General features: G+C 45.9%; 2 protein-coding genes and 3 long non-coding RNA genes across 5 annotated transcripts; 2 read left to right on the top strand and 3 right to left on the bottom strand.

Moving 5' to 3' along the window:
• The first annotated feature begins 22,468 nt into the window (after nt 1-22,468).
• LOC135816888 (uncharacterized) lies at nt 22,469-24,091 on the top strand. The gene has a single exon (XM_065329988.1). It carries the CDS (start codon nt 22,469-22,471, stop codon nt 24,089-24,091), a length of 1,623 nt encoding a protein of 540 aa, XP_065186060.1.
• Nucleotides 24,092-30,649: 6,558 nt separating this feature from the next.
• On the bottom strand, nt 30,650-32,272 carry LOC135816887 (uncharacterized). The gene has a single exon (XM_065329987.1). It carries the CDS (start codon nt 32,270-32,272, stop codon nt 30,650-30,652), a length of 1,623 nt encoding a protein of 540 aa, XP_065186059.1.
• A 5,654-nt stretch (nt 32,273-37,926) lies between these two features.
• Nucleotides 37,927-40,799, top strand: LOC135817969 (uncharacterized). Its single transcript, XR_010553605.1, has 2 exons — nt 37,927-38,256; nt 40,095-40,799. It is a non-coding gene; the product is annotated as an uncharacterized LOC135817969 (long non-coding RNA).
• Nucleotides 40,800-43,526: 2,727 nt separating this feature from the next.
• Nucleotides 43,527-45,160, bottom strand: LOC135816659 (uncharacterized). Its single transcript, XR_010553439.1, has 2 exons — nt 44,838-45,160; nt 43,527-44,254 (listed from the first exon to the last, which is right to left on the bottom strand). It is a non-coding gene; the product is annotated as an uncharacterized LOC135816659 (long non-coding RNA).
• Nucleotides 45,161-49,876: 4,716 nt separating this feature from the next.
• Nucleotides 49,877-54,572, bottom strand: LOC135816657 (uncharacterized). Its single transcript, XR_010553438.1, has 2 exons — nt 54,314-54,572; nt 49,877-51,064 (listed from the first exon to the last, which is right to left on the bottom strand). It is a non-coding gene; the product is annotated as an uncharacterized LOC135816657 (long non-coding RNA).
• Between the last annotated feature and the right edge of the window lie 17,517 nt (nt 54,573-72,089).

The raw sequence follows: 72,089 nt of genomic DNA, 5'->3' as shown, positions 1-72,089 counted from the left end.
GATGATCGGAACGTGAAAATCGATTTTGGAAACACACAAAACCAAACCTTGAACAAATTGTCATGTTGCGTGGTGATGTCTGCGGCATTCATACTTTTCATTGCTATTATTAAACTTTTATCTCCACGTAGATTATTTGTATATTCGATTTTGGTTGGGATTATGCGAAAAATTATGCTAGCATAATCTGTCAAGGCCCACGCCGCACTCTGTGTAGAAAACCATTGCCCTACCCAAAACTGGCATCTGATCGTGAAATTATTTTATCTGTGCTGATGTTCATTTTTGAAAAACAACTGAACCTTCTCTGATCTGCTCTGATATGACAGATGAGGTCTTGATGACCGAAACAGCTGTCAGACGGAATTATTTCAGTACTCAGTAAGCACGTCTTGAAAGTGTGTCTGGTCGGCCGCAGAGCGCTACAGAGTACAGGCTACAGAGGTGCATGCGCAGATTTCCAACGGCCGAATGCCGCTACTTACCTTCATACCTGGTATCAAGACGAATCTGATAACGTGATAGTGGCCCATGACTGCAAAAGTGCAACTGTGGATCAACTAACTGATGTTCTAGAAACTGCCCATTTTCTAAAGACTAGATGTACACGTTCTTGCGCCTGTGGTCGACACGTTATACGTATAGTCTTCAGGAATCGCTACGACGATAGCAATGTCTTCTCTTCAGTGCAACGGTTGTGGCTCATCGAGCACAGCTCTGAAATTTATCTCCTGCCTGCACACGCTGTGCGTACCCTGTTTGCAGAACAGTATTTCCTTTGACGGTTCAATCAAATGTCCGAAATGTTTGTCCATCACTCCGCTGCGTGTGGGCGTAGAGCCAATGCGATCGCTCCCGAGTGTTACGGCCAGTGGAGACGCCGAGGCGGGAGACGAGACGCAGGGGCAACCAGTGTGTGAAGAGTGTGGAGATGATACCATCGCCGCCAGCCGGTGTGAGAACTGTCAGGTAAAAATGTGCGAAATTCATGCTGCTGGTCATCCCCTATTCAAAGCCACCAAGGGACACACCGTCCAACCATTATCCCAAATGGGGCGGGCCTCGTCTTCTGCAGGATCGACCAGCAGATCTGCTGCTACACAGCACAGGTGTGTACTGCATACAAGTGAGTTCGTTGATGGATTCTGCGTACAGTGTAACCAGTTGCTGTGCCCAACGTGCAAACAGGCACATTCACACAAGAAAGATCATCAAGTCTTGGACATTGCCAGTGCTGGTCAAAAGACTCGGGATACGCTAGCAGATAAGCTCGGCAGCAGTACTGATGGAATCATAACCCAAGCATTGAGCAATATTCAAACAAACATTCAAAACCTCAATGACCAAACCGAGTTGGCTTCTGCAAAAGTCACTGAGTTCTCCAAACTGTTATCAGAGGCAGTTGTGAAGCGTGAGAATGAACTCCTTGCAGAGCTGGATGACATGCGGTCTAAGAAGATGCTGGCATTGGAGGAACAACAAAACCGACTTCAGGAGTGTGTTTCGCAAGAAAAGAGCGCAGCGAAAATTGTGCAGTTATTCACTGATGATGCGGAACTGCTCCGTATATGGACCTGGGTCGACGAGTCATTGAACAAAACAATGCAAACAGCTGAAGAAGATAAAGTTCCATGTGTGTCCAGTGGGCTTGTGTTTTCCAGCACTGGCATCACACAACTACTGGATGACATTGGCAAGTCTGGTACTCTACTGGATATAGCTGATCATGCTGTCATGGAATGCCCCGACAAAGCCACGACTCGTGATGATGTCATACTCAGTGTTGAGATTACGTCATTACACACTGCTGATGCAGCCACTGCCAGTGCTACCAATAGTGGCAATACTCCTGCATACAGTGTCAGTCAGGATCAACTCGACAACATCGGACTGGAGATTTCCGTATCCAGTCTTGACAATGATGAATTTTCCGCTGTGCGCAATCGCTGTGAATCATTACCTGGACGTGTAGAGATTGGACATGATCGATTGGCAGCTGATCGCTACTGTGTATCAGCTATGATTGGATACAGGCATTTGCAAGGCAGTCCACAGCAACTCGTGGTAACATCTACTGCCAGTCAGCAACTGTTTGATAACAGTCGATGTGGTGGTGGGTTGAGGATCACCAACGATGGTCGCACACTGACAACTACTGGTGGTAGTTGGTCATCAGCATGTACCACACCTATGGTGACTGGTACTGGTAGCAGTACACTGAAGGTGACAATTGACGAGACCGACGAAGGTTGCATGTTTCTCTCTGCCTGTTCATCCAGTAGGCCAAACCTAGGAGAATACCAACAGGACAAGGCACAGTGTTTTGGTTGGTACGGCTATTCTGCTGATGATGACCACACCGGAACAGCCCTTGGTCAACCGTGGCAAACTGGTGATGCCATTCATCTCACAGTTGACCACGATCGTCACACTCTCACTGGTAGACACGAGAGAACGGGCGCCACAGAAACCATCCCGAACGTCACAGGTAACCTGTACTGGATTGTGATACTCTACGACAAGGATGACCAAGTATCGCTCGAGTGACAATAGGAAATTTGTACTAGGTGACAAAGTCCAATATCATGGTCAATATTTCAAACATTTCTCAATGTGCCCAAGCTCCACTGCAGCCGCTTACTTCATTACGTGAAAAATGATTGCTCCTGGCCGAAAATTTGATTGAGATAATTATTGTAATTTGCAGCGAAGAGATCACTTGATTTGAAGACGGTGTGTGTAAGGTTTTTCAAATATTTCAAACCTTGAGACATGTCGAACCACGAGAAAAGCCACCTTTGTTTGCCTCCTCATTTGCTGGCTTCAGTGTCTGCTCTAGGATTGTAGGACAGCCGGGTACACGTGTACCTGACGCAACCATTTCAACCGGGTCGGAGCCGGGTACACATGTACCTGGCGCTGTCTCACCAGCCGAGTCACATGCTTTAACTGGTTGGTTGGTTTAATTTAAAATTCGGACAACAAACGGGAACTAGGCCCAATGATATAAAGGCGAATGGATAAGCCGCATTTAGAAAAGAGAGGACAGGAATTAGAAGATTACGAAAGAAGAAGAAGTATCTGACACATACAAGCCTTGTAGTAAGTCCTTTCAAAGTTCGACAGTACCAACCAGGTCACAGGTGACCCGGTATTCTATTTTCAACCGGGTCCAAGCGCCGCCCAACCGGGTGGATTACCCGGTTCACCCTGCGCTGGAGCAGACACTGGTCTTACAACACAACCTTCCGCGCCTGTGTCTGGCCCATCTTTATACCCATCCTGCTACTTGTATGTTTCTCTCGTCTAGAAGTACCACCTGAGTCCTCACTGGTCAATCACTCTGTGGACACTTTTTAAAAGAAAGCATTACTTTCCAAATCTTCGCATTCTGTGTTGGTGGCTTGTTTCCATCAATCTATGTAGAGCTGGTGTTGACAACCTGAAATGTATTCAAGCAGTGCAATACTCAACGAAATGAGGTATACAAGAGAGACCCGTCAAAGGAGAAACTTTCATATCTGCCTGATGATCATTCAATCACACTATTTTGTTTCTCGGTTTGGTTGTTTAATTTGCCTTCATAGCCTTTCACCAACGGTGAAACGGTAAAAAACATACTGATGTTCTCTTCCAATTATTTATCACTCAACCTTTCCTCAACAAATATCCTCTGGTCCTGTACTGGTTAACCAATAGTACTGTGGAGACCCGAAGAACGGGTGGGTGGGGGGGGGGGGGCAGCATCGCAGCCTAGACCATTATTTTTTTATATCAGTATCCATCAGAGTCACGTCTTCCTTCTGTTGTGTGCTTCGGCTACATCCTATTTTCTGTTTGTCTGTCTGTCTGCTTGCGTTGTTGTCTGTTGTCCTGGTACTGCTTCCATGAGACGGATCAAGTTGATTGATTGATCTTAACTTTCACCTTCTGCTGCTTACTGTGGCAAAGTCGCTCCGAAGCATTATGGCGTTATGCCTTTCTGGCATCACTATAAGGTGATACACTTCACAAAACAACTTGTCCAGAAGAGGCAGCTAACTAATTACTTAGACAGATGGCGTTGGTTCGAGATGGCACGGTAACCATAAACGTACCCTGGTCCGTGACTTCCTCGTGCACACGTACGTGCATATGCACGCAAATGCAAGCTCACAAAGATCATCTTTGCATTTGGAGAAAGTATCTTCGACTCTTGCTGGAGGTCGGTGAGGTTCGCCTAATCTTTACTTGATTGCGATGCCGGTATGTCCTCTCAATAATTTAGAACAAAGATTGCTGATGATCGCTTCATTGCTGAGTAGAAGTAACAATCAACTCTCCTCATGTCCTCAGTGCCAAAGGCAGACGACTGCAATTCCACAACGCTCATTTCACGATGATTGAAACTATAATCGTGTACACACAGAATTACTTGGACCATTCGATGATTCCGGCATCCCTATTCTAGCCGCTAGTCCATCCAGCAAGCAGATATCGACTAATACGATTCGGACAACTGCATGAACGAGGGCTCGCTGAGCAAATACCGGTACCGTGACTTCAAGTGGTGACTCCAGTCAAGAATTAGGGGCTCAATTAACACTCGAGAATATTCTCGTCAGCTGGGTACTTCAGCAGTTCAATTCTGTGCTCCAGTCCTCTTTATTCTCGTGAGTTGTGTACTTTTTTTGCTGTTTGTTTGGTTTATTTGAATTCGCACAGTAAACGTGTACTTCAGCTATTCTCTCCTCCCTCTTCTGAGTTTGACTCTACGCTGGCCTTCTCTCCTCCCATCCCCTTACATTGTATTGGGCCTCCGCAGCAGATTCATCTGTCTCCCCTGTGAACAGATACGACCTCTGCCATCTTGGGTGCCTAAAGATCTACCAAACAAGACAGCTACAGGAGGCTAAACAACGATTCCAACACAGTAGAGACTAGTATCAGGCAGAATGAAAGCCTGCGAAGTCCACAAAAACAGCCACGACCGCCACAAAAATTGGCCTATGGGCGCAAAAAAATTGTCATTTCGTTACTTCTACCTAGTAGTAGTACCTTCTTGAAAGGTGAAAGTTGCCAGTCATCCTATAACAATGTCTACGTATACCTTTAGTAACCTCCCACAGCCCGCACGAAATACCTTCAAAACAATTCCAGGATGTAATTGCAGCTCCAGACAGGAGGAAGAAGAACACCGTAGAAAATAACGGGAACGATGCGCAAACTCTCGGGAAACGGCTTGAGTCTTCCTGAAGATGTTAACATTGAATAGCCATCGATTACCAGCGTGGCTTGCAGACTTGGAACGCGGCGATATCTCTAAAATTATATATATATTGGTACCTGTCAAATACCATGAATACGTGGGCGAGCAGGCCAGCTGACTGGCTATGCATGAGCATGCATTTGGTTTTGCATCGTTCACGTGCAGAAATATAGCTGTGGAAAGACTAAGTGGTTGCCTCGATCCAACCACTAAAAATCTAAGAACTAGTACGAGGTGATTTGTAAAAAAATTACATGGCATATTTTTTACAAATCGAGTAAAATATCATTGTTGAGGGCGATTTCATTCTGCCCATGAAGTGTTTTTGTTAGTTCGACAGACAAGTGCGTTGCCATTGTATTGTAGTTTGTAAGCATCAGCAGCGTTTAGCGGATTTGTTTTCTTCCACGGCCTTGTGAGATATCAATCATGGATCGAAATTCGTGAATTTGTGGTCAATGAGGTAAAATATCCCTAAATGGATGCTTGAAGGACGTCCAAGAGCCAGCGGCCCAGCGAGCATATTCTATGGCAGGTGGAAACCCTAGGCTGGTCACTGATGCCAGCATTGAGTCTGTCACACCGTCAAAGTAGCAGGGCTGAAGAAGAGATTAGCCAAAAAGGTGAAGATCAGAAACTGCAATTTTGACAAAAGGTGTCTTTCACTTACCTATCATGAAAGGTGATTCAAATCCAAGTCCGAAGCTGCTGATGCTTATGGCATAGCCCTTTCCCAAAGGTGATAGCCCTTTTTTTGGCCCTTTTGGAAAAGCCCGTTTCTTTCGCCCTTTATTGCGTTTTTGGTGAATATCGCCCTTTTTGAGCTTTTTTAGCTGAAAAAGTGCTAAAATCTGTTTGCTCATGCATGCGATCACAGTTTCCGAGTGCTCGATGGGCCTTGGCACGCTGCCTGGGGGGGGGGGGGGGCAACAAGTAGGTGAAGCTTGTTTCACAATAAATAAAAGTTAATAATAATAATAATCTTCACTAGTTTGAGGGAAAGAGACAAACGGGAAAAGTCTGAAGAAATTTGACAGTCACCACCAGGACTCGAACCAGGGACCTTCGCTTGTAGCCAGCGATGCTCTAACCACTGAACTTTGGTTTAGTCGTCATCCCAGCAGAGACTGTTCAACATTTTCTTCAGACTTCGTAGCTCACACTTCCTGTGAATCCACACAGGCGGGTGTTATTATTATTATTATTATTATTATTATTCAAAGGATCAGTCGGGGAAGTGAACTGCCTGAAAAGAGAAAAAAACGCCAGACCCACCAGGACTCGAACCTGGGACCCTGCTTGTCATGAGCAATGCTCTAACCACTGAGCTATGGGACCAGGCTGAACCCAGAAGGCGCTGACAAGTTTATCACTCCAAAGGCAGCTCACAACACGTGCCACACAGGCAGTTCACTTCCCCGACTGATCCTTTGAATATGAAGTTCTCCCAATCCTTTCCAAATTTAATCACTTTCTTTCACCTCTGGTAGTTTCCAGAAACTGACCGTGGTTGGTCCCCTGGGGGAGGGAAAAAGACCCAAGTGCCATCAGTATGTGTGGCACGTGTTGTGAGCTGCCTTTGGAGTGAAAAACTTGTCAGCGCCTTCTGGGTTCAGCCTGGTCCCATAGCTCAGTGGTTAGAGCATTGCTCATGACAAGCAGGGTCCCAGGTTCGAGTCCTGGTGGGTCTGGCGTTTTTTTCTCTTTTCAGGCAGTTCACTTCCCCGACTGATCCTTTGAATATGAAGGTCTCCCAATCCTTTCCAAATTATTATTATTATTATTATTATTATGGGGGTGGCTTTATTGGTTTTGTGTTTGTATTATGCAGCATCCCGGGTCATTTAAGACCATGGGGAGTACTGCTGTTGTATGTGAAGAAAATATAATAAGGAAGACTGAGAAAAAAGAAAGAAAAAAGAGAGAAATACTGTGAACAGCAAATCTACAATGATGCATGTACAATCTATTATGCAACTAATCTGCGAGAATGAGACTTAACACAAGCAGGTACAGTAATAGCAAGAGAGCTAAATCAGAAAACAAAATCCGTTGAAAAGTAACCGTCATCAAATCTGAAATCGAGCCCTTCAGCGACACAATAGCACTGAAGGCAGCAATATAATTCTTCTCATTCAACATCAGTGAAGCACCGTCAAAACCGGTGAATGGGGGCTGATGGTATTATTGTTGTCTTTGTTATTGGCAAGTGATTAATATTACGATCATAATATTATTATTTTCTGCAAATAGGTGCTTCAACTAATAGTTCGAACCATGGGCATTCGCAAACCAATGTAACTTATTAGAGTGTAATTATTATTTCATCTGAGTTATTGACCTGATGATGTCAACTGTGCCAAGGAGCGCCACCTTTTGCAAGATCGATACACTGGCTCCGGCATCCAGTTCCCTCACAAAGTCAGCAGTCGAGGGGGTTAATCCACCTAATGCCCCCACAATTACTGGCACGATCTTGGCCCGCACCTGCCACATCTGCTCCACCTCACGCTTCAGTCCTTGATATTTCTGTATCTTTTCCACAGATTTTCGGCGGATTTTCCTATCCAGAGGGACACTTACGTCCACAAGGAACGCTTCATCTTTGCCCTTGATAATAATGTCGGGTCTGTTTGCTCCAACGGGCGCTGCTGTTGGCTGCTGTTATTATTATTATTATTATTATTTTATTTTTATTTTTTTATAAGTGCAAGCCTCTTTTACGGGCAAAAATTAATACAATGTATTAAAATGCAATACAACATACACTGGAGAAGAAATCAGGAAAATAAAATATGAGCTCAAAAATGAAACGAAAAATAGCGAATAGAATCAAAACTCACGATGGAATCAAACTCACGATGGAATCAAACTCATGATGGAAACTACAACCCAATGAGTTGGAAAACCAACCACAGAATTAGATATTGGGAATAGAGTCAGACTCAACAACAACCGAAATCAGTACACCAAAAATCTGTCCTACAAAAAACAAAGGAACAAGAAAAACAAGAAAGACGAAGTACAAAGAATCCCCAAAAAAGAGGGGAGAACGGGATGAAAGAGGACCGGAGAGCGGCAAACCCCAGGAGGACTTAGCGTCACGTAGTGGCGGGAATGCGGGCCTCCACAGAAACAGCATCCACATCCGCCGCCAGACCAGGTGCACGGAATGCACGGCGACTCCCACGAACCATCAGGACGGAGTCGCAGACAAGGCTGAAAGTATTATTATTATTATTATTATTATTTGGAAAGGATTGGGAGAACTTCAAATTCAAAGGATCCGTCGGGGAAGTGAACTGCCTGAAAAGAGAAAAAACGCCAGACCCACCAGGACTCGAACCTGGGACCCTGCTTGTCATGAGCAATGCTCTAACCACTGAGCTATGGGAGCAGGCTGAACCTAGAAGGCGCTGACAAGTTTTTCACTCCAAAGGCAGCTCACAACACGTGCCACACATACTGATGGATTGGGAGAACTTCAAATTCAAAGGATCAGTCGGGGAAGTGGCACGTGTTGTGAGCTGCCTTTGGAGTGAAAAACTTGTCAGCGCCTTCTAGGTTCAGCCTGGTCCCATAGCTCAGTGGTTAGAGCATTGCTCATGACAAGCAGGGTCCCAGGTTCGAGTCCTGGTGGGTCTGGCGTTTTTTTCTCTTTTCAGGCAGTTCACTTCCCCGACTGATCCTTTGAATTTGAAGTTCTCCCAATCCTTTCCAAATTTAATCACTTTCTTTCACCTCTGGTAGTTTCCAGAAACTGACCGTGGTTGGTCCCCTGGGGGAGGGAAAAAGACCCAAGTGCCATCAGTATGTGTGGCACGTGTTGTGAGCTGCATTTGGAGTGAAAAACTTGTCAGCGCCTTCTAGGTTCAGCCTGGTCCCATAGCTCAGTGGTTAGAGCATTGCTCATGACAAGCAGGGTCCCAGGTTCGAGTCCTGGTGGGTCTGGCGTTTTTTCTCTTTTCAGGCAGTTCACTTCCCCGACTGATCCTTTGAATATGAAGTTCTCCCAATCCTTTCCAAATTTAATCACTTTCTTTCACCTCTGGTAGTTTCCAGAAACTGACCGTGGTTGGTCCCCTGGGGGAGGGAAAAAGACCCAAGTGCCATCAGTATGTGTGGCACGTGTTGTGAGCTGCCTTTGGAGTGAAAAACTTGTCAGCGCCTTCTAGGTTCAGCCTGGTCCCATAGCTCAGTGGTTAGAGCATTGCTCATGACAAGCAGGGTCCCAGGTTCGAGTCCTGGTGGGTCTGGCGTTTCTTCTCTTTTCAGGCAGTTCACTTCCCCGACTGATCCTTTGAATTTGAAGTTCTCCCAATCCTTTCCAAATTTAATCACTTTCTTTCACCTCTGGTAGTTTCCAGAAACTGACCGTGGTTGGTCCCCTGGGGGAGGGAAAAGACCCAAGTGCCATCAGTATGTGTGGCACGTGTTGTGAGCTGCCTTTGGAGTGAAAAACTTGTCAGCGCCTTCTAGGTTCAGCCTGGTCCCATAGCTCAGTGGTTAGAGCATTGCTCATGACAAGCAGGGTCCCAGGTTCGAGTCCTGGTGGGTCTGGCGTTTTTTCTCTTTTCAGGCAGTTCACTTCCCCGACTGATCCTTTGAATTATTATTATTATTATTATTATTTGTAAGAAAGGGTCCGCTCCCCACACCGGAGCTCGCGGAAAGGGTCCGCTCCCCACACCGGAGCTCGCGAGCTCCGGTGTGGGGAGCGGACCCTTTCTTACAAATCATCGCCGAAGTCGCAACCACTTCTTCGTATTATTATTATTATTATTATTATTATTCAAATAACCTACGTGGAGATAATAATTTTAATATAGCTATGAATAGGATGAAGGCCGCAGACATCACGCAACTACGTTACTTGTTTGACATGTATTACTGTGTATTTTATAACAAAAATATTATTGAAAACCCAGAATCGATTTTCTCGTTCCTATCATCAGTGGGAAAAAACGGAACTAAGGATACAACCAAAGAAACTGAAGTTAAGTACTGTAAATAGAAAGGTGTTAGAAATAACATCAAGATACAAGTGCAATAAAACCACTAGAGGAAACGCAAAAAAGGTAACAAGATTACATAACCAAAGGCGAGAAGGCACTGAACGAAGTGTCAACCTACGAATACAACTTCAGTGCAACAATGTGCTCTTTCTGCTTACACAAAACAGGCTTATGAAAACTTCAGTTTCTTTGGTTGTATCCTTAGTTCCGTTTTTTCCCACTGATGATAGGAACGAGAAAATCGATTCTGGGTTTTCAATAATATTTTTGTTATAAAATACACAGTAATCCATGTCAAACAAGTAACGTAGTTGCGTGATGTCTGCGGCCTTCATCCTATTCATAGCTATATTAAAATTAATATTATTATTATTGTGGAAGAGAAAAAAGACATATGGATACGAGTTAAGAGTAACTCTCCATCACTGTAACATGATACTATATACAGTCAGAAAGTGCAATAACTAGGCACAAACCTGACAGAGTACTGAAACATTCGACGTCCTGACACCTAGCTTCAACACATCTCCGTAGCGCTAACCGACAGCCTTCCAACTTGGAAGGTTCAAGGTTATGGAAAGACCAAAGAGGGGAAGGCAAGCGCAACGAAAACGAGCAAAAGCTACAGTCCCAACGGAACAAAGAATGTCGATTGTTACTGGACGATGACGAGACCAGTACGATATTTGACAAAGCGGTCTAACTACAATTCGAAGCAGCAAAGCAGCACACCACCCAACTTGGGTGGGTCATAAATATCAAAGATAAGTAAAGAAATGGGAAGCTTTGCGAGAACGAATTGTACAAGCCGAAAGCCAAACTCCTACAGTACTCCTCATGCATGACATTGTGATGGACTAGTTGACTACAAAACAAGTTGTTTCACACGACGTACGTTTCGCCGTATGGTTCGTGACGGCTCATCAGGTGTGCAATTTGAAACTCGGATGTTGAGCCATAAATAAATGTGGAAGAGAAAAAAGACATATGGATACGAGTTAAGAGTAACTCTCCATCACTGTAACATGATACTATATACAGTCAGAAAGTGCAACCCCCCCCCGCTTTGTCAAATATCGTACTGGTCTCGTCATCGTCCAGTAACAATCGACATTCTTTGTTCCGTTGGGACTGTAGCTTTTGCTCGTTTTCGTTGCGCTTGCCTTCCCCTCTTTGGTCTTTCCATAACCTTGAACCTTCCAAGTTGGAAGGCTGTCGGTTAGCGGTACGGAGATGTGTTGAAGCTAGGTGTCAGGACGTCGAATGTTTCAGTACTCTGTCAGTTTTGTGCCTAGTTATTGCACTTTCTGACTGTATATAGTATCATGTTACAGTGATGGAGAGTTACTCTTAACTCGTATCCATTATGTCTTTTTTCTCTTCCACATTTATTTATGGCTCAACATCCGAGTTTCAAATTATTATTATTATTATTATTATTTGTAAAGTTTTGTAGTCAACTAGTCCATCACAATGTCATGCATGAGGAGTACTGTAGGAGTTTGGCTTTCGGCTTGTACAATTCGTTTTCGCAAAGCTTCCCTTTCTTTACTTATCTTTGATATTTATGACCCACCCAAGTTGGGTGGTGTGCTGCTTTGCTGCTTCGAATTGTAGTTAGACCGCTTTGTCAAATATCGTACTGGTCTCGTCATCGTCCAGTAACAATCGACATTCTTTGTTCCGTTGGGTCTGTAGCTTTTGCTCGTTTTCGTTGCGCTTGCCTTCCCCTCTTTGGTCTTTCCATAACCTTGAACCTTCCAAGTTGGAAGGCTGTCGGTTAGCGCTACGGAGATGTGATGAAGTTAGGTGTCAGGACGTCGAATGTCTCAGTACTCTGTCAGTTTTGTGCCTAGTTATTGCACTTTCTGACTGTATAATATTATAGTATCATGTTACAGTGATGGAGAGTTACTCTTAACTCGTATCCATATGTCATTTTCTCTTTTACATATATTTATGGCTCAACATCCGAGTTTCAAATTGCACACCTGATGAGCCGTCACGAACCATACGGCGAAACGTACGTCGTGTAAAACAACTTGTTTTGTAGTCAACTAGTCCATCACAATGTCATGCATGAGGAGTACTGTAGGAGTTTGGCTTTCGGCTTGTACAATTCGTTTTCGCAAAGCTTCCCTTTCTTTTCTTATCTTTGATGTTTATGACCCACCCAAGTTGGGTGGTGTGCTGCTTTGCTGCTTCGAATTGTAGTTAGACCGCTTTGTCACATATCGTACTGGTCTCGTCATCGTCCAGTAACAATCGACATTCTTTGTTCCGTTGGGACTGTAGCTTTTGCTCGTTTTCGTTGCGCTTGCCTTCCCCTCTTTGGTCTTTCCATAACCTTGAACCTTCCAAGTTGGAAGGCTGTCGGTTAGCGCTACGGAGATGTGTTGAAGTTAGGTGTCAGGACGTCGAATGTCTCAGTACTCTGTCAGTTTTGTGCCTAGTTATTGCACTTTCTGACTGTATATAGTATCATGTTAGGGGCCATCCGTAATTATCGATCTTTTTCACGAAACGAAAAAGTTTAGTTATGACTCACCCCCACCCACCCACCCCCCTGAAACGAAAAAATTAATTGACTTGAGACTTTGTGCAGAAAATGATCTTGATTGGCTGTTACAACACATTGAGGCAACATTTTAATTTTGTGTGATTGTGCAAGGAAGTATTTAGTTACAAGTATGTTTTCTTGGAAGTCTGGTACTACTTCTTGACCATGGAAACATTTATTTTCACCTACCACAAAATGAGCACCTCTACGTCTAAACACGGGAATTGTACACTTGCAAATCGTCAGAGTTCCGACATTGACATGATACTGCCAAAACAAGTCGACTTCGGAGCGGAAACAAACGCCATAGCTATCACAGACTTCAGTGGGCGTGCCTCGTTCGCAAATGAGAGCAGCATCGCCCCAGAATCGCTGTCGGAAAGCTCCGTAAGGTCGCACGCACGCCGCGCTGCGCTGCCGTCAATCAGGTACTTGCAGTACGTAGAACGTCGATGGCCTAAATTTCCGTCTCTGGAAGACTGTCGACACGGGGATCACTCTCCATGGCTTCCCCACCATAAGCACGATCAGATTCTTCCAGGTACATTACGACGACATCGTCTTCAGCGGCTGGCGCTCCCCATATTTGCGTGAGAGTTTACTTGGCGTGCGCCCCGCTCCGTAATTTGAAATTCTCTTGCATCGGCGGCTGGAACGAAATATTTATCTATCTGTCGTCGGTCCCAGAGTGAATGACCATGATGACTGCTTGGTCCTCGTCGGAGAAGTCATCCGAGGATGGGGACGAAAGGAACTCACTGCACTGAGTACAGAGTGGTATCAGTGCATACTCGCGACGTACTGTCGATCTACTCCAACTCCAAGTAGTTCAATGTACATGTAGGTCTACATCCAGTGAGCGTTGATTTTTTCCGCTTTCGATGTTTTTTCAAAACGAAACCGGTCGCTACCCACCCACCCATAAACGAAACTTTTTCGTTTCGTGAAAAAGATCGATAATTACGGATGGCCCCTTACAGTGATGGAGAGTTACTCTTAACTCGTATCCATATGTCCTTTTCTCTTTTACATATATTTATGGCTCAACATCCGAGTTTCAAATTATTATTATTATTATTATTATTATTTGTAAGAACCAACCACTACTTCGTATTATTATTATTATTATTATTATTCAAAGGATCAATCGGGGAAGTGAACTGCCTGAAAAGAGAAAAAAACGCCAGACCCACCAGGACTCGAACCTGGGACCCTGCTTGTCATGAGCAATGCTCTAACCACTGAGCTATGGGACCAGGCTGAACCTAGAAGGCGCTGACAAGTTTTTCACTCCAAAGGCAGCTCACAACACGTGCCACACATACTGATGGCATTTGGGTCTTTTTCCCTCCCCCAGGGGACCAACCACGGTCAGTTTCTGGAAACTACCAGAGGTGAAAGAAAGTGATTAAATTTGGAAAGGATTGGGAGAACTTCAAATTCAAAGGATCAATCGGGGAAGTGAACTGCCTGAAAAGAGAAAAAAACGCCAGACCCACCAGGACTCGAACCTGGGACCCTGCTTGTCATGAGCAATGCTCTAACCACTGAGCTATGGGACCAGGCTGAACCTAGAAGGCGCTGACAAGTTTTTCACTCCAAAGGCAGCTCACAACACGTGCCACACATACTGATGGCACTTGGGTCTTTTTCCCTCCCCCAGGGGACCAACCACGGACAAGCAGGGTCCCAGGTTCGAGTCCTGGTGGGTCTGGCGTTTTTTCTCTTTTCAGGCAGTTCACTTCCCCGATTGATCCTTTGAATTTGAAGTTCTCCCAATCCTTTCCAAATTTAATCACTTTCTTTCACCTCTGGTAGTTTCCAGAAACTGACCGTGGTTGGTCCCCTGGGGGAGGGAAAAAGACCCAAGTGCCATCAGTATGTGTGGCACGTGTTGTGAGCTGCCTTTGGAGTGAAAAACTTGTCAGCGCCTTCTAGGTTCAGCCTGGTCCCATAGCTCAGTGGTTAGAGCATTGCTCATGACAAGCAGGGTCCCAGGTTCGAGTCCTGGTGGGTCTGGCGTTTTTTTTTTGTTTTTTTTTTCTCTTTTCAGGCAGTTCACTTCCCCGATTGATCCTTTGAATTTGAAGTTCTCCCAATCCTTTCCAAATTATTATTATTATTATTATTATTAATAAAGAGAAATGGAGTGAGAAGAAACAACACCTATGAAAATGATAATCCTAGCACTAAGGTAATAACAGGAAAAACTTGCATCTCGTCCTGATTGTTGTAAGGTTTATTCTGATTCTTCTTTTTCTGTTTTGTGCCGTGCTCGTCATGGTTATAAGTTGCAGTTGAGTGTGTTAGAAGCCGTTTGTCAACGTATTCATAAGCCTAATCTGTGTGTCCAGAAGGACAGCATTATTCGTTTGAAATTGTTTTAGTAGCAACTTGTTCTGTCGGTTTGGCTCTGGTTGGCCATGGTGTCATATCTTGTGTCACAGTATACTAGTAGTCCTTACAAGTTCGTTAAGTGCTTTCGCAGTTTTTCCTGTTATTACCTTAGTGCTAGGATTATCATTTTCATAGGTGTTGTTTCTTCTCACTCCATTTCTCTTTATTAGTATCTTTCTGGATTGTTATTATTATTATTATTATTATTTCGTAATAAGTATTCGCATGCAACGACGCAAATCCACACAATTCAGTAGACACTTCTTTTGTAGCAAACGTTTTCTTTCCCTTCTCTTCAGGATAGTACAGGGAATGTTGTAAATTTGAAAAAAAACCACATGACTATATAGAGAATGAAAGAAAGAAAAAAGTCAACACTTCAACATAGGTGTTAAAATGATTAAAGTGTTAAAAACTCAAAAACAAACAGCTGCAAGTTGTAGACAAACACGTTGAACACATCAGGGAACACTTGTCACACTTTCACGAGGTGTGACACCAACCAACTGCAACGATAACACATTCTCCTTCTGTACACATAGTTCTTGATCTAGTTTACGAATATACAGAGCTTCTAACACAGCAAGATGTAACTTAGACCTTCCACGACAACTTACGACAACTAGCACTGCCCGACACATGACGCTTGATGGACGATGTCCGATCACTTAGCTCTTTCACCTACGACGCCTGCCGTTGTTCTCTTCCGTTAGGCGTTAGGCTGGTTCTGCGCGCGTCGAGAAGGAGGTGCGCAACATTGTCTGTTCGTCTTACCCGTGCGTGAAATTGTATTTAGTATTTGGAACGACGCGTGCGTTCAGTGTGAAGAAGGACGTTCTACCTACCCTTAGTAGAAGCAACCTTATCTATTTTTTTCAGTGCCGAGAATGTGAAGATCGGTACGTAGGTAGAACCCTTCAACACCTGGGCGCACGCATCCGTCAACATGTGCCGTTAGGTCTTGTCCCTGTTGACGCTCGTGGTACTCGTCCTCGTCGTGGCCGTCCTCCAAAATGTGCTGTGCAGTCCGATACTGGAACGCCTTTGTCTGCGTCCAGTGTAGATGTACGCATGCGCGCCTCCGCCTCGACGGGCGGGGAGCTTGGCCCATCTCAGACTAGCGTGAGGAAGCGAGGGAGACCGTCTCGAAAACCACCCAATGTGACACTGGAGCTCATAGACACCGGAAGAGTTACTAGAAGCAAGGTGAAGAGACGGAGTACTGGGGATTTGAATACGTCGATAATGGAAGTGACAACAACGATCAACAAGAGGAAACGAGGAAGACCAAGAATTGAAACGAAAACGGCCATGAAATCAACAAAAACGGACATGAAATCAACGGACGTTGGGTGGAGTGTGTGGACCGGAGCAACCAACCAAACAAGCCTAACGGAAGAGAACAACGGCAGGCGTTGAAGGTGAAAGAGCTAAGTGATCGGACATCGTCCATCAAGCGTCATTTGTCGGGCAGTGCCAGTTGTCGTAAGTTGTATAGTGATGATATCTTTTCGATTTTGACTCGTGGAAGGTCTAAGTTACATCTTGCTGTGTTAGAAGCTCTGTATATTCGTAAACTAGATCCAGAACTATGTGTACAGAAGGAGAATGTTTTATCGTTGCAGTTGTTTGGTGTCACACCTCGTGAAAGTGTGACAAGTGTTCCCTGATGTGTTCAACGTGTTTGTCTACAACTTGCAGCTGTTTGTTTTTGAGTTTTTAACACTTTAATCATTTTAACACCTATGTTGAAGTGTTGACTTTTTTCTTTCTTTCATTCTCTATATAGTTATGTGTTTTTTTCAAATTTACAACATTCCCTGTACTATCCTGAAGAGAAGGCCAAGAAAACGTTTGCTAGAAAAGAAGTGTCTACTGAATTGTGTGGATTTGCGTCGTTGCATGCGAATACTTATCACGAAACTGTTTTCCCACCGCCTCCAAACTACTGTTTGAATTATTATTAACTGGTTTGAGGGAAAGAGTTATTATTATTAATAATAATAATAATAATGCAAAGAATATAACTAAATGCGCACTCATATCACAACCATGGGGACGAATCATGTACATGTATTCCAGAACGTTTTCTTGTCACAATTATCAATGGAATTCGTGACTAAAGAGAATGATGAAACTACAATAGGATTTATACACTTGGAGTGGAACAGCGAGGATACAAGCATAGTAAGAAAAATAGCACAAACCTAGGAACAATGTGCACAGGTAATAAACTATAGGTGAGGTGAGAAATGATAGGAAATTCAGCAAGTGCAGTGTGACAATGGACATGCATGTGCAAGTGTGTGTGAGTGCGAATTTACTGGAATAGCGTAAGTGCGGTGACATTTTCTTTTTGTTTACAAAGATTTGGATCACGAATGCGAATGTAGACTGCTTCTAGAACTTTCAACTGCTTGAAACTACTTGCAGAACGAACAACACTGAACCAAGAATCATCATAACTTTCACGACACACGGGGTTAGACAACAAATGCAATTTAATTGCCGATGTATTCTTCTTCTTCTCACCGCCTCTGCCTTCACGTGGTTTCTGACCACCACCGTCCTTCACACCATCTGCACCATCATCGTCATCATCGTCATCGTCCTCTTCATCATCGCTATTCCAGTAAATTCGCACTCACACACACTTGCACATGCATGTCCATTGTCACACTGCACTTGCTGAATTTCCTATCATTTCTCACCTCACCTATAGTATATTACCTGTGCACATTGTTCCTAGGTTTGTGCTATTTTTCTTACTATGCTTGTATCCTCGCTGTTCCACTCCAAGTGTATAAATCCTATTGTAGTTTCATCATTCTCTTTAGTCACGAATTCCATTGATAATTGTGACAAGAAAACGTTCTGGAATACATGTACATGATTCGTCCCCATGGTTGTGATATGAGTGCGCATTTAGTTATATTCATTGCATTATTAAGATTATTGTCTCCACGTCGCCTTTTTAAATAATAATAATAATGCTGTATTAACTGGTTTTGAGGGAAAGAGACAAACGGGAAAAGTCTGAAGAAAAAATTGACTGTCACCACCAGGACTCGAACCAGGGACCCTCGCTTGTAGCCAGCGATACTCTAACCACTGAGCTATGGTGTAGTCGTCACCCAAGCAGAGACCGTTCAACGTTTTCTTCAGACTTCGTAACTCACACTTCCTGTGAATCCACACAGGCGGGTGGGACGCAGCCCTCACTGTACCCACACACTTCACGTACAAACTAGCACGCGGGAGCCCCAAGTCATAAAATATTAACTGGTTTTGAGGGAAATAATGCTGTAAAAAGTATTAATAATAATAATGTAGACAGGAAAAGGACATTAACTCGTTTCCATATGTCCTTTTCCTTTCTACATTATTATTAATAATTTAATACTTTTTACAGCATTATTTCCCTCAAAACCAGTTAATATTTTATAACTTGGGGCTCCCCGGGGCTCCCCAACAACTAGGCACAAAACTGACAGAGTACTGAGACATTCGACGTCCTGACACCTAGCTTCACTGCACTTTCTGATTGTATATAGTATCTAGTTACAGTGGTGGAGAGTTACTCTTAACTCGTTTCCATATGTCCTTTTTCTTTCTACATTTATTATTGGCTCAATACCCGAGTTTCAAATAATAATAATAATACTAATTTGAAACTCGGATGTTGAGCCATAAATAAATGTAGAAGAGAAAAGGACATATGGATACGAGTTAAGAGTAACTCTCCATCACTGTAACATGATACTATATACAGTCAGAAAGTGCAATAACTAGGCACAAAACTGACAGAGTACTGAAACATTCGACGTCCTGACACCTAGCTTCAACACATCTCCGTAGCGCTAACCGACAGCCTTCCAACTCGGAAGGTTCAAGGTTATGAAAAGACCAAAGAGGGGAAGGCAAGCGCAACGAAAACGAGCAAAAGCTACAGTCCCACCGGAACAAAGAATGTCGATTGTTACTGGACGATGACGAGACCAGTACGATATTTGACAAAGCGGTCTAACTACAATTCGAAGCAGCAAAGCAGCACACCACCCAACTTGGGAGGGTCATAAAATATCAAAGATAAGTAAAGAAAGGGAAGCTTTGCGAAAACGAATTGTACAAGCCGAAAGCCAAACTCCTACAGTACTCCTCATGCATGACATTGTGATGGACTAGTTGACTACAAAACAAGTGGTTTCACACGACGTACGTTTCGCCGTATGGTTCGTGACGGCTCATCAGGTGTGCAATTTGAAACTCGGATGTTGAGCCATAAATAAATGTAGAAGAGAAAAGGACATATGGATACGAGTTAAGAGTAACTCTCCATCACTGTAACATGATACTATATACAGTCAGAAAGTGCAATAACTAGGCACAAAACTGACAGAGTACTGAAACATTCGACGTCCTGACACCTAGCTTCAACACATCTCCGTAGCGCTAACCGACAGCCTTCCAACGTCGTACTGGTCTCGTTATCGTCCAGTAACAATCGACATTCTTTGTTCCGGTGGGACTGTAGCTTTTGCTCGTTTTCGTTGCGCTTGCCTTCCCCTCTTTGGTCTTTCCATAACCTTGAACCTTCCAAGTTGGAAGGCTGTCGGTTAGCGCTACGGATATGTGTTGAAACTAGGTGTCAGGACGTCGAATGTTTCAGTACTCTGTCAGTTTTGTGCCTAGTTATTGCCCTTTCTGACTGTATATAGTATCATGTTACAGTGATGGAGAGTTACTCTTAACTCGTATCCATATGTCCTTTTCTCTTCTACAATAATAATAATAATAATAATAATAATGTAGAAAGGAAAAAGACATTATGGATACGAGTTAAGAGTAACTCTCCATCACTGTAACATGATACTTTATAGTAGTAGTGACCGAGCGGGTCCTGGGACAGATAAGTGGTTATGAATGGGTACTTGAACTTTGCGGTTGTTAATTAAGTGGCCACTTGACCTTTTAATTGGATAAGTGGTAATGAAGTGGCCACTTGAGATCTGAAGTGGTTTTGAAGTGGGCCAGGTGTCATATTTAATTGGATTAATGATTAAGTGGTGTTTGAAGTGCCTCTCGGCGTCATAATTGCTTTTAAAGTGGTGGGTGTGGTTGTTGATAAGAGTCACTGTCTGGGAATGTGTTCTGGAACCTTCTAGGTATTCCCAGGCTAATTAGAACTAGCTCTACGGATGTCATAGGGGGGTATTTTAGGAGGTGTGACTCATTTATAAATTGATATATGATGCAGCGTTTACTGGAAAATGTGATCAGTTAGCATAATGGATATTGAAGAGCAATTTGAAATACTGCGTGCGTACAAGGAGCGTCAACGCGCCGTCGTTGAGCATGACGATGACCCTTGTCCTGATGCCCCTCCTCCTAGTCCAAACATTGACAAATGTTTTCATAATCATCAAGTTGTGAACGAGGGGCACTTTGTGTGTACTGTATGCGGACTTGTTCTTGATAGCGTGCTGTTGCCGGAGGTGAATTTTACGGAGAGATGCATTCTCCCACGGCTATATGCAGCTCGGGAGCGATTGACTGCCGTCGACAGACATCTGGTACGCTTCATGCAGAAGACTGGTGTCCTGCTGAACCTTCACGGTGTGCTGGAACCGTTGCAGTACATGAAGAAGGAGAGTGGCTACAAGAGCCTAAACTATGCCATAGCTCTGACATGCATCTGTGCTGAGCACGACGAGATTTGCCAGAAGCTTCAGCCATATCTTCCAAAGAGCCATGTGGCGTGGGCACGATCCAGCAAGCTAATGAGTTGCAAACCGCAGCAATTTTCGAAAGCCTGGCTCCGCCAACTTCTAATCCGTACAAAACCTCTTACCCCTTTTCAGCTGAAGAAGTTTAAGCAGAATATCCGAGAGTTTAATTCTGAGGAGAAGGAACTGATGCAAAGACTAATCCAATCTTACGGGTGCTGTGAACCTCGTGTGGAATTAATTCCTGCGGAGATGAAATGTGCGCTGTACCGTTTCTCAAGTGCCATGTGTAGGGCGAGGAAGATGATGATGAAGGGTACCGTTGCCGCTGTATAAAACCCCTGACCTCTTAATTTTCCATCATTTCGCAAAGCATCCTTGCCAAGTCACAAGTAATTGTTGTTGTTGTCTTCATCCTTGCTATTACTTTGGTGAAGAAGAAGAAGAAGAAGAAGAAGAAGAAGAAGAAGAAGAAGAAGAAGAAAAAACAACAACAACAACAACAACAACAACAACAACAACAACAAGAAGAAGAAGATCATGAACATGTGGTCTATTTTGAAAGATCATGGTGAGGACGGCCATTGTCCAATGGGTGCGCTGATGCGTTGTGCTGCGCGGTTGGGAATCGCAACCTCGCTGACAAACCTGGTGGAACCTTTCAATGGAGACCATGGATATGACCAAGCAGTTGTTGAAAGTCACCCCATAACCAACTTGATCTGGATTGCTGCCAAGGACATGGCTTGCTGCGGGCGGAAAGAACTACTTGATGTAGTGAAGCTGCTGTTTCCAGTTGATCCAAGCCCTGATGGAAGTACGCCTAGTACTGCTACTGGCAAGTCGGACATTGCTCAACGCCACCTCATGAAGAACCTATCCTGCGTGTTCAAGAAGGTGAAGAGCACCCCTTCCAGTAACAACATTAGTATGATCATCGTGTTGGTTGCAATGCTCATTCTCTTGTGTGAAGAAGTGTCGCTGAGAGGATACGATCATGAGCTGCACTGCACTCTAGTTGAGTTCTTTGATCGAGAACTGCATGCTCTTGATGTGGTGCACTACAAGCGTTGTCAGCAAACTCAGTCAACATTCACGAATTGTGGAATTCCACAAATGCTCACATTGATTACTATTATGTCTATCCTTGCCTCCCTCACTTTGAGCTATATTATTTGACATGTGGACACACACACACACACACACACACACACACACACACACACACACACACACTCAAATCATCATCATCATCATAATACATGACGTTATTCATTAAAAATGTTTTATTATAATTTATCAATACACTTGGTAAAGAAAACGGAATGAATCATAAATGTTGTAGTTTCTGTACACGCCTGTGATGGTATCGTCCATTCTCAGTACGGCTTGATTGGCATGGAGTGGGTTGGAAGTGAATGACAGCGTGCACTTGTTCTTCCTGGGTGTTTGACTGTGTGACATCCAGTAGCGTATCTCCTTTGTCCCGCGCTCTGCAGCATCTGCAGGGTATCCAACTAGAATGTATAACCCAAGCGGCACATGCAGCGACATGGGCGACTACCATGATCTCTACCTGAAGACCGATGTGCACCTTCTTGCAGATGTGTTTGAGAAATTTAGATGCACTGCAATGGCCACGTACGATTTGGACCCGACACACTACTACACCCTGCCTGGATTCGCGTGGGACGCCCTTCTGAAACATACAGGAATCTCGCTCACTCTGCTGGACGACGTGGACATGCATCTGTTCGTCGAGCGCGGTCTTCGTGGCGGTGTTACAATGGCGTCACACCGCCACGCCAGGGCGAACAACAAGTACATGAGCTCACACGACCCTGAGCAGGCGTCAACATATCTTCAATACCTCGACGCGAACAACCTGTACGGCTGGGCCATGTCGCAGCACTTGCCGACATCAAAATTCCAGTGGTGTGCCCCCAGTGACGAACTCCTGCAGAAGATCCTCACCCAGCCAGATGACGCAGATACTGGGTACATGGTGGAGTGTGATCTGTCAGTGCCCACAGAGTTCCACGATCGCCTGAACGACTACCCACCCGCACCGGAGCGTGTAACCATCACCGAGAGTATGATGTCGCCATACCAGCGCGACTTGATTGCAGCAGATCCTGTCTCCGGACTGAGTGCTCCGAAACTGGTCCCGAACCTCATGCCGAAGCAGCGCTACGTAACACACTACCGTAACCTCAGGCTGTACAGTCGTCTAGGTCTGAGGATCGATGCTGTACACCGCGTGCTCAGTTTCCGCCAAGCTCCGTGGATGAAGCCCTACATCCAGCTGAACACGGAGCTTCGGAAGAAGGCGAAGAACGATTTCGAGAAGGACTTCTTCAAATTAATGAATAACGCTGTGTTTGGGAAGACAATGGAGAATGTGAGAAGAAGGATCTCCATTAGACTGCTGCGTGTGGAAGACGAGGAAGATACCATTCTCACAGCTGTGGCTAAGTCCACCTACGTCCGCCATGTCCTCTTCGACAACGGGCTTGTGGGCGTCGAGAACAGGAAGCTTGCGGTCCACCTCAACAAGCCGGTGTACGTTGGCATGAGCATCCTGGAGCTGAGCAAGGAGCTCATGTACAGATTTTACTATGACGAGCTCCAGCCACGCTACGGAGACCGCATGAGCCTGCTGTACACAGACACGGACTCGCTGGTGCTGCTGTTCCGCACGGAGGACCTCTATGCGGACATGAAGAGTATGGCCGATCAGTACGACACCAGCAACTTTAGCCCCGACAGTCCTCTGTACAGCGAGAGTAATAAGAAGGTTGTAGGTAAATTTAAGGACGAGCTCGGAGGGAAGCTCATGACAGAGTTCGTGGCGCTCAGATCCAAAATGTACGCGTACGATGGCGAGGAGAGTGGTCAGCGTGCAAAGGGCGTCAAGAGAGCGGTGACGAGAAGATTCACGATCGCGGACTACCGTCAGTGTCTGGTCGACAGGACGAGGATGTCACACGCAATGACCACCCTGCGCAGCCATTCGCATCGTATCTTCACCGAGACGATGACCAAGTCGTCTTTGTCGCCGTTCGACAGCAAACGATACATCCGAACGGACGGTGTCAGCACACTTGCACATGGGCACCACCGCATCGCACTGCTGGATGACTGAACAATGATGGTTGTGGTTGACAATCACAATTATTAGTCACACCCTGTACCATATCAATTCCATTTGTCTAATGAGTTACTGATCTTGATCTTGATGATGATGATGATGATGTTGATGTTATTATTTTTCTACATACTACATAATTTTGTTTTCTCCATAACTTAACTAGACTTTTAATATAGCTAAACATAATTGCGTGAAATGCAATTGCACAGTTGATGATGTTTACGATGATGGCAATGTTTGATGTTGATGTTGATGTTGATGATGATAATAAGAATAAGATTGCTCTTGTCGGCAGCTAGAGCTTGCTCAATTGTCCGTTGTCAATCCAGGAGTTGAACTTGTCCGGGTAGCCTTTCCACTTGACCAGAGACTGTCCGGGGCGTTTGCGCAGGACTTTCTCCACGCGGAACTTGGTTTTCCTTGGTTTTCTGCAGTTGATGTTCGTAGAAACTGCCCTGAATAGGCTCGTTCATGAGATCTCGAATGTTGTAGGTGGGTGGTTGGGTGGGTAGAACTCTATTCACGACGAACACCTCTTCAGTCCAATTGGGTGTGTAGCCCTTTTTCGAAATGAGCTTTGCTCACAGCAATTCTCACTTCATCGTTCACAGCATAGCGTCGCCGCGCTGTGCGTGCATCTGGACTTTTGCTGGGGTGATCCTGTACAAACGATGCATTACGCTCCTCGGACGCCTCGGCAGGTTTCATACCAATACTGCGGTACGGTGCTTGCTGGTGTTGTAGTCATGTACAAGTTTGGACTTTGGGTAGCACTTTGATGTAGACATTTTGTTGATTTTGCTGTAAAGTGTTTCAGCGTTCTGTTGAATCGCTCTGCAACCACCGCCCCTTGCCGTCGTTATGAGTGCTGTACATGCTAATACCGTTGTCAGCAAGCCACTGCTTGACTGTTGCGTTGTAGAACTCTTTACCCTCATCGACCCACAGCTTGCGAGGTGAGCGCTTGCTGCTGGTCACGATGCTGCGAAACGCATCTCTGACAAGTGCGCCCGTCTTGTTCTGGAGCGGTACAACCCACCATGCATAGGGACCGAAAAGATCGATGACGGTCATCAAATGTCGAGTGCCATTGTCATTTTTTTTTTTTTTTTTTTTTTTTGCAAACGCCTGCATGTCCACCAGATCTTCACTCCATTATGATAATTATGTCATCCAACTCGTGCACTATCACACGTCTGCGGGGGAAGCGTACACGTCTTGGTCTGTGCATTTCACTGGCTTTAAACGCTCCATCCACACATCATCGTCATCCTCACTAGCACTGACACCACTGTCAGTGCCTGGGGCAGCAGCAGCAGCAGTTGCACCGCTGTCACTCCCAACACCGCCAGTCCCACCACCTGCGGTGCCGTTTGTGATTGAATCACTGTCAACGTCCAGGATCACGGGATCCTTGTGCAACCTATTGTCAGTGAAGTCACAGTTAGTGGCGTGCAAGTACTCGCAAAGTACCTTCAATAGTACCCTGCTCCGAGAACAGTCTCCCTACGAGAACTGCATACCGACCACACACGGCAGTGCATGATAAAATTAAAAATAATAATAATAGAAATATTGACTGGTTATAAAAATGTTATTGAATAAAGTCATGTATTATGATGATGATGATGATGATGGCCTGTGTGTGTGTGTGTGTGTGTGTGTGTGTGTGTGTGTATGTGTGTGTGTGTGTGTGTGTATGTGTGTGTGTGTGTGTGTGTGTGTGTGTGTGTGTGTGTGTGTGTGTGTGTGTGTGTGTACATCTCCAATAATATACATGTAGCTCAAAGTGAGACAGGCGAGGATAGACATAATAGTTATCAATGAGAGCATTTGTGGAATTCCAAAATTCGTGAATGTTGACTGGGTTTGCTGACAACGCTTGTAGTGCACCACGTCAATAGCATGCAGTTCTTGATAAAAGAACTCAACTAGAGTGCAGTGCAGTTCATGACCGTATCCTCTCAGCGACACTTCTTCGCACAACAGAATGAGCATTGCAACCAACACGATGATCATACTAATGTTGTTACTGGAAGGGGTGCTCTTCACCTTCTTGAACACGCAGGATAGGTTCTTCATGAGGTAGCGTTGAGCAATGTCAGACTTGTCAGTAGCAGTACTAGGGGCTGTCCCATCAGGGGTTGGATCAATTGGAAACAACAGCTTCACTACATCAAGTAGTTCTTTCCGCCCGCAGGAAGCCATGTCCTTGGCAGCAATCCAGATCAAGTTGGTTATGGGGTGACTTTCAACAACTGCTTGGTCATATCCAGGTCTCCATTGAAAGGTTCCACCATGTTCGTCAGCGAGGTTGCGATTCCTAACCGCGCAGCACACCGCATCAGCGCACCCATTGGACAATGTCCGTCCTCATCATGACCTTTCAAAATAGACCACAATCATGTTCATCATCTTCTTCTTCTTCTTCTTCTTCTTCTTCTTCTTCTTCTTCTTCTTCTTCTTCACCAAAGTAATAACAAGGATGAAGACAACAATTACTTGTGACTTGACAATGACTCTTTGAGAAATGATTGAAAATTAAGATGTCAGGTTTTTTTTTTATACATGTATAACAGAAGCAGCAGCAGCAGCAGCAGGAGCAGGAGCACCCTTCATCCTCCTTCTCCTACACATGGCACTTGAGAAACGGTACAGCACACATTTCAACTCCTGAGGAATTACTTCCACACGAGGTTCATAGCACCCGTAAGATTTGATTAGTCTTTGCATCAGTTCATTTTTTCCTCAGAATTAAACTCTCGGATATTCAGCTTAAACTTCTTCACCTGAAAAGGGGTAAGAGGCTTTGTACGGATTAGAAGTTGGCGGAGCCAGTCTTTCGAAAATTGCTGCGGTTTGCAACTCATTAGCTTGCTGGATCGTGCCCACGACACATGGCTCTTTGGAAGATATGGCTGAAGCTTCTGGCAAATCTCGTCGTGGTCAGCACAGATGCATGTCAGAGCTATGGCATAGTTCAGGCTCTTGTAGCCATTCTCCTTCTTCATGTACTGCAACGGTTCCAGCACACCGTGAAGGTTCAGCAGGACACCGGTCTTTTCCATGAAGCGTACCAGATGTCTATCGACGGCAGTCAATCGCTCCCGAGCGGCATATAACTGAAATACCGCCGCTAAAAGGTACTTTCAACCATATCAGCTCACAGGTCTGGACAATTGGTAAAATGCATTGTTTTTCAGTTGTACCTCCACTACATAACATTACAATTGAAATTGAAGTTAACGTTCGAGAACCTTCGACGGTACGAGTAATTCATTTCTAAGTCTGCTGCAGTGGTGGCGGGGTTGCTATACCCTAATGGTTTCAAAAACATCCCAGACAGTCAATCTTATTAACACCACACCCACCACTTTAAAAGCACTTATGTCGCCGAGAGGCACTTCAAAACCACTAAGTCATTAACCCAATTAAATGTGACACCTAGGCCACTTAAAACCACTTCACGTTTCAAGTGGTCACTTAATTACCACTTATCCAATTATAAGGTCAAGGGGACTAATTAACAACCGACGGAGTCGACTCCGTCGACGGAGTCGGTTGTTAATTAGATCTGTGCTGACCACGACGAGATTTGCCAGAAGCTTCAGCCATATCTTCCAAAGAGCCATGTGTCGTGGGCACGATCCAGCAAGCTAATGAGTTGCAAACCGCAGCAATTTTCGAAAGACTGGCTCCGCCAACTTCTAATCCGTACAAAGCCTCTTACCCCTTTTCAGGTGAAGAAGTTTAAGCTGAATATCCGAGAGTTTAATTCTGAGGAAAAAATGAACTGATGCAAAGACTAATCAAATCTTACGGGTGCTATGAACCTCGTGTGGAAGTAATTCCTCAGGAGTTGAAATGTGTGCTGTACCGTTTCTCAAGTGCCATGTGTAGGAGAAGGAGGATGAAGGGTGCTCCTGCTCCTGCTGCTGCTGCTGCTGCTTCTGTTATACATGTATAAAAAAAAAAACCTGACATCTTAATTTTCAATCATTTCTCAAAGAGTCATTGTCAAGTCACAAGTAATTGTTGTCTTCATCCTTGTTATTACTTTGGTGAAGAAGAAGAAGAAGAAGAAGAAGAAGAAGAAGAAGAAGAAGAAGAAGAAGAAGAAGAAGAAGAAGAAGAAGATAATGAACATGATTGTGGTCTATTTTGAAAGGTCATGATGAGGACGGACATTGTCCAATGGGTGCGCTGATGCGGTGTGCTGCGCGGTTAGGAATCGCAACCTCGCTGACGAACATGGTGGAACCTTTCAATGGAGACCTGGATATGACCAAGCAGTTGTTGAAAGTCACCCCATAACCAACTTGATCTGGATTGCTGCCAAGGACATGGCTTCCTGCGGGCGGAAAGAACTACTTGATGTAGTGAAGCTGTTGTTTCCAATTGATCCAACCCCTGATGGGACAGCCCCTAGTACTGCTACTGACAAGTCTGACATTGCTCAACGCTACCTCATGAAGAACCTATCCTGCGTGTTCAAGAAGGTGAAGAGCACCCCTTCCAGTAACAACATTAGTATGATCATCGTGTTGGTTGCAATGCTCATTCTGTTGTGCGAAGAAGTGTCGCTGAGAGGATACGGTCATGAACTGCACTGCACTCTAGTTGAGTTCTTTTATCAAGAACTGCATGCTATTGACGTGGTGCACTACAAGCGTTGTCAGCAAACCCAGTCAACATTCACGAATTTTGGAATTCCACAAATGCTCTCATTGATAACTATTATGTCTATCCTCGCCTGTCTCACTTTGAGCTACATGTATATTATTGGAGATGTACACACACACACACACACACACACACACACACACACACACACACACACACATACACACACACACACACACACACACATACACACACACACACACACACACACACACACACACACACACACAGGCCATCATCATCATCATCATCATAATACATGACTTTATTCAATAACATTTTTATAACCAGTCAATATTTCTATTATTATTATTTTTAATTTTATCATGCACTGCCGTGTGTGGTCGGTATGCAGTTCTCGTAGGGAGACTGTTCTCGGAGCAGGGTACTATTGAAGGTACTTTGCGAGTACTTGCACGCCACTAACTGTGACTTCACTGACAATAGGTTGCACAAGGATCCCGTGATCCTGGACGTTGACAGTGATTCAATCACAAACGGCACCGCAGGTGGTGGGACTGGCGGTGTTGGGAGTGACAGCGGTGCAACTGCTGCTGCTGCTGCCCCAGGCACTGACAGTGGTGTCAGTGCTAGTGAGGATGACGATGATGTGTGGATGGAGCGTTTAAAGCCAGTGAAATGCACAGACCAAGACGTGTACGCTTCCCCCGCAGACGTGTGATAGTGCACGAGTTGGATGACATAATTATCATAATGGAGTGAAGATCTGGTGGACATGCAGGCGTTTGCAAAAAAAAAAAAAAAAAAAAAAATGACAATGGCACTCGACATTTGATGACCGTCATCGATCTTTTCGGTCCCTATGCATGGTGGGTTGTACCGCTCCAGAACAAGACGGGCGCACTTGTCAGAGATGCGTTTCGCAGCATCGTGACCAGCAGCAAGCGCTCACCTCGCAAGCTGTGGGTCGATGAGGGTAAAGAGTTCTACAACGCAACAGTCAAGCAGTGGCTTGCTGACAACGGTATTAGCATGTACAGCACTCATAACGACGGCAAGGGGCGGTGGTTGCAGAGCGATTCAACAGAACGCTGAAACACTTTACAGCAAAATCAACAAAATGTCTACATCAAAGTGCTTCCCAAAGTCCAAACTTGTACATGACTACAACACCAGCAAGCACCGTACCGCAGTATTGGTATGAAACCTGCCGAGGCGTCCGAGGAGCGTAATGCATCGTTTGTACAGGATCACCCCAGCAAAAGTCCAGATGCACGCACAGCGCGGCGACGCTATGCTGTGAACGATGAAGTGAGAATTGCTGTGAGCAAAGCTCATTTCGAAAAAGGGCTACACACCCAATTGGACTGAAGAGGTGTTCGTCGTGAATAGAGTTCTACCCACCCAACCACCCACCTACAACATTCGAGATCTCATGAACGAGCCTATTCAGGGCAGTTTCTACGAACATCAACTGCAGAAAACCAAGGAAAACCAAGTTCCGCGTGGAGAAAGTCCTGCGCAAACGCCCCGGACAGTCTCTGGTCAAGTGGAAAGGCTACCCGGACAAGTTCAACTCCTGGATTGACAACGGACAATTGAGCAAGCTCTAGCTGCCGACAAGAGCAATCTTATTCTTATTATCATCATCAACATCAACATCAAACATTGCCATCATCGTAAACATCATCAACTGTGCAATTGCATTTCACGCAATTATGTTTAGCTATATTAAAAGTCTAGTTAAGTTATGGAGAAAACAAAATTATGTAGTATGTAGAAAAATAATAACATCAACATCATCATCATCATCATCAAGATCAAGATCAGTAACTCATTAGACAAATGGAATTGATATGGTACAGGGTGTGACTAATAATTGTGATTGTCAACCACAACCATCATTGTTCAGTCATCCAGCAGTGCGATGCGGTGGTGCCCATGTGCAAGTGTGCTGACACCGTCCGTTCGGATGTATCGTTTGCTGTCGAACGGCGACAAAGACGACTTGGTCATCGTCTCGGTGAAGATACGATGCGAATGGCTGCGCAGGGTGGTCATTGCGTGTGACATCCTCGTCCTGTCGACCAGACACTGACGGTAGTCCGCGATCGTGAATCTTCTCGTCACCGCTCTCTTGACGCCCTTTGCACGCTGACCACTCTCCTCGCCATCGTACGCGTACATTTTGGATCTGAGCGCCACGAACTCTGTGATGAGCTTCCCTCCGAGCTCGTCCTTAAATTTACCTACAACCTTCTTATTACTCTCGCTGTACAGAGGACTGTCGGGGCTAAAGTTGCTGGTGTCGTACTGATCGGCCATACTCTTCATGTCCGCATAGAGGTCCTCCGTGCGGAACAGCAGCACCAGCGAGTCCGTGTCTGTGTACAGCAGGCTCATGCGGTCTCCGTAGCGTGGCTGGAGCTCGTCATAGTAAAATCTGTACATGAGCTCCTTGCTCAGCTCCAGGATGCTCATGCCAACGTACACCGGCTTGTTGAGGTGGACCGCAAGCTTCCTGTTCTCGACGCCCACAAGCCCGTTGTCGAAGAGGACATGGCGGACGTAGGTGGACTTAGCCACAGCTGTGAGAATGGTATCTTCCTCGTCTTCCACACACAGCAGTCTAATGGAGATCCTTCTTCTCACATTCTCCATTGTCTTCCCAAACACAGCGTTATTCATTAATTTGAAGAAGTCCTTCTCGAAATCGTTCTTCGCCTTCTTCCGAAGCTCCGTGTTCAGCTGGATGTAGGGCTTCATCCACGGAGCTTGGCGGAAACTGAGCACGCGGTGTACAGCATCGATCCTCAGACCTAGACGACTGTACAGCCTGAGGTTACGGTAGTGTGTTACGTAGCGCTGCTTCGGCATGAGGTTCGGGACCAGTTTCGGAGCACTCAGTCCGGAGACAGGATCTGCTGCAATCAAGTCGCGCTGGTATGGCGACATCATACTCTCGGTGATGGTTACACGCTCCGGTGCGGGTGGGTAGTCGTTCAGGCGATCGTGGAACTCTGTGGGCACTGACAGATCACACTCCACCATGTACCCAGTGTCTGCGTCATCTGGCTGGGTGAGGATCTTCTGCAGGAGTTCGTCACTGGGGGCACACCACTGGAATTTTGATGTCGGCAAGTGCTGCGACATGGCCCAGCCGTACAGGTTGTTCGCGTCGAGGTATTGAAGATATGTTGACGCCTGCTCAGGGTCGTGTGAGCTCATGTACTTGTTGTTCGCCCTGGCGTGGCGGTGTGACGCCATTGTAACACCGCCACGAAGACCGCGCTCGACGAACAGATGCATGTCCACGTCGTCCAGCAGAGTGAGCGAGATTCCTGTATGTTTCAGAAGGGCGTCCCACGCGAATCCAGGCAGGGTGTAGTAGTGTGTCGGGTCCAAATCGTACGTGGCCATTGCAGTGCATCTAAATTTCTCAAACACATCTGCAAGAAGGTGCACATCGGTCTTCAGGTAGAGATCATGGTAGTCGCCCATGTCGCTGCATGTGCCGCTTGGGTTATACATTCTAGTTGGATACCCTGCAGATGCTGCAGAGCGCGGGACAAAGGAGATACGCTACTGGATGTCACACAGTCAAACACCCAGGAAGAACAAGTGCACGCTGTCATTCACTTCCAACCCACTCCATGCCAATCAAGCCGTACTGAGAATGGACGATACCATCACAGGCGTGTACAGAAACTACAACATTTATGATTCATTCCGTTTTCTTTACCAAGTGTATTGATAAATTATAATAAAACATTTTTAATGAATAACGTCATGTATTATGATGATGATGATGATTTGAGTGTGTGTGTGTGTGTGTGTGTGTGTGTGTGTGTGTGTGTCCACATGTCAAATAATATAGCTCAAAGTGAGGGAGGCAAGGATAGACATAATACTTAATAGTAATCAATGTGAGCATTTGTGGAATTCCACAATTCGTGAATGTTGACTGAGTTTGCTGACAACGCTTGTAGTGCACCACATCAAGAGCATGCAGTTCTCGATCAAAGAACTCAACTAGAGTGCAGTGCAGCCCATGATCGTATCCTCTCAGCGACACTTCTTCACACAAGAGAATGAGCATTGCAACCAACACGATGATCATACTAATGTTGTTACTGGAAGGGGTGCTCTTCACCTTCTTGAACACGCAGGATAGGTTCTTCATGAGGTGGCGTTGAGCAATGTCCGACTTGCCAGTAGCAGTACTAGGCGTACTTCCATCAGGGCTTGGATCAACTGGAAACAGCAGCTTCACTACATCAAGTAGTTCTTTCCGCCCGCAGCAAGCCATGTCCTTGGCAGCAATCCAGATCAAGTTGGTTATGGGGTGACTTTCAACAACTGCTTGGTCATATCCATGGTCTCCATTGAAAGGTTCCACCAGGTTTGTCAGCGAGGTTGCGATTCCCAACCGCGCAGCACAACGCATCAGCGCACCCATTGGACAATGGCCGTCCTCACCATGATCTTTCAAAATAGACCACATGTTCATGATCTTCTTCTTCTTCTTGTTGTTGTTGTTGTTGTTGTTTTTTCTTCTTCTTCTTCTTCTTCTTCTTCTTCTTCTTCTTCTTCTTCTTCTTCTTCTTCTTCTTCTTCTTCTTCTTCTTCACCAAAGTAATAGCAAGGATGAAGACAACAACAACAATTACTTGTGACTTGGCAAGGATGCTTTGCGAAATGATGGAAAATTAAGAGGTCAGGGGTTTTATACAGCGGCAACGGTACCCTTCATCATCATCTTCCTCGCCCTACACATGGCACTTGAGAAACGGTACAGCGCACATTTCATCTCCGCAGGAATTAATTCCACACGAGGTTCACAGCACCCGTAAGATTGGATTAGTCTTTGCATCAGTTCCTTCTCCTCAGAATTAAACTCTCGGATATTCTGCTTAAACTTCTTCAGCTGAAAAGGGGTAAGAGGTTTTGTACGGATTAGAAGTTGGCGGAGCCAGGCTTTCGAAAATTGCTGCGGTTTGCAACTCATTAGCTTGCTGGATCGTGCCCACGCCACATGGCTCTTTGGAAGATATGGCTGAAGCTTCTGGCAAATCTCGTCGTGCTCAGCACAGATGCATGTCAGAGCTATGGCATAGTTCAGGCTCTTGTAGCCACTCTCCTTCTTCATGTACTGCAACGGTTCCAGCACACCGTGAAGGTTCAGCAGGACACCAGTCTTCTGCATGAAGCGTACCAGATGTCTGTCGACGGCAGTCAATCGCTCCCGAGCTGCATATAGCCGTGGGAGAATGCATCTCTCCGTAAAATTCACCTCCGGCAACAGCACGCTATCAAGAACAAGTCCGCATACAGTACACACAAAGTGCCCCTCGTTCACAACTTGATGATTATGAAAACATTTGTCAATGTTTGGACTAGGAGGAGGGGCATCAGGACAAGGGTCATCGTCATGCTCAACGACGGCGCGTTGACGCTCCTTGTACGCACGCAGTATTTCAAATTGCTCTTCAATATCCATTATGCTAACTGATCACATTTTCCAGTAAACGCTGCATCATATATCAATTTATAAATGAGTCACACCTCCTAAAATACCCCCCTATGACATCCGTAGAGCTAGTTCTAATTAGCCTGGGAATACCTAGAAGGTTCCAGAACACATTCCCAGACAGTGACTCTTATCAACAACCACACCCACCACTTTAAAAGCAATTATGACGCCGAGAGGCACTTCAAACACCACTTAATCATTAATCCAATTAAATATGACACCTGGCCCACTTCAAAACCACTTCAGATCTCAAGTGGCCACTTCATTACCACTTATCCAATTAAAAGGTCAAGTGGCCACTTAATTAACAACCGCAAAGTTCAAGTACCCATTCATAACCACTTATCTGTCCCAGGACCCGCTCGGTCACTACTACTCTTTATACACTCAGAAAGTACAATAACTAGGCACAAAACTGATATAGTACTGAGACATTCGACGTCCTGACACCTATGTATAAAGTATCATGTTACAGTGATGGAGAGTTACTCTTAACTCGTATCCATAATGTCTTTTTGCTTTCTACATTTATTTATGGCTCAACATCCGAGTTTCAAATAATAATAATAATGCTGTAAAAAGTTTTTTGAACTTTACTTCCTGTTTCGCCTTTCGTTGACCCATAAATGGAAGAGTGCGTATTCATTTCTCAGCTTGGGTTCATATCTGAACATGTATCATGGCTATGTTTCACTGAAAAAGAGCACTTTTTGCCTGTTTTCACTGAAAAAAGAGCACTTTTCAGCATATTTTGAGGGACGCGAAAAGCACTAAGTGCGAACTGAAAGAGCACCTTTGGGAAAGGTAAATAACTAGCTGTTCAGTAGATCCACGTATGAAACTCAGCTTGGTACCTCAGCCTGAGTGCTGGTAGAGATTCACGATGGCAAAGTGCAAATGCAGGAAATGCGGCATGAATGTATGTTGGGTGTTGACGGCGGAGCACCCATTGAGGGTGGTCTGCAGTCTTCTTCCAACACAGACTAGGCCTTGACAGATTTGCTAATAATTTCGTGAAATTCTGCTTTTCACATTGCTGAAAGAATTGCATAATTATGCTATTTTTATGCTAAACGTTATCATAATTATTATGCCGCATTATGCTCACATATGCTGCTAATGTAAAATGGTTCTGTGCAAAATAACAAGGGAATTTTTTTTAGAGAGCGTTGTATTGTAGTACTACTACTAATAGCAAAAGTAATGTCATTGGAACGCTGTACTTTATGACTTTATTCCAAAAGAGTATGTCTTGCCCCTGACGAATGGAGTTGTGTCTGTGCTCAGTGGGTATCGGGCTATGACGCAACACTGCAATCAGCGCTGCATTTAAAAGAGCACTGCATGGATTATTTTGACTAACTTCCTTTGCGTTTACTTGGTTGAGCCCGTGGTTTCATTTCTGTGTTCTGTCATGATTGGCCTCTGGAAATAATCAGAGTGGATGTCATTATAATTATGTGTGCCTTGTGCGACAGGTTCAAGGCTGGATGCACTTCACATTCGGCGTGCGATCTCAGCGTCTGGGACCTGATGAAGTCTTGGTTGGATGATTATTCAAGCCTGATACTACTCGACACACCAATGTTCATGTCAATGTAATTTTTTCAGAGCTACACTATTTACGTGTTGATGCTTACGTCGGTGGTAGCGTGTTTCCTCCGGATTGTTTCTATCATCATGATGATGTGTTCTTGGGCTGAGCGAGCACATGCACAAGCGTATCTTTGGTTACACTTTGTTCTGCAATGCATGTACATGTACCTTGTAACAGTATGTGCTTGCACTGCTTTGTCTGGCCTGCGTATTTCAGGACTATTCAGTGCATTAGACCCAGGTTTGTTTGGTTGCCGGATGATCTCTTGTTGCGTCGCTCTGTAATTGTATTCATCAATTTTTGGGCTTGAGAATTGAGCTGTTGTGTGGTTCCCAATATGAAAACATCATGCTGGTGCTCTGTGTTTCGATTATCGACTGTCGGAGCAGTCATGCATTTATTAATATTAGCAGAATGGTCAATACTGTAGTCTTTTCACGTGTTTGTCTTTTTTGTGTTTTCGCCGGGGGTATTAGCGGTAACGTTGCACACAGAACGGCAGTGTTGCATCACTGGACGACCCTGCCTCTGCATCTGACTTTTTTCCCCAGGATCTGGTGCAGTTACACCAGACAGCCACTTCCTGTAAACACGCAAACAGCAAAAGAAGAGATCCCGCAAATCAGGAAAAACCATTGTGGAAAATATAGAGTAGATCATACAACATTCAATAATCTGGAGTAATTACAGTGAGACAAACACTTCAAACAGTGCTCTCTCTCTCTCTCTCTCTCTCTCTCTCTCTCTCTCTCTCCATCCTTCCAAAAATACCCTATGACAATTCCCTAGAATTCTTAGGACATCATTCTGAACATAATAAATTCTTCCATGGGTCTTCAATCACCACGGAGGGCGAAAATATATCTAAGTCATCCAGTTTACGGGAGGTGCGAGCTGTCATGGATATAGAGGCTGATATTGTGCCAGCGTGAGGGCAGAGACAGAAAGAAGACACTGATTTCTTGAACAACTCACCTATACACCTATATATAATCGAATCCACAAGGAGCGCTCATACTTTGATCCATCAGGACGCGAAACATCTTCAAAGCACTCTCAAACACGGAGTTTTACTGTGGGCAGCCAATTTCACAGCCATCATGAAGGCACTCGACGACTACAGGAGTTTTGTAGAGGAAAGAACAAGGAGTAAAGAGCGACAACAATCGCTTGAAGAAAAAGCAAAGAAAAACTGCTGTCTCTCCAGTCATTTAGATGCTGTTGCCCTTGACATCATTCTGTCATCTGGTTCCATCCAGAGGACGCGACTTTTGTTTGTCCCCAGTGCTCTCCGTTGCTACAGGCGCGTACGCAGGGGGGGGGGGGTTCCCGTTGCCCGGAAACCCCCCCCCCCAAATGTTCCAAACGAGCAACGTTTCAAAGTTGGGCATTTATTGGTAGGGCGCATGATCGATCTGGCAAGAATGCAAAAACTTCAAAAGATCGTAACTCAGTCAAATCTCGCTCAAATCCAACGATCCAAATATCCAGGTCGAATAGAAAACTCTCAGCTGTCGGTTGAAACAATTTGTGAAGCGCTGCGAGCAATGTTTCGTGAGATAAATCATTCGTAAATTGAGCCGCGATCTCGGCAATTTCAAAAGCGCGCAGTGCGACTTGAGTATCGAGAATTTGAGATTTTCGTCGCGCTGATTTGCTCAAATTTGCAGGGGCTTCCCACACGCGTGTCGAAATGTGTTTTTTGGCGGGTAGTCGGCAAAAAATTAAGTGAGGGTCCCTTTAAGCGGGATTCACAGAAGCTTTTTTGTGATGCGACACGCGATGCGACAGGCGCGAAACCGGGAAAACCCCAAATCGCAGCCATGTCGCGGCCCACGCAACTGCCGCAACTGGGCCATCGCAGAAGTTGAGCTTGGCTCAACTTTTGCGATGCGATGCGATGCGACAAGCGATTTGGTGTACGATTTTGACCTTTTCTACAGCAAAGTTGTACAAAGGTGCAAGAGTTGCCTATAATTTTTTACAAGTTGTGTCAAACCGCGCGAATATCATGGTGACGTACCCAAATCAGCAAAACTTTGTCGCATCGCAGTCCGTGCGCCAAGGGGTACTCAAGGGCTGATTTTATTTGCAACCGCGGGAAACGAAGTCACCAAGACGCCTTCATTTGAGGCTTTTGGAATTGGAGAATTTATTGAATTTAGGTATGGCTCTCGTCCCTTCTAGAGAACTAACCAAGACCCTGTGGGGGCAAAAGGAGACTTCTTTGGCTCCGTGAATACACTAGCTATGCGGTGGTCTACTTAGTTTGAGTGTGTGGTTCGTATTCAAAGTGTTCCAAGCCGCAGTTCACTCGAAGGTCATCGTGGATACGTCTGCACTTGAAAATCAAGGCTGGAAAGGACTGCCTGGTGTGTCCGAACGGTATGTTTTGCACTGAAGGTATTTTTTGTATGAATTGTTGAAAGTGTCTACTTGTTCGAAATGCAAAAGACATGGTCGTAGATCCTTGGCCCACAACACCCCACTAAATAAACTATGACCTGACGTGAAATTATGTGAAATTGATCAACACAATCATCCACAAATTATCCTATGCCAAAGTACTGCAAATGCAAATAATGGCATCCCTTTACCTAGGTCATGTTTGTAGGGCCTTATGCCACATCTTTGCATGATTTCCTCATGCAAATCGTGTGCCTAGCTTCGAAAACACATTGCGCTAAGTGCCGAATATATACCTGTGAATCAGAACAACAGCACTCACTATTGCTTTCATGAGTGGTAATGGTCAGCTGAAAGGAAACTTCTATCCATCAACTCATAAGTAAAGTAATGACTAATCTCCTTGCTGCGCATGTGGTTCCTTCGTATTTACATGTACCGTAAAGTACCGCCAGAGCGCCCCACCATCTCGTCCTTTCGGGGTCGTATTGTGGGGTGGTCTCCGGTCTGTAGGTTATACGACACGAACTTTGTACACATATTGCACGTTCTGCAGACAATCTGTGCCTTCGAGCGGACACGAGCTCCACACAAAAACCTGCTTAGTGTGACCTTAGTACACTAAGTTGCTCACACCGTACGAACTTCGTTGCACTCTGCCATACGATTTTCCTTTCCCTGGCTGTATTATATAAATCTGTCGCAGCAAAATCAAGGTGGGGCGCTCTCGCGGTACTTTACGGTATGTGCGCCTCTCTGTGTTCGGTGAATGATTTTGAATATTTGCGCACGACTTCAGGATAGTGCACATTGTATGCATGTACCTGCATATGTAATCCTTTCATGATTTAAAAATTAGGAGCCGTGCTTCTCATCACCGTGGACAAGTAAATGTCGGCCAGTTACGTAGCGTTTGGAGATTTGCACAAGTACAGTTGCGTGTCGATTATGCGGCAACCGCGGAATAAAATGAATATTCTGGACGACTGAAGCTACAAAGCCATCTTGTGTTAACTTAACAGATCAAAAAGACAGTACTTCGAAGTACCTGTATTTATCACTAGTATTACCCTGAGACAGTCGTGCTCATCTCTAGAGACTGGCTTGTATTTAACTCTACGTAATGGCAACTTTCATGATGCTGACTGTCTACATTTACTTGAAGTAGGACTATAAATACTAAATATAAGGTCTATAAGCTGTCAGTGCGGTGCTGTTGGATACCCGACATGCCATGTGACTGACCGCCAGATACTAGTAAACGACATGCGATTGTACCGGTCACAGTGTAGCTGGGTTTTCACGAAAATTTGAAACTTATACGATTGTGAGAAAAGTTCAGAAACCACACTTACACATACACACGCACGCACACACACCCACACACACACACATGCGCGCACGCGCGCGTGTGCACACACACCTGTCCTGTTCTGTTGAGCCACTACCACAACTTAGCACAAGGATCGCACCGGCCCCAAAGGGGCAGTAGAGCGAAAGTGAGAGGTGTTGGCTTCGAGTTCACCTATCTATAAGGTGAACGCAACCTCGATCGAAAGTCATGCCAAACGGATTTATCTACCACGCGCGCGCGCGTGCGCGTATACAAAACGGAGGAAGGATTACTTACTCTCCCTGTATGATGTTTCTGTTGTATTCGTGAACAATGTCATTGATGTTTTTCCATGCATGTTTTTGAATATGCGAGCATAACTTCCAACATCAAGCACATTCTTGCTTCTCATCAGCATATACAAGTTTATGTTGGGCAGTTATGTAGTGTTTGTTTTACCGGCTGCGTTTGTTGGTGCTTACAGGTCATTGGCATGCTGTCTGTTTCACAGAAGCTCGTGTAACAGGTTCACCGTACAGCTATGAATGCAATGTAGCGTGTCGAAGCCACTTCGGTATGATGTGATGCCTAATTTCCTGGTTGTACCAAAATTGCAAGTATGCAAGTGATCGTCAAGCCTGTCCCCTGTACAGTAGCCGTCTTGCCTTGTTATGCCTGGTTCTGACTCTGCGTTCTCGTATACTCCATGCAATGTTACAAGGAATACTGCTCCCTTCTCAAGCAATTCATTGGCAACAAAACGCTCGGCTATGCCCTGTAACTTTGCTGTGCGGTTTGTGCTTTGTCAATGTTGTGTACCAGTTCATGATCTGTGCTTGCTGTTCTGTTTGTTTTCTCTCGCACAATTGAGGCGCTGTAGCACAGTGTACAGTGTCGATCATCCTGCCCAGGCTCTGATTTCACGTACCACAGTACGGTTTCTCTTGTTGCTCACTGTAATGTGCATGATACAAGCTCCTTGGTAATCCATCATCACCTGGTGCTGTTGCTGCCATTGTTGGACCCTGCTGATATCCTTCTCGCAATGCCCGAACGTTGTTCCAACAAATGCACAACTCGCTCTTAGTTGTCACATTCGGTTTGGTCTCGTTCCAGTCTTTCGAATTGAGTGAGTGCGTAAACTTGTATGAAGTGGTGAAGCAAAAGCCGTGCGCCGGCAAACATTCAATGTCCGGGTGTAATGACGCACCAAGGTCCCGGGACTTGCGTCCAATTCCTGAGTGATTATTGTGTGCCTAGCCTCTAGGTATCATACCATATTTGTTTGGTTCAACCGTTTTGGATGCCCACTGCAATACCATTCACTGTATTATGTGTGTATGTTATCCAAGAAATCTCCCATATTTTTGGGTGGACAAACCTCGCCATAAGTCAGTAACCTGGCATTTTGCACTAACAGAACTCCTAGGATATCAGCGCCGTCTCAGTACCTGGGGACAGTTGTAAAGAAAAAGAAAAAATATCCTTGGCCCACAATGCCCCACTAAATAATCCGAAGGGTGTCGCGAAGACTACAATTTCCTTACCTTTCTTTCGTGGACGAAAAAAGACACTTCGCTTCGTCCGTTGCGCATGAAACGAAACATGAGGGTAGTGTTTATCAATTAGAATAGGTATCATGCACGAAGGAATGGCGAAAAGGTACTATGCTCGAGCGCTGGTCGTCGTCTTGTTTGTCAATTTTGAGTCCCATTGAGAATTTTCTTCTCCAGACCTCTCAAATTTCCCGCGGTTGCAAATAAAAGTGCAACTTCTAGACGACTTTTTTGAATTTGGCGCACGGACTGCATCGCTGACTTCTTCTGTGAATGGTATTTCGCGAGTTCGCATCGCACGCATCCATCGCAGATCGCGTCGCATCGCGTGTCGCATCGCAAAAAAGCTTCTGTGAATCCCGCTTAAGTCCTTTGCATGTTAAAGGCCACGCCGTTTTTTCTATGTTTCGCGTCACCTTATCCGATGAAATCAATGAGGGAGGGCGAAAAAAATAAAAAAGCCATCCAAAAAAAAACAGTGTACGTGCATTGCATTTGTGTACAGTGAAGCGACGCGGCACTGTTCATGTACATAATAATAATAATAATAATTTTAGAATTGCGATCAACAGAACGAGCTGAACCGACATTTCACAAAGGCTTTTATTGTATTCAAAAAACGAGTGGATACGAAGGCAGTGAAGAACATGGAAGAAAGAAAAAATGTGATATGGAGAAAATGATGAACAAAAAATCGTACTTTGAACTAGTTTTCGCACAACACTCCTCAGGAAGCTACGCTCACATTTTTTCTTTCTTCCATGTTCTTCACTGCCTTCGTATCCACTCGTTTTTTGAATACAATAAAAGCCTTTGTGAAATGTCGGTTCAGCTCGTTCTGTTGATCGCAATTCTAAAACTATTGTCGCCTCGAAGCCTATTTACAATAATAATAATAATAGTCCTGGTGGTGACAGTCAATTTTTTCTTCAGACTTTTCCCGTTTGTCTCTTTCCCTCAAACCAGTTAATAATAATATCTTTATTAGGACATGAATACATGAGTGTATCCCCTCTGTCATGCTTGTTGTCCAAACACAGGCGGCATCAGGGAGTCGTAAAATATATAATGGTATTTTACGACTCCCTGGGCGGCATGATGATTGTGTGACTTGCAGCCCAGCTTATTACACACACGTACATGTACATGTACATGTACATGTACACGTACATGTACATGTACATGTACATGTACACGTACATGTACATGTACATGTGAGCTGAGTACAATCATGCGAGTAACTACTCACGCGATAAATAGAACAAAATATTTAATTGATGCCAACATAATAGTTACGTGTGACAAATACTAACAATCATGTTCGGGGTTTTTTCCTTTTGGGTTACATTTTCCGGTTTTCTGGGTTTGCATCAAATTTGTATTGCATTTAAAAAAAAAAATTTTTGTTCCGTTTTATTTTTATTTTTTATTTTTTAAACTCCGGCTGTGAAATACATGCGCGCGGGGGACGCGAAACACAGGTAAAAAACGGTGTGGCCTAAAATGATTTCAAATCACCTCGAACTTACAGTAACAGATAGCGCTAAAGCGGGATTCACAGAAGCTTTTTTGCGATGCGACACGCGATGCGACGCGATCTGCGATGGATGCGTGCGATGCGAACTCGCGAAATACCATTCACAGCAGTCCGTGCGCCAGATTCAAAAAAGTCGTCTAAAAGTTGACTTTTCATTTTCCGCACTGGGCAGTTTGCGGGTACTTTTTGAGTCGCATTCTCAATGGTGGACAATTTTGGAAAATGGTTTTGTGTCTATGGCTCGTTTGTTTTGGCATTTCGCTACCTGTGTGGTGAGCCTAAAAATTGCGCTTAGCCGTGGCAACGTAATGGTGTATTCCGTTTTTCAGCCAGATGACTTGTTTCGCTGTGGTCCGGCATCTTCCTAGATTCTCAGCCGTCGTCGAATTTGAGTATTTTCGAAACATTTTTTAGGGTGCAGGCGTGGGGCAAGGCTTTCACTCCCAGCCAATGGCACCATTTGGCATACCTCAGCCCTATGAACACGTCACCAGGCTCTCGTTAGTGTCCAGCCCATATTTCCAAAAATGGACTGGACTTGAAACTTGAGTGTACAGACAGTACTATGCATTATCCACGTAATGACAGTATGCAATAACTTTCGCAAGCTACACGACAAGGACTCGCTGCAGAATAATATAATGATATTCACACCATACGCCATTGTGGTGCACCGTGATACCAATGACAGTATATTTATCGGTGATCAATTGCCTACTGGGTCGCTCCGTTGCCGAGAACGTCAACTTTGCGGACTGTGGAATGACCCGCGACACCGCCAACCACCCCTGACACAAAGCCAAATGCTAAAAGAGCTGACTGATACGGTACCTAGCAAGTTAACTGGATAATGCTTATCTTCAACAAAACCAGGACATAAAACAGTGCTATGATAAACTACCTCCAGTCACCGGAAACAAATACAGTGCATTACGCATATGGATAGAGATTGCACTAGTACATGTATAATTGTATACCAATCTTAGAGTAAGAAAACAAGTTATCGGGTCTATACCATCAGAGTTGGCAGCTATATGTATTGGATTCTCCTGGTGTGCAGAATGATGCTGGTGGCGTGGTTCATACCCACTGTTGGCTTGCTGTCGGCAGTGCCTTCACTATCTCACGTCTAAGGCATTTTATAGTCTGCATGACTTGGATCACAACGCCATAGTTATCCACACGAGAATGGTAATAAATCCAGATCACTACGGCCTTCTTCATTGCAGTTGGCGCAATACGTTCACGGGATCGCGTCTCCGACCTCCAAATTGTAATTATAGCTGGCTAGTCTGTTGTTTATTGGCAGACAAGAATTGCGATGCTTCTTCGAAAGAGGCAGTTTAGCAATGTCTGTCCATGACATATTCCGCATTGCTGTGTGTGGAAGGAAAGGTGCAACAACATTAGATTGCTGCTGGCCATAGACATCAAACTGCAACATCTGGGCTTCAGCTGTCACAGGTCCATTGACAGAGAGACTGCGGCATATTGCACATACTGCAAACTATTGACTTCATGCCATCGCCTCATGGATCAGAAGTCACCACACTGAAAGAAGAACAGCAGAGGAAAACAGAACTGATGCAGTTAATTGATGCAGTTAATTGGCAGCAACAAATTTACTCCTTCATTTCATTCGACGAATTTGAGTCGTGCAATGCAAGAAAATTAATAAGTCAGAGAGCAGGATCTAGGAGAGGGCATGCACCAGTGCTGTTGTGCCTATAATAATTAGATGCTCAGAATTTCACCACAATAATGCACATAATACTGACATATTTACACTATGCAACCTAGTAGTCAACAAATTCAGAAAAAAATCTAGTACTTCAGCTGGTGAAATATCCCACCTCTATCCCCTAAGCTCAAGTGTCCCTGTAAAATTGATAAAGGATTGGTAGATGCTCACTTGGAGTGGTGTTTGAAAAGTAACACAACCGGTCATGACGATTTAGAGCATGCTCAATTGTCTCTTCTCACAAAATCACAATATTGCCTGTGCGTGGTTTATTTCGGGTGCAATTGTGGGGCACATAGGTATCACTCTAATTTCTCGTGCATTCGAAAGATAAAGCTTTGGTCTATCACCCCACAAAGCGGCTTTAGTGTCCGCGATAGGTAAATGCCTTACCTGGTGTGAAATTGGTGACCATATTCCTCGTTTCAGCAATTACAAAAATGAGACATTCGTCCTTGGTGGCTGCTCACGAACTGCAAGCTCCAAAATAATTTTCCAGGGTACGGCCATAGGTGTCTACATCACTCCGAGCCATCTCTCCAGTGTAGGAAAGATCTCCTGACGAGACTAGAAGGGCTCTAAGCAGCAAATTTCATTGAAATATTCACCATTCGGAGATAGGCGAAATCAACAGAAAACAAGCCCGCAGGTGCGGCGCCTTGGAGGCTACGATTCCCGCGAGAAAATGAAAATCGGTCTCTCAAGGGCCTTGGCGCACGGACTGACAGAAGAAGTCATCGATGCGACAAAGTAACTTTTAGTTTTGCTGATTTGGGTACGTCACCATGATATTCGCGCGGTTTGACACAACTTGTAAAAATTTATAGGCAACTCTTGCACCTTTGTACAACTTTGCTGTAGAAAAGGTCAAAATCGTACACCAAATCGCTTGTCGCATCGCATCGCATCGCAAAAGTTGAGCCAAGCTCAACTTCTGCGATGGCCTGCAATGGCCCAGTTGCGGCAGTTGCGTGGGGTGCGACATGGCTGCGATTTGGGGTTTTCCCGGTTTCGCGTCTGTCGCATCGCGTGTCGCATCGCAAAAAAGCTTCTGTGAATCCCGCTTTACCGTCCTTGCAAGCTTGAGCTAGCTGAACGTAGATCTACATGTACGTACATGATTATCAAGGCAAAAAAAGCTTCTTGTGACAGCAAAAGATCAACAGTTCCTGTGGATCACCAAACTGATTTTCTAGAAACTGCCCATTTTCTTAGGCTGCATTTACACGGAGACGAAACGAAACGAAACGGAACGAAACGGAACGAAAACGGGCTGGCCTCGAATCGTTTTCAAACCGTTTACACGAGTACGGCAAATCGTTTTGAACCGTTTACACGAAAACAGAAAACGGGCGATCAGGCTGGAGTTAGCACGTGCTGGCTTGGCGCAAGGGCGGGAAGTAACACGTTTTATTGCATTTCACGTGAGGGTTGCCTGTACTACAGCCAATGAGTGCTCTTGCTCAGCGGTCTGTATTTCTCGGTATTGCCCGGCAAGTTATTGCCCGCTCAGTTACATGTACGCGCATGCGGACTGTCATTCTTGTACTTTGTGGTTCGTGATCAGATCAAGTTGCTACAGTTCGGAGTTTCAAATTAAATTTGAAACACAAAACAGCAACTAACTTGATCTGACTACAAACTACAAAGCACGAGAATGACAGACCACACGCGCGCGCATGTAACTGAGCTGACAATAACTTACTTGTTCCAGCCACCTGAACCAGCCGCCTCAGCAGGTGAATGCAACCTTGACATCGATATCGATGCGTTGGTGAGCAGCCGACGAACTTGACGAACTGAATGCGTTCGAGACGAAGTTGTGGAGCCCATCCCAGTTTCAGTTCCTGTTCCAGGACTTCCTATACGCAGTGCTCAATCACGAACAACAACACCATCGATATCGTAAAGAAATAGAGAATTTCAAAACCACAAACGACGTTTACCACTGAAAAAGTGTGTCGGGAGACTGAGAAAGTAGGAAAGGTTTCTCTCCATTTTCTGGAATGTTTGGGTCAAGCATGCAATAAATGATTTACTGCGCCTCGTACGCACTCGTACACGGGCAATACCGGCTTGATACATGACCTCACGGCTGGCGCCGTTCGGTCATGTATCAGCCGGTATTGCCCTTGTACTCGTTTGTACTCGTGCAGTAAATCATACATATTAGTTGGAGTTGGTACGTGCTGGTGGTCGCAAAGGTCAGGTATTTCCCGCGAAATATAGTCCCGCGCGAAATGGTTTCCATGACCGCGCTCCGTTTCCAATCGTTTTCACCAAGAGTACATGAACAGTCCATGCGCCAAGACCGAAAAAGTCGTCTAAAAGTTGTACTTTTTTATGCAGATAAGCCACTTTTCCGAGCTGAATATATTCAAATCTTCGTTGAAAAATTGTCAAGAAAATGTTAGATGTCTCGAGTCGTTTGCAATTTTCTCTCCATCAGTGATTGTTTGCGGAAGTTTTGCTTTCCGGACACCTTGATTGGGCCTTTGACCTTATGGATGTCAGTTGTAGTGGTCGTTACTCATTGTCTCGACGTCGCTGGGAGTGTTCTTGTGGGAGCTGTCAAATATTCGTGAAAATCAGGCAAGTGGCAAAGAAAAATTCGCCAAATTTTTGGGCAAGGTAGTATGTAGACATCGATGCTTTCCTTTGACTCTCCACCGATGTGGAAACACTTCCAGAAGCGTTCATCGGTGTCCGGTTCTTGATGGGGTCGTGGTGGCCTCCACCGTTTGGAACAAAACAAAACCAATGCATTGTCTGTCGTCACCAGTAGGAGACGTATTACATGGCAAAGAAACACACCAGCACCCGTATTCACTCTTGAGGGGCCTGAGATAGAAGCCCACATCATCTTCGTTCAAATGACAAAGTTCTAACCAGGGTCTGCAGACCGCAATTTCAATGTCATTTTTGGTCCCTTGAAAAATGGCCTAGCCAATAGCCTATAGGTAGTTTATGCAGCATTGGCGTGTTCTTCGGGCTTGCAATCATATTATATTCATCATGAACTTCTCTTGCAAGATTCGTGCGAAACTGAAAGTTGTAATGTACTCTCAGGACAGCTTGAAGTAAGTTTCAATTCTCAGTGAAGTGCAAAGGTCTGAGTGGAACGAACTTTAAACCGTCATCGTGGATGTCGATGGGAATATGAGCCAAGAGTCCACAACCCCAAGGGAAAGGTGTGATGGACTTTTAGTATGATCTGTGCGCAAAGAACTGCAGTTGAGTCATTGTTTTAGCAATATGGCTGCGTTCTGAGTTATAGCACATTCTTAGACTCTTATTGTGCTGGAGCGTGCACTTTATAACACGTGTACATGTATATAACAAAAGCTGACTTACAGAACGGTAGAAACTGATATGCCCCATTCTCAGCTTTGGTTTCTGGCGTTCTTTTAATTATTAGTATTTCGGGCTGCATGTTCTTGGGCTCTGTGTTCTTTAAAGGGGAAGTTAAGCCTAAATCAAATTTTCACCAGTTGTAATCTTCGGGACGCTGAGTCGGATGGTCTTGGTCCGAGGAAGCTGATACGCTCCCTTCCTACTTTATTCGCAATCGAACTCGCGCACTTCCACCGAAATTGGGTGACTGCGCCCTACTAGATGGGGATTTGTATGCAAATGTCACCAAAAGCGCCATTTCGTTCTTATAAAAGCTTGGATGACCGTGATTGGCCCATATGTTGTAGTCTTTTGGACGCTGAGTCGACTGCCAGGGTTTTGGTCCGAAAAGGCTGCGATGTAGCGTTCGGCCCTTATTCCCGATCGAACATGGCTGAACAAGCGGTCACGTGCTCCTGCGTACACAAGTTACCTGGTCACCGCGCCAGCAGGCTACAACTTTCACACCAAGGTTCAAAGGTTCAACTCGAGTGATAGAAACTCGCTCAAACATGCTATAACTTAGTATAAGTTGGAATAAGGGCTGAATGCTACATCACAGCCTTTTCGGACCAAAACCAGTCGACTCAGCGTCCAAAAGACTACTAGTACAACATATGGGCCAATCGCGGTCATCCGTACTTTTATAAGAACGAAATGGCGCTTTTAGTGACGTTTTGCATACAAATCCCCATCTAGTAGGGCCACCCAGTTTTGGTGGAAGTGCGCGAGGTCGATTGGGAATAAAGGAGGAAGGGAGCGTCTCAGCTTCCTCGGACAGAGACCATTGGACTCAGCACCCTGAAGACTACAACTGGTGAAAATTTGATTCCAGGCTTAAAGGGGAAGTTAAGGCAAAAAATAAAATTTCACCAGTTGTAGTCTTCGGGGTGCTGAGTCGAATGGTCTTGGTCCGAGAAAGCTGAGACGCTCCATTCCTACTTGAATCCCAATCGAACTCGCGCACTTCCACCGAAACTGGGTGACTGCGCCCTACTAGATGGGGATTTGTATGCAAAATGTCACTGAAAGCGCCATTTCGTTCTTATAAAAGCACGGATGACCGCGATTGGCCCATATGTTGTAGTCTTTTGGATGCTGAGTCGACTGGTTTTGGTCCGAAAAGGCTGCGATGCAGCGTCACAGAGTCCTCCTTTATTCCCAATCGAACATGGTTGAACAAGCGGTCACGTGCTCCTGCGTACACCAGTCACCTGGTCACCGTGCCTGCAGGGTACAACTTACTAGCCTGTTTGACCTTTTTGGGGTACAGTCCTGTCACTCGAGTTGAACCTTGGTGGGAAAGTTTTCGCCTGCTGGCGTGGTGACCAGGTGATTTGGGCACCCAGGAGCACGTGACCACTTGTTCAACCATGTTCGATTGGGAATAAAGGAGGAACGCTGCATCGCAGCCTTTTCGGACCAAAACCAGTCGACTCAGCGTCCAAAAGACTACAACATATGGGCCAATCGCGGTCATCCGTGCTTTTATAAGAAGGAAATGGCGCTTTTAGTGACATTTTGCATACAAATCCCCATCTAGTAGGGCGCAGTCACCCAGTTTCGGTGGAAGTGCGCGAGTTCGATTGGGATTCAAGTAGGAAGGGAGCGTCTCAGCTTTCTTGGACCAAGACCATCCGACTCAGCACCCCGAAGACTACAACTGGTGAAATTTTAATTTTTGCCTTAACTTCCCCTTTAAAGCGAGGCTCTACTGTACATGTACATGTAATGTAAAGACCTTGGTGTGCCCCCCGTCAATTTCTACCTGTAAACGACTTCAGCAGATACACCAGAATACAGCGCTGAACCAATTCAATTATCATGATCATGCACATGGACCACATGATAGTACATTCGAGCGCAGGTATTCCCGGGGGGGGGGACTTTACATTATTTCACTTGCAAACACATTGCACGTTACATGCAATTTCGATTCCTTCACTGTAGATCTACATAAGAAAAGGAAAAAAAGCCCAGCTGCAGCATGCATTCTTGATCAATAATCTGGCACGCCCTGGTTTCAGTCAACCACATGGTACTGTAGCAACTAAAAGTGCTTATAGCCGAGACACAGGCAGGAAGTGCTATATGTGTGCTTTCTTTTCCATCTCCTTCACAATGAGGAAACTCAATACAAGTGCAGACTGCCTCTTTTACGGCCAAAGAAACACAGTGTATGGTGAAGAAAGTGTCCTAAGGCCGAGTAAAGGAAATAGCTAAGTAATAGGAATGGTAAAGCTACTAAAAGACTGGAACTGAACCCTTTAATTTAAACAACTTCCAGCTAGTATGTGACATACAAGTCAGTTAGGTTCAACACTATGCCAGTGGATGACAGGGCAGTGCCCAACTCCGATGCCAACCAGCCACGTCATGGACAGACGCACCAATGAGATGGTTAGGGATAGTCGGAGGCGAAAGTTAACCACAAGGAAGAACGGAGAAATTGTGTACAGCTACAAACAGGATCCGGAAACACAAGCTTTCGGTCAAAGGGAATGAATTCTACACGAGCATCTTGAGAAAAGCACATGTGTCATTCCCCATACTTCACAGTCTAGCCAGCACCAGCATTTACACACTGAATGCCGGCATAAGATAGAGTGACCAAATTAGGACAACATCACCAGGCCTGGCAATCAAACAGAAGGTCGTTGTCCATAGACTGTTGTCCATATTCGAGAGCCACATGGATCTGTATGCAGTGACCATGACGATTGACCATGATACTCGATAGGCACTTGGATACCCATATGTGCACAGAATATGATTGGAAAAACCTCAACCAAGACAGAGGCACTAAAAATCTGTCGCCAGTGGCTTGTTTAAACACGGCTACGAATCCCACCAGACCAACCTCACACAATCCACTACAAACGAGCTGTAAATGGTCAGCGTGCTGTGTTCGAAACGCTGGACCACGTTCCTCGGCAAAGGACAAGACGGGTGTGCACGTACTCTTAACCAGTTCAGCCGTGCATGGGATGTGACAGTATTGCCTGTGACCGAACAGCTTGCAAGGAACGAGACAATCCCTCTAGTAACTGCATATGGCACATTTCACAAGGCATATCCTTGGCCTGAGAGTACACCATGACGATTGTTCCTTCATTTCTCTGACCAGTTGGGTCCACACTTGAGGTCCATAATCAAGATGGAGAGCAGCCAGCTTGCTCTATAGGAACGCATGCGACAATGTTCAGTAGACGGCATAATCCCGACTCCTGCATGGACAAAAACAAAATGAAAAGCCGCACCAAGTCATAAGCATCGAAGTTCATTGTGAGGAATTCTTGATCAATGACCGAGTACTGTAGAACGGCTAATTCTCTGACTATTAATTTTAGCGTTTTCCCATTGTCAACCGGTTAGCGACGTTTTATTTTAGCGATTTGCATTTTTCTTCATTGTAGTCTACACATTTTGATACTGCATTCTACTACTGTATGTACAAACCATCACTACCGTGTACTATGAGTGCCAGTACGAGAGAACATCATAAAACATGTGCTAACTAGTACTACTACCGTACTGGCAATATAATGTTGCCGCGTAACGCGTAACGCAGGGGGGTGCGGCGTAACGCGCGACCAGGCTAGTGCGACAAATTTTCGTTGAGTTCGTAACGCGCGTCCGGCGGGGTGCGGCGATCTTTTCATTGCAGTTTGCACTGCAAAAAAAGGCTGAAAACTGTGAAAGCACGTGTACCGCGTGGTGAAAAGTTCAAAACTGGACGCAGCAGGAAGTCCTGACACTCGCTCTTCCCCTATGTCACTTTCCTTTTGATGATCTTTTTGTGAACAGATCACTCTGATGGTTAAAATATACAGTCTTCTATTGATATCGTTGTCGCCCTTTGCCGTCGGGTTTGTAACAGTTGGATAGCAACTGAATTTCTGTGCCTTCAATGTGGATGAAAAGAAAAAATGATGCGGCAAAAGCAAAAAAAATGATGCGGCAATAGCAAAAAAGTGATGCGGCAATAGCAAAAAAAGGACTGCGGCAATATAGAAACCTGTGTAACGGCTCCTGTGCGACTTTGCATGTAACGCCCTGCGCGCGGCAAACATGTGCCAATGTAACGCTTCATGGCCTCACTGCGGCAACATATATTGCCAGTACGGTACTAGTATTACTACTTACTACTCATGGATCACCAGTGCACTACTAATGTCTCAACGGATTAGTGACTTGAAACTTAAGCGAAAATGAGTCGATCGCTAAATTCGCTAGGGTTTTTACGTTGCTAAAGTTACCCATTCTACAGTAATCGGTATAATCGTTTCAGCCCTACTTGTACAGTGCGTATCGGTTATAGCGTGGTCGTGTAAAAGATTATACTGCCTACAAGAATGAACTCTCATGTTTTCATAATCATAACATGGATTTCAAGTGCACATTTATTCTTACAAGCAATTTTATCGTACAGCAGAATATATCGGTCCTAAGAATGGACTTTGTGTAGCAAAACATACCAGATTAGTACAAAGTATATCGCCTGTAGTAATAACATCCGTCCAATGCAGTTCCGACCTGACTCGCGTTGGGTCGTAGTGCTGCAGGTTCAACTGTTGTGGTCATGTAACTCATGTTGCATAGCCACATGGTAAGCCTATGTGACTATGCCCAGCCGCATGCACTGTAACACTACATTGCATGTACGATGATCTTCCTGACTCCGCGTACATGCACGTGATATGTCACACTTGATTTATCGTGTGTAAGAAATATCAGAAATAAGAATAGAAAGTCGTTTTTTAAACACCCACGCTATAACCGATGCCTACTGTACTTCGTAGGTGAACCCAATCCCACGGGCCACGACACGCTGATACCACAGGGTCCACCATATGCCATCTTTACAGGGTTTAAAGGGGAAGTTAAGGCAAAAACTAAAATTTCACCAGTTGTAGTCTTCGGGGTGCTGAGTCGAATGGTCTTGGTCCGAGAAAGCTGAGACGCTCCCTTCCTACTTGAATCCCAATCGAACTCGCGCACTTCCACAGAAACTGGGTGACTGCGCCCTACGAGATGGGGATTTGTATGCAAAATGTCACTAAAAGCGCCATTTCGTTCTTCTAAAAGCACGGATGACCGCGATTGGCCCATATGTTGTAGTCTTTTGGACGCTGAATCGACTGGTTTTGGTCCGAAAAGGCTGCGATGCAGCGTTCCTCCTTTATTCCCAATCGAACATGGTTGAAGAAGCGGTCACGTGCTCCTGGGTGCCAAAATCACCTGGTCACCACGCCAGCAGGCGACAACTTTCACACCAAGGTTCAACTCGAGTGACAGGACTGCACCCAAAAAAGGTCAAAACAGGCTGTAAGTTGTACCCTGCAGGCACGGTGACCAGGTGACTGGTGTACGCAGGAGCACGTGACCGCTTCTTCAACCATGTTCGATTGGGAATTAGGGGCGAACGCTGCATCGCAGCCTTTTCGGACCAAAACCAGTCGACTCAGCGTCCAAAAGACTACAACATATGGGCCAATCGCGGTCATCCGTGCTTTTAGAAGAACGAAATGGCGCTTTTAGTGACATTTTGCATACAAATCCCCATCTCGTAGGGCGCAGTCACCCAGTTTCGGTGGAAGTGCGCGAGTTCGATTGGGATTCAAGTAGGAAGGGAGCGTCTCAGCTTTCTCGGACCAAGACCATTCGACTCAGCACCCCGAAGACTACAACTGGTGAAATTTTAATTTTTGCCTTAACTTCCCCTTTAATGCGCAGCTTCCACATTCCATACCGGTAACACAACTACAAGCACATGCGCCTCTATGTGAGACCAATCGACCTGCAAAAGTTACTAATACGGCAAACGCGTGTGTATAAGCGCATGGGCCATTACAATATGGTCCTCTTGTCAGGGTCTGTTCACTGCAGTGCTGTCCTTTTTTCTCGGCTTACGGGGCAGGAATATCTCAACAGGAATGTCCCCGTTGTGTTAGTGATGTGCACGCGGCGTGGGTCGGCTAAGAGTGCAGTGTGGAATGGTGGAGTGAGTTAATTAACCGAGAAACGATGAAGGTAATAATTGCGCCTGCCAAACACCATGAGACTCCAGAACATGTCTTTGTCGATGGAGTAATTAAGAGTGCATACATACTTATTTAATTCTACCCAACTTCCCATGACTACCATGTATGAACTGCGAAATCGGGTGAAGAGCCTCAATGGACATCGCTCTGAACTACAATTTTGACCCTCGTTTGCAGCTGATCTGAGAACGCGATCAGCCTTTTGAAGTGTATCTGTTCACATTCAAAACACCCATTAATATTTGTAACATCGTAGATAATTGTCCTCAAGTTTACGAGAAGAAAATCAGAAATCCATCAGCCATACCAGTTTTCGTGATTCTCGTGTATTGGCAACTAGGGTATTAGGGAAAATTCGCCAAATTTTTGGGCAAGTTACTATCAAGACAATTTTTGCTTTATGAGCAGCCTAGGACAATGGACTATACATACCTGAGGTCTGGGCGGTGTCCGGTAGTTCTTTTTTGGTTCTCACGCCATCAAGTATTTTGGCATCCAAAAATCATAAATTCTGGACGACGCAAAATTGAGAAAAGTGGCTCTGCTGCAACATGACGGAACAATCTCTGGCGGAACGGCTTCCAGATTTTGTTTAGGGACTATCCTAGCCCTCAGCAGGCCAAGTTACAATAGCATTCATGAAAGTCTTCCACGCCAAATCGAAGACGATCAAAATGGTGATTCTGCTCAAAATTGGTCCCAGAAAAAGTCGAAAAAAGCGGCGTCGTCATCTTCATTTTGCATAAAGATTCAGGTCATTTTTGGCCCTTGGCGCATGGACTGTGAAAACCAGAGTGTGCAGCTCGGATGGGTTGCTGTCACGGCGAAATTCCGTGATTACATCATTTTAGTGATGTAGTGCGTACAAGCAGGATTCAAGCAGGTCTCTTTCTGCACAACTGCAGCTCAGTTGTACGCACTACGCCACTTCCCGCCTCAGATATCTGGGCCAAATATGATGTAATCACGGAATTTCGCCGTGACAGACTGAGACACCCATAGCAGAAAAGGCCCCAAGCTGCACACGGCCGCGGGAATCAAAAGTGTCCATGGCCTTTTTGCCCGCGGATGCACTCATCTGCGGGCACTTTTTTTACAGTTATGACTATGAGGCTGTGAGGTCGTACTATGGTACGGTAGTCTTGAACCCTGGTATGGTTGTTTGGCCTTTGTCTTTAGTTTACTGTTTAGTTTATTACTAAAGTTTAGGTACTCATTCCAAATCACCACAGTAACGCCGTATACTCAGCGGATACTCGCGGGATCAAAGCTCTGGCGGCCTGACCTGCGGCCGTGTGAACTGCAGACTCACGTTTCACTTCCTGCGGGCATGCACCTGACAAACATGGATTTGCCTGTCGTGTGAATCGCCTAATGACTATGTATAAAGACTAGATGCTGCTGATCATGCACATAATTTTAACTGTGCCTGTGGTCGATACGACGTTATAGTCTTCAGGAATCGTTACGACTTACGACGATAGCAATGTCTTCTCTCCAGTGCAACGGTTGTGGCTCATCGAGCACAGCTCTGAAATTTATCTCCTGCCTGCACACGCTGTGCGTACCCTGTGTGCAGAACAGTATTTCATTTGACGGTTCAATCAAATGTCCAAAATGTTTGTCCATCACTCCGCTGCGTGTGGGCGTAGAGCCATTGCGATCGCTCCCAAGTGTTGTGGACCGTGGAGATTCTGTGGCGGGAGACGAGACCCTTGGGAAACCAATGTGTGAAGAGTGTGGAGATGATACCATCGCCAGCAGCGGATGTGAGCACTGCCAGGTGAAAATGTGCGATGCACACGCAACTAGTCATCCATTATTCAAATCCACCAAGGGTCACATCGTCAAGCCATTATACCAATTGGAGCATGCTTCGTCTTCTGCAGGATCGACCAGCAGATCTGCTGCACAGCACAGGTGTATACTGCATACAAGTGAGTTCGTTGATGGATTCTGCGTCCAGTGTAACCAGTTGCTGTGTCCAAAGTGCAAACAGGCACATTCACACAAGAAAGATCATCAAGTCTTGGATATTACCAGTGCTGGTCAAAAGACACGGGATGTGCTAGCAGATAAGCTTGGCAGCAGTACGTCAACAGGTGATGGAATCATAACCCAAGCATTGAGCAATGTTCAAACAAACATTCAGAAACTCAATGACCAAACCGAGTTGGCCTCAGCAAAAGTCACTGAGTTCTCCAAACTGTTAACAGAGGCAGTTGTGAAGCATGAGAATGAACTCCTCGCAGAGCTGGACGACATGCGATCTAAGAAGATGCTGGCATTGGAGGAACAACAAAACCGACTTCAGGAGTGTGTATCGCAGGAGAAGAGTGCAGCGAATATTGTCAAGTCATTCACGGACGATGTGGACCTGCTCCGTATATGGACATGGGTCGATGAGTCATTGAACAAAGCGATGCGAACAGCTGAAGAAGATAAAGTGCCATGTGTGTCCAGTGGACTTGTGTTTGGCAGCACTGACATGACACAACTACTGAATGACATTGGCAAGTCTGGTGCTGTACTAGATATAGCTGATCATGCTGTACTGGATTGTCCAGGCAAAGCCACGACTCGTGATGATGTCATACTCAGGGTTGGGATTACGTCATCACACACTGTAGATGCTGCCACTGCCAGTGCTACCAATACTCCAGCATGCAGTGTCAGTCAGGATCAACTCGACAACATCGGACTGGAGATTTCCGTATGCAGTCTTGGCAATGACGAATTTTCCGCTGTGCGCAATCGCTGTGAATCATTACCTGGCCGTGTAGAGATTGGACATGATCGATTGGCAGCTGGTCGCTACTGTGTATCAACTATGATTGGCAACAGACATTTGCAAGGCAGTCCACAGCAACTTGTGGTAATATTCACTGCCAGTCAGCCACTGTTTGATAGCAGTCGATGTGGTAGTGGGTTGAAGATCACCAATGATGGTCACACACTGAGTAGTACCGGTGGTGGTTGGCCATCAGCATGTAGCACATCTATGGTCACTGAAACTGGTAGCAGTACACTGAAGGTGAGGATTGACAAGACCACCGGTGGTTACATGTTTCTCTCTGCCTGTTCATCCAGCAGGCCAAACCTGGAAGATTGGCAACAGGACGTGGAACAGTGTTTTGGTTGGTACGGCCATAGAGCTGATAGGGACTTCACGGGAACAGCCCTTGGTCAACCGTGGCAAACTGGCGACGTCATTCATCTCACAGTTGATCATGATCGTCACACACTCACTGGTAGACACGAGAGGACGGCCATCACAGAAACCATCCCGAACGTCACAGGTAACCTGTACTGGATTGTTACACTCTACAACGCGGGTGACCAAGTATCGCTCCAGTAACAGTAGGAAACTTGTAATTTGTAACAAAGTCCAATACCGGTTAGAAGAATGGAAACCCATCGAACACCACGGACAGTCACCTATTGATGTCCACAGAAGCAAGCTGCTCACTTGCTGGTTTACGATATGGATTGCTGCGTTTGTGTCAAGCTTTGTTCTTTTTACCCATGCTGCACCTTGTATGTTCCTATCATCTAGAAGTCCTATGTGAGTCCTCACTGGTTAATCATGGGCTGGTGAAGATTTACTGTCCCGATGACTTCTCGGATTCCATTGTTTGTTGATTTCGCTTTTCCGTCAATATTTATTTACATGTAGTAGCGCCATCAAGAGCCGATGTTGACAAATCGTGTTCATGGAGTGGAATGTTCAATGAAATGAGGTGTCTAGAGCTGGGTAATATTAATCCGTCGAAGGAGAAAAATTGATTATCGAGAACTCTATTTTGTATCTCTGTTTGTTTGTTTGGTTTTAAATTCGTCTTCATTGCCTCTCACCAATGGTGAAACAGTAACAAAATACTGATGTTCTCCTCCTATGTATCGTCGAAATTTTCTCAACGAAATTATCATCTGGTTCAGTACTGGTTGACAGTTTTCATGAGGAACCAAATGTGTGTGTGTGTGTGTGTGTGTGTGAGTGTGTGTGTGTGTGTGTGTGTGTGTGTGTGTGTGTGTGTGTGTGTGTGTGTGTGTGTGTGTGTGTGTGTGTGTGTGTGTGTGTGTGTGTGTGTGTGTGTAGGCAGTGATCAAGGAGGAGATCGACCGCAACTGGCTCGAGAATGCCAACATTAGTGAGAAATGGTCCTCTATCAAGTCCACCCTTGACACTGCTGCATCCACAGCCCTTGGATTTTCCAAACGGCGTCAGCCGGACTGGTTCCAGGAAGCCCTGCCAAACATTCAACACCTACTGGACACGCGGAATGCGGCCTACGAGGATTGGCTTCGCCGTGGCCAGCAGCGAGACACTCCGTTTCATCAGGAGTTTAAGGCAGCTCGCTCGAACGCACGCGCAGCAATCGATACGGCCAGAGTGGACTGGATCAAAGCTAAAGCTCAGGCGGCCACCGACGCCCGTTTCAATGGCGCTGTCGTGTGGAAATGTATCCATGACCTCCAGTCTGCTAGGCGCGGCCTTCAACCACTATGGACAGCAGCGATCGTCGACGAGAACGGAAACATGTGCACGTCACCGCGTGAGCAGGGACAGCGCTGGGGAAGGCACTTCTCTGGAGTGCTCAACGCCATGAACACTTGGACACCGAACGCGCTGAATGGTATCCCTCAATTACCGCTTGCCGAAGACCTCGCTAAACCTCGCACGCTGCGCGAAGTGTGCCGCGCCGTTGCTCGCTTGAAGAATGGCAAGGCTGCTGGAGCCTCGGGCGTCTTGCCGGAGATGGTAAAGGCAGGGGGTGAGTCGCTGAACAACAAGCTTGTGGAGCTATTCGGAGATGTGTGGCGTGTCGGCCAAGTGCCGCAGGAGTGGGTAGACGCTACCCTGGTGCCAATTCCGAAGAAAGGGGACCTGACCCGATGCGACAACTGGCGTGGCATCGCGCTGCTCGATGTTGTCGGCAAGGTCCTGGCGAGTCTCATTCAGACGAGACTCCAGGGCCTGGCCAGCAGCTTCCTCCCGGAATCACAATGCGGCTTTCGGCGAGGTAGATCCTGCATGAACATGGTGTTCAGTGTACGTCAGCTGCTCGAGAAGACCATCGAGCATACAGCCAAGGGGTTCTTCGTCTTCATTGACCTGAAGAAGGCCTACGACTCTGTGCCCCGTGAGTGCCTCTGGCAGGTGCTCTCCCGTGCTGGTGTCCCTCCCCCCATGCTTGCAGTAATCCGGTCTTTCCACCATGAGATGTCTGCAGTATTGCGCGTGAGTGGCACAGACGTGGATCCGTTTAGCGTCACCAACGGCTTGCGGCAAGGCTGCACTATGGCTCCTGTCCTCTTCAACATCTTCATGTGGGCAGTAGTTACCAAGTGGCAACAGAGGGTCAGAGGTATTCCTGGCGTTGGTTTCGAGTTCAGCTACCACTATGGTGAGGGTCAACTATATCGCAAGGCCCGCCGGGCTGACACCGCTGCCATCGCCCTAGAGGCACAGTTCGCGGACGATTCATCCCTGTTTGCAACATCGCGTGCTGGTGCTGAGATTGCCTTTGACCTGTTCAACTCGACCGCTTCGGAGTTCGGCCTCACCGTGAGCGCGACCAAAACCAAGTTCTTGGTTGCGGGAGCTGGCGTCACGGCTGCGAACCAGGCGCCCATACAGCTTGCCGGTGTGGACATTGAGTGTGTGCCGGAGTTCAAGTACCTGGGGTGTATCATCCACTGTGGCGGCCGATCTTCGCAGGATATCAGCGCTCGGGTGGCAAGTGCGTCCCGGGCTTGTGGTGCTCTGCAGCAATCTGTTTTCAGGAACAAGAACTTAGATCTTCATATTAAACGCTGTGTGTTTAATGCTTGTGTCCTGTCTCTGCTCCTGTATGGGTCCGAGTGCTGGACGCCGCTGAAGCAGGACCTCCGTCGCATGTCTGTTTTCCACATGCGATGCGTGCGGTCGATATTGGGTATCACACGCCATCGTTGCTGGGATGACCACATATCCAACAGCCAGCTGCTTGAGTGGTGGGGTGACTCTGAAACCATCGTCACCAAGGTTCAGCATCGGCGCCTCGAGTGGCTAGGCCACGTCGCCCGCATGGACGACGTGCGGTTGCCCAAACAGTTGCTGTTCGGCACCCTGCCATCTCGTCGCCCGGCACATAACCCACATCGGCGGTGGAAAGACTGCGCTGTAAAGGACCTCCGCTCACGAGACCTTGAAGCGGACTGGTACAGAGTGGCCTGTGAATCTCGCCCAGACTGGAGGTTGGCTTACACCTCGGACGCCCTGGATCCCCTCGTACCGGCACCGGTGGCTTGTTTCACATGCGCCCGGCACTTCGCACGTCAGGGTGACCTCGCTAGGCACAAGTGCACGGCTGAACGGCAGAAGCCGGTTTCAGAGCAGAGAGGTGCATGTCAGTGCCCTCGGTGTCATCGTTGGTTCCGGAGCCGCGGAGGCTTGGCTGTGCATCGTTGCTCCGCTTCTACCTCGTGCCCAGTACCGACCAAACCAGCTGCTGTTGTCACCGGTGACACTACCGCTCGGAGGTGCTGCAATGCTCACTGTGGCACCTGCAATCGTTGTTTCCGCTCAACCCAGGGACGCAACCGCCATCGCTGTTCAACGCACTGCCACCGACCAACGGCCAGAGAACGGGACAAGTGTCCGCATATGTGTATCTGCTCTCGCCGGTTCCGACTAGTCTCGCATCTGGAGCAGCCTCCTAGCCTAGACCGTTCCCATTTTCACGTGCAACAGTCTATGCACAGTAGGATCACCATGGCTACATGTATTATCGGTATGCAGAGCATGGTGAGATTCTTATCTGTGCATTCTCCTGCGCTACATTCTTAGGCGTCCTGCAGTGCCTTTTCAGCGATGACGATGGGCTATCGTCATGCAGTGCCTTTTCAGCTACATGTACACGGGTGTATGGTCGATTACAAAAAAGTGGACTGTAGGTGACGTGCGACTACAGCGCCGTGAAAGCAGGAACCGACTTCCTGGAGGCTGTAAATCGAAGACAATCAAAAAAATCTAAAAATGCCTTATATAAACACCATAGACACTCAATCTCCGGACAGCTATCTGTTTCCAGCTAACCTGTTAGCAACCCTCCTTGTTAGGTCTCGTCAGCAGAGCTCAGAGTCACTGACGGGACGGACGACGGCAGTAAGGTGTAGTGAACAACAAAGCATTAACACCATGGATACTGAATCTCCGGACAGCTATCTGTTTCCAGCTAACCTGTTAGTAATCCTACTTGTTAGGTCTCGTCGGCAGAGCTCAGAGTCACTGACGGGACGGACGACGGCAGTAAGGTGTAGTGAACAACAAAGCATAAACACCATGGATACTGAATCTCCGAACAGCCATCTGTTTCCAGCTAACCTGTTAGTAATCCTACTTGTTAGGTCTCGTCGGCAGAGCTCAGAGTCACTGACGGGATGGACGACGGCAGTAAGGTGTAGTGAACAACAAAGCATAAACACCATGGATATCATAGAGTACATACTCAAGTGTCAAGTCAAGTTGGCGGAATAGCGCTAGCTCAAGTGTCAAGTCAAGTTGGCGGAATAGCGCTAGCTCAAGTGTCAAGTCAAGTTGGCGGAATAGCGCTAGCTCAAGTGTCAAGTCAAGTTGGCGGAATAGCGCTAGCTCAAGTGTCAAGTCAAGTTGGCGGAATAGCGCTAGCTCAAGTGTCAAGTCAAGTTGGCGGAATAGCGCTAGCTCAAGTGTCAAGTCAAGTTGGCGGAATAGCGCTAGCTCAAGTGCCAAGTCAAGTTGGCGGAATAGCGCGAGCTCCAGTGTTGGGAGCAAACCCTTTCTTACAAATCATCGCCGAAGTCGCAACCACTATTTCGTACTGCTGTGCCAAGCGCGGGCTTGCGACTACTGTAGCTGGTTTGGAGGTGACAGCGCTGTGAATGACTAAGGGTACTCGACCTCTATGTTCTCACCGTCCAGGAGCGACACAGATTTACGCTGCTATCTGGTGTTGACGAGGTGTTTGTCGTGCTGGAAACGGAGCATCTCTGTAAGTTTGTATCCCTGGTGATGTTTGTGCCTGGAGAGCATTATAAGTGGTGCTTCTCAAGCACAATCTTCCGTAGCCTGCTCACGCTCAACTGATGAGGGGCGAATTCCCCGAAACACTGTGTATTGAGCAGGGAGTGGTGGTTTCTTGCAGGTGTCCCGAATGGAAGGTTCGATCGACTTATCGAGTGCTTTGAATGGCAGTCGTGAGTCAGTCAAGTGTCAAGTCAAGTCTGCGGAATAGCGCGAGCTCCAGTGTGGGGAGCAAACCCCTTCTTAGAGGACATTGTCTCGATAGAAATGAAGCACGGCCTACAGTGTACATGCCTGTATCTCGTTTCGTCTCCGCTGTGCTAGTTGGTGTAAAGCAAGACATTGTGGGTTCAAGCAAGTCATGACTGAGTCAGTCTTATGGCTTAGTTTATGTATGTCTAACGACGATCATATAATTATATGACGGTAGAAAGGAAGGTGCTCTATCTCCGCTCTGCTGTTTCCACTTCCTTACTTCAAGAAGTAGTTAGATCTCATCAGCGGAGCTCAGAGTGCTGGAATATAGAGAAGTACAATGAGCACGGCACGAGTGCATTATACTTATGACTTGTACGGAAAACATGCAGAACAATATGGACTGGGTTTATTAACTAGCCGTCGTTGGCAAATGGTCTCTTCTACTCTTGGCCAGAACCCTACCCATTGTGTGGTTTTGTCGTTGAACTGACATGCAAGCGAAGAATCCGCACGGCCAATACTAGTGGAATACATCTCTCCAAGTTACGACTCTACCATCAGCCAGATGGCCACATCTAGAGTAAGTGTGGAAATACCGAGTCTGCATCTGGACCTATTCAAGCAGACTGGCGTTAGGAACAATACCGGTAACCCTGTTTCAGACTTTCAGTCCGGCAAAAAGTATTATGTTTTCCGGGACAGGCAGAGCAACACCAGAGTAAGCCAGCCATCAACAATTCTGATTCTATCCGCTCAATCTGAAAATGGAATGCGAAAAACAATTCACGTCGAATTTTCCGCTTCCGCAGGAACGTCACCCTCTCGGATCAAGGAATGCACAATACAAGAAATCCGGGAATTCTCAGATTGCGCAAATTCTCAGAATGTGTGGAACATGTACACAACGTTTGCGCTCTGCGGTCCACCACACACACTTGTACTAGGCATGGGCGGGTAATGCTAGCATTGTGGCTGGAATTATAGTCCCTTTTTTCCAGGTGGCATAATGCTGGCATTATAACACCATTTTCGCATGCAAAATTGGCATTACAAGCATAATTGCCGGTCGACAACGGTGTCATGCATGAAGCTGGCTAGGTCCAGTTCCGAAAATCGTGCATCTGAACCCGTCCGGCTTCGTTCGGAGACTTGACGTTGCAAATCAACCTTCTCAGTGGATTGTTTCAGACAACATGCTCACTGCTGTTTAAGTTTTTTTCTTCTACGCTTTGGCCTTGATCCAAGGCGGCCTTCTTCAGTCGACTTTTCCAACTTTTAAACTGGCATTATGGAGTAGTGTGAGCATTATAAGTGGCATTATATCCTCATATTATGAGCATTGCCCTTTAGTTTAGCATTATCGCAGCAAATAACTAGCACTACCCTTGGGCACCCTGTAAGAAGACCTCAGGGTCTGTCGGGAATGCCCAAGTAAAATAATAAAATACAATACAATACAAAAAATACCCACCCATGCCTAACTTGTACTGAAAAAAGCCAGTTCATTGTTCCAAGAATCACAATGAAAATAATCAGTTCCTCTGACAACTAATACATCAGAAGAAGTGGGGATTTTGAAATGGCACACTGATGAGCGCGCGCTTGATACTCAAGCCGCGCCGTCACGCCGTGCCAGGTGTTTAAATAAAAAAATTTAAAAATGCAAGAAAGTCAACTGTTACTTGCCAAATTTTGCTTACCTGCACAGCCTGTAGCTACATGTAGATCTAAAACTAGTTTTGTTGTGAATGGATAAAGCGATATGATCGCTTTTTCCAGTCCAACCCTTCTCAGCGTATGTGTCCAAACCCTGCGCATGATTGTAGTAGTAGTGGCAAACTGTATCATTGGGCGCTTTCGATTACACGTTTACACAATTCTGGAACTGTTTTTTTTTTAAATTCTGGAATGACCAGAATGGGCGGATTCCGGCCTTGTAAACGAACGACCGGAATTCACAACGCATTTTATTCATGTCATGTCACAAACAAATTAGGCTGCGTTTACACGGAGACGAAACGAAACGAAACGGAGCGAAACGGAACGAAAACGGGCTGGCCTCGAATCGTTTTCAAACCGTTTACACGAGTACGGCAAATCGTTTTGAACCGTTTACACGAAAACGGAAAACAGGATATCAGGCTGGTGATAGGGACCGGCGGATTCTGCTCGAAAAGGTGGCAGATTCTGCTCGAAAAGCAGTGAAATTGGCAGAACCATACAGGCCTTTGTAGCGACCTCACTCCCTGAGTATTACGTCATTCTACATACGCATGCGCAAGAAATAAAATCACTCTCTTTGGTCACAACTTCTTCGTTGTCCGGTTGGCCAAAGTAGCCGTCGTCTAGGGCCCGACTTAAAACCCTAAATTGGTGACCCCTGACGCTGCGCTCTTCGGAGTTTTGAGCATGCCATCCCTGAGCTCGGCCCGCCGCAGTTTCCTGCTCGCCTCAACTCTCGGGATCCCGTCAATCGCCGGCTGTTGACGTAAAACTTGAGCCTCACCACCACTCACCATCACTGGATCCGCCTCGGAGCTGTTGTGGCCCCTGCCACCCTCCCCGGCCCACCTGGATACCCTGCTATCCTGCCACGGCATTGTCCAGTCGTCCGTATTCGTCCATATTCGTCCTGGCCTCAAGCTGGAAATTGGCCACCTCCACCCGTCGTACCAGCTCACTCACTGTGCACGCACGCAGGCACACGCCCGGCACCGGACCCCATGGAGCTGCGCTCGCCTCCATCTGTCCCCGCCTCAGTCGGCACGCCTCGCCCCAGTGCAGCGCTCCTGCTGGTATCCCGCCAAGCCTGCAACATGCAGCCGCCTCTGACATGATAATACTCCTCTGTCACGCGTACATTTCCTCTTTTCTTTCTTTCTGCCTCTGACATGCTCTCCACCTCTGTCACGTTAACACACCTCTGACATGTTAATCCGTCTCTGTCATGCATCTCTCTCTTTCCTGCTTTTCTGATTTTTGTTTCGGCATTTGTGCCACGATGTTAACAAATTTCACACACGCAGCGCTCTCGCTTGTACATATGTATCATATTATTATATTTTTGCCTTTCCGCCTTGTACATGCTGCGCTTTCCTTTCTCTTCTCTTTCTTGTTTCTTGTTTATCCTGCTTCGCTCCTCCCGACCTCACCACTGGCGGGGGAGTACTGTAGCGACCTCACTCCCTGAGTATTACGTCATTCTACATACGCATGCGCAAGAAATAAAATCATTCTCTTTGGTCACAACTTCTTCGTTGTCCGGTTGGCCAAAGTAGCCGTCGTCTAGGGCCCGACGTAAAACCCTAAACCTTATGGCGGGCAATTCCTCGAATTCTGCTCCATTTCTTTATCCACATACCAAACATGCATGAAACTTACCAGAAAAAGTACCGGATTCTGCCAATTTTTCTGCCGGCAGAATCCGCAGAATCCGCCGGACCCTAGCTGCAGTTAGCACGTCCTGGCTTGGCGCAATGGCGGGAAGTAACACGTTAGTTGGAGTTGGTAAGTGCTGGTGGTCGCAAAGGTCAGGTATTTCCCGCGAAATATAGTCCCGCGCGGCATGGTTTCCATGACCGCGCTCCGTTTCCAATCGTTTTCACTGTTTTCACCGTTTACACGAGAACGAAAACGTTTTGAAAACGGTTTGAAAATGTTTCAAAACACTTTGAAGTGCGTTTCCATTTTCGGGCGTTGTCGTGTAAACGATAGTAGTAAGCGCAACGATTTCGTTCCGTTTATAATTGTACATGTAGGTCCTACTTCGTTGTCGTGTAAACGCAAATCGTTTTCAATCGTTGTCGTGTAAACGCAGCCTTAATTGATGAATCGTAAAAAGAGATCACGTACACCCTCGCGCGCACGTGGACCGGTCGACCCAGCATCGCGCACACGCCGGCCTGGGACTGGGCATGGGAGGCTCTTCGCGCGCTTGAGTCATGACCCGACCGGTAACACACCGACTGTGCAATTCTGGCGCCAGAATTAGAGAAATTCCGCCCTCTCTTCAGATTTGACGGAATTGGATAAAATCAATTCTAAGGCCACACTGAAGAAGGTCTGTGGTTCGACTCACCCGACCGACCGTACATTTTTCAGCCCGACCGTAACTTTTTTTCGGCGGGCTGTCGTGTGACTAACGTAGATCTACGTGGACTGAACACGTCCACGTCTACGTGCTGTGCAGCGTGAGTCTGCGGACGCAGGCGGCTCCTTTTGGACTTGACTTGTAGTTGTACTGCATGCAGTGCAGTGCAGTGAGTGGTAGACATCTACGACTGCTGCCTTGTGCTGGTAGTAGAGTCTACTCGATACGACCACCGGCAGACTGGCGAGACTTATTTTGAAGTGACCGTCCGGTTGAGAGTGATTGCCTCGTTCCAGATTAAGGACGGCCTTCTGTTTTGGGATGAAGGACAGACGAGATTGCACTTTCCTCGTGTATTGGGAACGATATTTCACCTGTACCGGTAAGTTGCTGCTCCATGTGTGCAAGCACAGGAAGCGTCGATGGAAAAAGCCCATGTATTCGTGCACGCCGACACCAAACTAGCAATACATGTACCGGTACATTGTACAATTTGTACTTCGAAGTAGTTCCCGAACTTACTTTCAACTCGCATCGTTCTTCATTTGCTTGATGATTTGGACAGTCAGAGTCACCGCTTGAAGTTATTCTCTTCTCGTTCCAGAGCTACACAATGTTTCAAAGTATTAGCCAGTGATCCCTTTATACAACATGTATGGCATAACACTGCGTAATAATGCCGATGTACTGGGTGTCTAAAGGCAGTACAGTGTATTTACATGTACTAAAATATATATATTAAGGTAGCAGTACTGGAATATGCCATTCGCAAATACACACAACTAAAATCGGGTATAACTCCGGTGTCTGTGAATCGTTTCCCACACAATTTTGAACACAGATTCATGATTCATGCCATCACCTAATAAAAGTACTACCTTGAACTTATTTACTTCTCATCGTCCCAAAAGTTCACTGCACTGCAGAGTAAAAAAATGCCGTCATCTCAGATTTTTGGTACATGCTAGCAGCAACATAATATCAGCTGAAGTGTTAAAAATGCATCACAAGCGACAGTCTACAACAGTAGCAGATGCTGAATAGAACAGATTGGAGATAGGACACAAATAGCACCACTCAGTCAACATCATCTGTGAAGACGCCCGTCACCGTCGAAAAAGATTATTACTACTGAGGCAGCTAACATCCGCCAAACAAAAAACTATGGCTTTATAAATATATTCAGCATCTGCGAAATTTTCCACTGATCAATCTACATATAAGGTTTATTGGGCTGTGATGAGCCAGTCTGGAGATATAGTGTACCAAAGTTTGGTCGGAAGGCCAAAAAACACTAACTTTTGGCACTCTGAGAACCCTTCAGCGATGTATGTGACTACCTCTGCTTGCTGTGTCGTGTCACCAAATCCCTTTCGAATGGCTCTTCTTCTCTTCCTGGCTGACTTTTGCTCCTCACTGGACCTTCTCCTCCTGTGATACTGCTTCTCTTCATCCAACTTGAGAAGACTAGAGCTGGCAAGTGAACCCTTAGAGCAGCTCATCATTTCCAGCACAGCCGAAAACATTTCCATTGTTCGTACTCAGCATTAGAAATCTTTCCTGCTTGCCATCTGTTCTTCCAAGTTTCACATCCACTGCAGTGTTTTGATAGCACCTCCGCGTCCAGAACCTTTCCTGTCTCATAGGACACAACAGTTGGCCTACCGAACATTGATGAGAATCCGCGCTTTATCCACGTTCCATCGGTGCTAACTGCAACATGCTCCAGGTGGGAATGCTGTTCTGTTGTTCGCCGAAGGAGAAGACGCTGTGCAGCATTCTTCATGCTGTCCGTAGTATCAGTTTCCACAGCAGTGTGTAGTGCATCGCTGTGCCCAGAATTGGACTTGCTAACAGGAGGCGGCATATCCAATATCCCACAGATACTGTTCAGACCTTCTCGTCCACTACCAATAAGGCGCATGGCAAGCACACTGCGGTGGCGGTATATATCGTACAATTTAGCAAGTGGGTGTCTTTCTGCCAGGGCTACACTGGTTCGGATGAGCAGCACGATTCGCACTGCAAACTAATTGTTGAGGCGAGGCCATGCCGAAAATTATTTTTGATAGTCAGGTTGCCCTCTTGATAATTACTACATACACACGCTGACGTCACCAATTGCTGTAAGCTCTCCATGTGAACAATTCGATTTCCTGATGGAATATCATCGCAATCCTCTTCAGACTAATCTCAATCGTTATCACACGAGGCATCACTGGATAAAAAATCAGCTGCAAGATCAGAGACATCTTCTACGCCCTCACCGGCTCCATCAGCGTGCGACTCGTGTTCGCTTTCACTCCCCTCAATTGGCTCAAATACTTCAGGACTTGAAACGAGCTTGGACGTAACTCTAGGAAATTTGATTTTTCCTTGGCCCGCTGAGCGACCTTCGTTTGTGTTCATCACCCATCTCCTGACCAAGTAGCGCCAGCACAACAACTCAAGCGCAGAGCTCCAACGTCGATGACAAACGCTCGTCGCATTGGCAAACAGTTTGAGAGCAAAGAATTTTTGTTATCATTAATTTTTTGAAAATACAATTGCGTGGGTTGAGTGCAGGCTAGCCAGGCCAGGCCAGCTAGCTTTGGCAGGCGCTGCATGTAATATATGTGGCGATCGCGGCACTCATGACTCAGCCCAGCTCTAAACTGGTTTTAGCTGGACAGACAGTGTGAATCAGGCCGAGATTGGCAAGGATGCGCTGATATTGTACAGAAACCCTCTCGAAATAGATTGACATCGATCAGCTGATCAGTGCAATTTTGAAATTTTGACGGCTATTTTCAGTTTTCGCAGGGCCATATCTCTGCTTTGGCTGGTTCGAATGCCAAAAAATTTCATTTGTAAAGCCTTTGGTATTCCTTCTTTCAGAAAAATCATACTTGAAGCAGTTCCCGTGAAATTGATATTTTGGCTAAATCTGACACCCGTTTTCCAGTACTGCTACCTTAAGGTGGCTCACGCCTATTTCAAAAAAATTAACGATTGCTCTGAAAATTTGGTGGGTGGTTGCTCTTAGGTAGTGTATGCAAATGGCGAGTTAAAAAAACGGGGTCTCAATGCTAACTTTTGAGATATAGGCGATGCCAATTTCACTAAATTGTCAAATTTGTACATGATTTGTGATGTATAGCGGACGGGTATTTCATCAAGAACCTGATTTACAATCTTCCTCATTTTTTGGTTATTGAATGGACTAACTGTGTACATGCCAATGAGAAAATAAAAAATATATGCTTCAATGCTCAATTTCGCCATATAGGCGCAGAATGCCTTTTGATAAGTTTGCTTTGCTACATGTACATGCACACCTACATATCCCATGTACATGTCCATATACATCTACTCTTCTCTACTAGCCCCACCCCAACCCTGCAATACACATTGACACATGTGTACACACACACATACATACACACACACACACACACGCACGCACACATCTACCCTTCTCTACTAGCCCACCCAACCCTGCAATACACATTGACACACGTGTACACACACACATACCACACACATACCACCCACATACCATACACACACACACACACACACACACACGTGCACACACACACACACACACACACACACACACACACACACGTGCACACATACACACGCACACGCATGGGTGCAAACACACACACACACACACACACACACACACACACACACACACACCTGTCCTGTCGAGCCACTACCACTAGGGTCACGTGGGCCTCGGAGGGGCAGCAGAGAGAGAGAGAGAAAGAGCACGCCACCCGATGGCGCTCCAAACACACACCATTGGACCATTGGACGCCCATCATCGGAGGTGATGATAGCAATGCTACAGCAGAAGCCATAGCAGCTTGTGCTGGGATTGCACCATTCAACAGCTTGCAAGGCTGAAGAATTGGCCGCCACTATTCAGACACACACACACACACACACCCACACCCACACACACACACACACACACACACACACACACACACACACACACACACACACAACTACTACTACTACTGCCACTGTAGCATGGTTGCCAACGGGCCACACCATTCCGAAAGAAGCCAGAGTCATTGTCAGGAGCAGAAACGGAGATGACGACTCAGGTCACTCTGTCGACGGAACTGACGGCTGCAGCGAGAACAGCGGACACCATTATGACGCTCTGTCAGACTTGCTTGCCCGATGGCCACGGTCGCACGTGTGACGTCTGAAACCAGGCGCTGACTTGAATTGCCGATTGCATGTCAAACACAAGAGAGAAGCTTGGAAGCTGAGCGGAATAGATGATGCCGGCGCGGACACTTTCGATGGAAACAATGATGCACACGCAAGCCACCACGAGAGTGAAACCACCTTCTGCATGTACCACACTGCACAGCACCACGCTGATCCTGGATGGGGAGACTTCGCTCTGCGCCACATTTGTGCCTTGTTTGTCACCTGGCTGGCGAAACGACCGATGGCAGATAAGACAGTACCGTCCACCCGCCATGCAGAACTATCCTGAGCAACCCCATACCAGGCCAGATACACACACACACACACACACACACGCACATTCACAAACGTGTGCGTAAACAGTGACTAAACACACACGCGCACACACACAAGGCCCACACATGATCGCGCGCCTGCAGACCATCACTCCAATGAAGATAAGATTACTACTTCTTTGCGTAAATGTGTTTGAGATAGAGTGTCACTCTTAGATGTGACTGATGCCATCAACCAATGTCAAGAGAAAATTCACGGTTCGCGTCAGACTCGGCTAGAGGCCGAGTTTTCCGCATCCGTAGGAACACCGTCATCCTTCAAGGATCAAGGCGCAGATGCAAGGAAAGAATGTGTTCAATCTTCTTCTGCACACGTAGAAATAGGTTTGGGCATTTTCGATGATTTAGAATGTACGTCGCGTGAATATGACAATGTGACAGAGGCAGCCACAATTTACTGATTACTGTGCATTGATCTAGCTATATACACTGCAAGTGCACTGTAAATATTGTGTTACATGCACTTAGTTGTGAAGAGAGACAGTATACATGTACATTCAGTCATTCACCAATGACACACCTGTCAAACAGCAGGTTAGGGCTAGTCAAAGTTATGAAGGCACAATATACTATACGAAGGCACAATTTTGCGATGTACTTGAGTTTGTGAATATATAGTGGACTTTGTGTTCAAACATACTCTACCAAATATGCACACCCTTGTAACACACACACACACACACTTGAGCCTGGGGAGCATGATTGCTGTCAGCCAGTGTTGCTTTCAAATGCTTATTCTCGTCAGGAGTGATGTGAAACACATACTGGTAAATATCAATCTCTAAAAAATGCATCCTAAATAAAACGCTCGAGCACTGAGTGATAAGACAATAAATTGAAGGAATTTCTCAACAAAAACTCAGTGTACCGCTGTGATCAAGCCGTGGCAATAACTATAGGATCTAGGAGAGTTCTTGGTGGACAGCGATTACCATAAAGAAATGGTGAGATACTACAGTAGTACCCTCTACTGACACAATGCAACCACGTTGTCCAGTACATGTTCGAATCAAAAATACTTTCGTTCGTTCGTGACCATTTCAATATTATATGCAAGGGCGACCTCCACAATCCACTGGCTTCAGAGTCGATTGATCATTATAGAACGACCATTCTTGACAAAATAGTCAGACAAATTTTGTGAAGGATGGCGTTCTACTGTGGAAGGGACTCGCCAAGTCACTTGAACCAATTCAACGAAAATACAAAATACTCAGGTTTTTACACATTCACGTACCCGTCTGTGCCGTCCCCCATTCCTTCCAAGACATCCACATAGACTCCAACGCCTTTATTCTACTCTTTTTCCGAAGCCGACCA

The sequence above is a fragment of the Sycon ciliatum genome, chromosome 5 (assembly GCF_964019385.1).
Source record: "Sycon ciliatum chromosome 5, ocSycCili1.1, whole genome shotgun sequence".
Lineage (NCBI taxonomy): Eukaryota > Metazoa > Porifera > Calcarea > Leucosolenida > Sycettidae > Sycon > Sycon ciliatum.
This window is presented reverse-complemented; position numbering and strand designations above follow the sequence as displayed.

Coding starts and splice junctions, on each gene's coding strand:
- LOC135816888 (XM_065329988.1), top strand. CDS start 22,469: ATGTATAACCCAAGCGGCACATGCAGCGACATGGGCGACTACCATGAT.
- LOC135816887 (XM_065329987.1), bottom strand. CDS start 32,272: ATGTATAACCCAAGCGGCACATGCAGCGACATGGGCGACTACCATGAT.